The sequence below is a fragment of the Nomascus leucogenys genome, chromosome 3 (assembly GCF_006542625.1).
Source record: "Nomascus leucogenys isolate Asia chromosome 3, Asia_NLE_v1, whole genome shotgun sequence".
Taxonomy (NCBI): domain Eukaryota; kingdom Metazoa; phylum Chordata; class Mammalia; order Primates; family Hylobatidae; genus Nomascus; species Nomascus leucogenys.
Genome location: NC_044383.1, coordinates 92,069,170 through 92,141,258, shown reverse-complemented (window position 1 = coordinate 92,141,258; position 72,089 = coordinate 92,069,170). Strand labels below are relative to the sequence as shown.

Here is a 72,089-nt window from a genome sequence, read left to right as displayed (position 1 = left end):
GTAAACTATCGCAAGGACAAAAAACCAAACACCGCATGTTCTCACTCATAGGTGGGAATTGAACAATGAGAACTCATGGACACAGGAAGGGGAACATCACACTCCGGGGACTGTTGTGGGGTGGGGGGAGGGGGGAGGGACAGCATTAGGAGATACACCTAATGCTAAATGACGAGTTAATGGGTGCAGGAAATCAACATGGCACATGGATACATATGTAACAAACCTGCACATTGTGCACATGTACCCTAAAACCCTAAAGTATAATAAAAAAAAAAAAAAAAAAAAAAAAAAAAAAAAAAAAAAGATGGTCTGAATATAGGGTATTAAAGTTGGTGATTAAGTCACTAACGACCTCAAGAGAGTGTGGAAGAAATAAACCAGTTAACGATTGTCTTAGTTCATTTAGGCTACTGTAACAAAATACCTTAAACTGAGTATTTTATACCCAGTCTACAAATAACAAAAATTTATTTCTCACAATTCTGGAGATTGGGAAGTCCAAGATCAAGGTGCTGGCAGATTTGGTATCTGTTAAGAGCCCACTCTCTGGCTCACGGATGGCATATTCTCCCTGTGCCCTCACGTTGTGGAAGGTGCAAAGGGTATCTCTAGGGCCTCATTTCTAAGGGCACCAATCCCATTCATGAAGGCTCTACCTTCATGACTTAATCACTTCTTAAAGTCTCCACCTTCTAATACCATTACTTTGAGGGTTAAGATTTCAGCAAATGAATTTTGGAGGGATGTATACATTCAGACCATAGCAGCAATGAATTGAGGCCTGAATGAGGGTTGTAGAAATGTAATCAGTGAGTGTCAACTATATAAATTATTCTTTCAAGAAGTTTGTCAAGAAGGGAAGAAGGAAGTTGGAATGAATAAGGGGAAATTTAATTTTGCACAAGGCAGTGGTACAAACAGAGCAAAGAGATAAAGTTCAAGAAACCTAAACCATGTGATGAGGGGGAGGTTACCATTCTTCAAGGAAGTACCCTGAAGTAGGGTTACAGGGTACTAAGATAGCTGGAGAAAAACTGGCAAATGAGAACGCAGAAGGGTTTGGCTCAGCTTAGCTGAATAGGAAAGCATTTAGAATTGGGTTATTATACTCGACCACCAGCTTGCATTATGCAAAGGAAAAAAGATAATAAGGAATGGCTATACAGTTGACCCTTGAACAATACAGGGCTGAGAGGCATTGACTCCCATGCAGTTGAGAATCTGTATAGAACTTTTGACCGACTCCGCAAAAACTTAACTACTAATAGTTTACTGTTGATCGGAAGCCTTACTGATAACATGAACAGTTGATTCACACAATTTTGTTTGTTATATGTATTACATGTTGCATTCTTCCAATAAAATAAGCTAGAGAAAATAAAATGTTATTAAGAAACCATAAGGAAGAGAAAGTATATTTATTGTTCATTAAGTGGAAATGGATGGTTTTCATCCTCGTCGTCTTCATGTTGAGTAGCTGAGGAAGAGGAGGGGTTAGTCTTACTGTCTCAAGGATGGCAGAGGCGAAAGAGGTGGAGGAGGTGGAAGGGGATGCAAGAAAGGCAGGCACACTTGGTTTAACTTTTATTGAAAGAAATCTGTATAAGTGGACCCACACAGTTCAAATACCTTTGACCCCTTTATCTCCAAGGGTCAACTGTATTTAGGGAACCAAGAGATATTTTCATAGTATGTCTGATGATCAACATTATTTGTAAATGTGAATAACATTCCTTTGGACATGACCAATATTTATTGGGGCAAGGGGAAGGACCCTAAGTTCCATTTTCTAGGATGGTCACAGTTACCGTTCATGGTTTTAGAAACTGATTGTATTGCCTCTGTGACTTCATCTGCCGAATTTGACATTTCTAATCCTTTTAATGCATTCTAATTTGGAAACCACTATAGTTCTATAATAATGAAACTTCACTTCTTTGGGTTTCCTCTTCTTCTGTTTCTTCTGCCTTGAGGTATGGCGACCATAGCTACTTTAATACAAGGCAATGTTTATATTTTTTCTTCTATCCGAATATGCTGTTTAAAGATGCTCAACATTTTGTGAGCCTTTTTGGCCACACCAGCACTGACGCCTCTGAGAACAGCTGACAAGTCTTCTCGACCCCTCTCCCAGGTAGAGATCTATACATCAAGGCTGTCGCTGCAGTGATGAAGTGATTCTTAAATCAATTGATTTCAGATTCTTTCTTCACCCACTCATTTCCTGCCCTTTAAGACTTGTATTAACTTGGCTTGAACTGGGGCAAAGTTTGGTTTAATTTGCAGAGCTCACCAAATATGTGTTCAAAGTGCATTTAATAATATTTTTGGGAGAGAGGGGAAGTAAATTACACTCAAACTTCCTTTTGTGTTTTCTAGCCATGACCTTAGAAATCCTGGAGAAAACCATAACACTGAATATTATTTATTATTATATATTATTACATGTTATTATACGACAGTGATTATTTTATATGATGTGTCATGGTTAGTGAGACTTCCGCCCATAAAATTAGAAAATAGACTTGCAGGTTGGTAATTCTATCCTTAGGTTTGATATTCTTTTCATACCCTGGACTTAGTAAGTACTTTGAAAATTCAGAATCAGATTAGGAATTAGAAAAGTTAGAATCAGGTCAGGAATTAGAAAATTTGGAATCAGATTAGAAATTAGAAGAAAGTTTGTCAAACTTTTTCTTTTAACCTCCAACTATTGGAGCTGGACACAGAACTATGAAAAGAAAACCTTCACAGACAAAGATAGATGTAATAAAAAAATGTCTACCTTGCACATTACATATGCCAGGAATGGATTGTAGCACTGTGCCGCTGCTGCAGATGGTATTCTGTAGTTCCACCACAATAGTGATAGAAGGATTTTCCATTTATATTGCCACCCTGATGCCCCATGATCACAGCCCTGCTGACCTGGTGTGGTAGGGAAATCTGTTATGGATTGATACAATTGGGTTCTCTACATAGATAAGGCATGTGCCTACATAGATGAGGTGGTGCCAAGTGTTAGGGCACAGATGGTTGTGATTCCCTCTGGCTGTGCAATAGTTCCACTGGACAAAGGGAAACTGCCCAAGATGATGATGAGAGTGTAAGATACTGTGGTCCCGAGAGGTGGGGGAGAGGAGGTGAATTGTCTATAGAGGCTGCCTCAGCCCCCATGTGGCTCCAGGGCACTAGTGATGGAGGGCTGCTCAGAGAAGCACAGTGTTATCGTGGTGCACATCATCAGGGTCCCTTCAAGAAAATTCCCATATTCTAACTTGTTATAGGTTGAATTGGGTGTCTCCTTCCCCCTCCAAAATTTAAATGTTGAAGTCCTAACCCCCCAGTATCTCAGAATATGACTATATGTAGAGATGACATCTTTATAGAGATAATCAAGTTAAAATGAAATCATTAGGGTAGGCCCCAATCCAATATGACTGATGTCCTTACGAAAAGGAGAAATTGGGGCACTTCTTAGTGCCCAATCTGTAGAGGAAATATGATATGAAGACACTGAGAGAAGACAACCAAGGAGAATGGCCTGGAATAGATCCTTCCCTCACAGCTCTCAGAAGAAACTCATCCTGCCAGCACTTTAATTTCAAATTGCTAGCTTCCAGAAGTGTGAAACAATAAATTTTTGTTGCTAAACTCCTCAGTTTATGATACTTTGTTATGGCAGCTCTAGCAAACGAGTACATAGCATTCTCAATATTTCTGTTTCTTCAGCTACCCTCCATCAGCTCCCCTTTCCCAGGGTTGGCCACTACTCTACTTCCTTGTTCCATACCTTGTGGAAGACTTGTTCTTCTTCGAAAGGCTTCATCCCAGATTGTTCCTGTGCTACGATTCCATGCTGCTTCTGTATTTCCGCACTCAGAATCGAGGAAGTGAATTCCTCTTTCCTGGGCTTTCTGTGTTCATATCTCTTCTTGGAGCAGTGGATGTGGGCCACCCTCAGTGACAAAATGAGGGGACACAGGACAAAGGATATAAAAGAAAGTACCAGGATAAAGATATCCCTTAATTAATATTTCAATGACTTCATCATGTTGCCTACACCTAGATTTGGTTTATCAAGACAGTTGCCTGGAGCAGACCTCTGTGTTCTTTTTCCCCGTACATACCAGTGTTTCTACAACCTCAGAGAAGTAAATAGAACCCAGAATTAGAAGGACTGAAAGTTCAGCAATTGCCCAGGGTAGAAAGACTAGCTTTCAGTCTTTCTACCAGCTTTTCAGTACTAGCTTTTCCCAGGAGAAGCAGCGTCACCAGGGTATGACGGCACCACTGCCGCTGGAAAGGGAAGGGATCATCAGTCACTCACTTGACACTCACCGGTGGTTTCCAATGCACAGCCAAGGGATTTCAGGTTTGTGGATCTAGGAGCGAATGTTTACAAGATAAGGTAGGAAAGGCCAAGAGGAGCCCCTCTTACCCTTCTGGGAGAATGGGCACAAATGAAAACAGAATCAAGAGAGCCAGGAATTATGCTCAGTTGTAAAGCACTTAATTCAATGGCTCACAGTAAGTTCTTAATAAATGTCAGTTTTTATTATTATTAATGTCAGTTATTATTCCATTAACTCTGAGACGTACTTTTAATTTTTTTTCTGAAGCATTTTAAAGCAATACCAGATGACATGTCATTTCACCTGGAAATATTTCAGTTTGCATTTCTGTCTGTGTACGTGTGTGTGTGTGTGTGCATGTGCATGTGTGTGTTTAAACATAACCATTCATGAAGATTTTCTGATTGCTTTAATTTTCCATTTTTCTCAATCATAAAAGAAGTTCCACAGACATCCTTCACCATACCTACCCACATCTCCATCATGTGCATCATATGCTCGGCCTCCTGACTATTACTCTCATGAAATTTACTATGTTCCTTCTTGAATCTAATCTTCCCACTTTGCTCTAGCTCCCATTTCTTCTTACCCACCTAAGGGTATCACTCCAGAGACTCTCCTTTTTCTCTAACATCAGTCGGTATTTCCCTTCCACTGACTTATTTTATCAGTATGCATGCATGCTGTTCTTTCTTGAATTTTGAACTTTCTCTTGACCACACTTTTTTTTTTTTTATCAACTAGGTAGATAATTAGTCTATTATGCTGCTGATAAAGACATACCAAGACTGGGCAATTTACAAAATAAAAAGGTTTAGGCCAGGCGTGGTGGCTCATGCCTGTAATCTGAGCACTATGGGAGGCTGAGGCAGGTGGATTACCTGAGGTCAGGCATTCAGTTCGAGACCAGCCTGGCCAACATGGCAAAACCCCATCTCAACCAAAAATACAAAAAAATTAGCCAGGCATAGTAGTGCATGCCTGTAATTCCAGCTACTTGGGAGAATTGCTTTAACCCAGGAAGCAGAGGTTGCAGTGAGCAGAGATTGTGCCACTGCACTCCAGCCTGGGTGACAGAGTGAGACTCCATCTCAAAAAAAAAAGAAAGAGGTTTAATGGATTTACAGTTCCATGTGGCTGGGGAGGCCTCACAATCATGGCGGAAGGTGAAAGGCACATCTCACATGACAGAAAACAAGAGAAGAGAGCTTGTGCAGGGAAACTCTCCCTTATAGAACCATAAGATCTTGTGAGACTTATTCTCTATCACAAGAACAGCATGGGAAAGACCTGCCCCCGTGATTCAATTACCTCCCACTGGGTCCCTCCCGTAACACATGGGAATTCAAGATGAGATTTGGGTGGGGACACAGCCAAACATATCAGTAGGGCTCATTTTTATCCCTCCCTTTGCAACAAAACTCCTTGGAAGAATTGTAAGGTGCATGTTTTTGCCTCCCATTTTTAACAGCTTTGAAATCACAGTCCACATAAAATGAAGGCTTATAGTCACATGGGTATAGCAATGATTGGTGCAGGGCAGAGGAAACTTGTAGCTGATTTTTCTGCTGGCCTTGTCATGAGTTTTGCTGGCCTCAGCACACTCCAGTTGAACCATACTGGTTCAGAGAATAGGCTCTGAAGTCGGATGAACTCAACTACAAAATAGGGAAATAATACAATTATGTAAATAATACATTCGTTGTGAGAATTAAATCAGATAATACATGTTATGTGCTTTGCAAAGTGCCTGGTACATGGTGCCCAATAGAGAGCAGCTATCATCATCATCCTTATTGTCATAATCATCGTCATCATCATCCATCATAAATAATCTTATATGCACACATAAGTGCATGGACAATGACTAAGGATGGGCCACATCAGAATGAATATATAAAGGATTTTATTCACATTATATAAGGAGCAGTGCATCATTTTGTTCTTTGCCCCAGCCCTCTTTGGTGAAAATATCAGCCATTCAGTTGTGGTAATCACAGTGTTATCAACCTAGTAGAAACACCGTCACAGCACAATACTACAAAAGGCCAAGTTTGTTTTTTTTTTTAATGGACTTCAGCAATCTTTTGAAAATGAAAATGTAATTAGTGTGGCAAAACAATAGTTCACATCTTCTAATTACTGTTCTATTTTTTGGCAGAATGTTTTAATTATTGTTTTCTTTCCTTTGCTCTTCTGTTTCTATTGATTTGTTGCCAGTTTAATTGAGTCAGTAGGACCTCCCAGTTCTCCATAAGTTACCCTCAGGGGCTTCTGTCTGCTTCATTGTTTTAAAGTAAACCAGACCTCCAAATACCTACAAAACAAACTCAGAAGTTGAAGGGATATTTTTAAATGAGAAAAAACTAGAAGGAATAAAGAATAAGACATACAATTCAAGGTATAAAGGGAAGATTGGATAGAAAACCAGTTTCTAATTTTAGAGCTGAAGGAATAATTATTATTAATAAATATGCTACAGACTTACCTATTTAAAGTGCTAAAGCAGAGGAACAATAACGTAGAGTAATAGATTAAAAAAAAATTTTGTTTTTCTTCTCAAACAAAATTTTTTTCCAATTGTATGCGGAGACCTGTGTTTGAATAAGCACAGTATATGGAGAGATGATCACTACATGGGGTGTATGTGGTGTACATTAGCCACACCCACCCATCAATGAATTGGTGTTCTCCATTGAAATTGAAAAATTCCAATTGACTTTCGGGTCAAATGTAGTGGGAAGGATTTTAACATAGAAGTAAAAGATGGGCTGGGTGCGTTGGGAGTTAGAGGACCAGCCTGGCCAAGATGGCAAAACCCCATCTCTTCTAACAGTACAAAAATTTGCTGGGCATGGTGGCGCATGCCTGTAATCCCATCTACTCAGGAGGCTAAGGCAGGAGAATCGCTTGAACCTGGGAGGTGGAGGTTGCAGTGAGCCAAGATGGCACCACTGCACTCCAGCCTGGGCGACAAGAGCGAGACTCTGTCTCAAAAAAAAAAAAAAGATCAAGAAGACATTGATTAATGTTTTCTTTTATGATCAATTGGTCTAGAAAGCAAAGTGTTCAAAGAGTGAACAGCCTTTTCTACATGAACAACACCATAAATGACAATAGTATTGTGTCAAACAGATTTGGATTTGAGTGTTGGCTCTACTGCTATGTAGACCTTGAGCAAATTACTTGATCTTCTGAATTTTGGTTTTGCCATCTGAAAATGGGCGTAATGTTAGAACCTACCTTAGAAGGTTGGTATGAATAATTAAATGAGATAATGCATATAAAGCATACAAGAAGTATGCATTTATTACTATTATATATAATACATAATAAAGATATATTTTATTATTGTATTACTATTATTACATACTATTAAAATAGTATTATGAAGCCAAAATTCAATACAGAGCCTTTTAATGGGTGTATCAGTCTGTTCTCATGCTGCTGATAAAGACACACATGAGACTGAGTAAATTACAAAGAAAAATAAGTTAAATGGACTTATAGTTCCACGTGGGCTGGGGATACCTCACAATCATGGTGGAAGGTAAAAGGCACATTTTACATGACAACAGGCAAGAGAGATGAGCAGGGAAACTCCCATTTTTAAAGCCATCAGATCTCGTGAGACTCTTTTACTATCACGAGAGTAGTGCAGGAAAGACCCACCCCCATAATTTAATCACCTCTCACCGGGTTTCTCCCATGACACATGGGAATTGTGGGAGTTACAATTCAAGATGAGATTTGGGTGGGGACACAGCCAAACCATATCAATGGGCATACATAAAAACACCCCATCCCTCACCCCCAAAAGAAGCAAATACAGGTGTACAGAGTATTATGCAGGGATCTGGCTGGGAGCAGCAGCTGGGATCAGTGTCTCCTTGTTTGAGTATGTTCTCTTGTTCCATTCCATGAAATAAATGGCATCCTGGAGCCACTTCCACACCTAAGAGTTGGGTATGACCTTGGGGTAGGCCCAAGTGTCACACCAACAGTAGCTTGGTTGGTTTGGTTTTAGGAATTTATGTTGATAAGGTTGTTGAGGCAATGGTATACAGTACTTTTCAAATGCTTTCTACCATGACCAAATGGTAGAAATACATTTGACATGTCAGAAATACATTTCTTACATGACAATCATGACATCATGATTTCACACATATACACATACACACATACACATACACACACTGGAACAAAAGTTTTAAAAGATAATATTTACTCTTACGAGATACTCTCTGATATTTTCTCATCTCTTCTTTCCTGTTCTGTTTCATTTTTTAAACATGTATTTGGTTGCATCAAATTGATTTCACTTTCCTAAAGGGTCTCAACCTACAGTTTGAAAAAACATCCTGTAAATAACACTGGTTTTTACCTTTTTGCTTTCTTCATTTCTCAGCGTTTTTGTAATTTTATCTCCAAGAGAGGTAGGTGCTGTTACATAATAGGTCAATTTTACTGACAGCAATGAGTTTCTAAGCTGAGCAAGAATTTTGTTGTGTAGAGGTTTTTTAGGGGCATGTCAAGATACCACCTCAGAGGTATAGAATTGGAAAGCAGCGAGAGTTCTTTTAGGATCAAGCTGAGCAAGAATTTTGTTGTGTAGAGGTTTTTTAGGGGCATGTCAAGATACCACTTCAGAGGTACAGAATTCGAAAGCAGTGAGAGTTCTTTTAGGATCAAGGGTCAGGCCACAAAATCTTGCTGTTTCTTCAGAGGGTTTTGAAACACCTCAGACGCCTACTTGTACTTCCACTCCCTGGGCATCGTCATTGACATGAAACACCTTTAGATGACTGATCCGGGGCCCTTCATTTGCTCCTTCTGCCCCTTTGGTCTGGATAGCCTCTATGATTGCCCCTTGCAGTGCCCTATCAAGGTTACTTGATGATGAGGAGGAGGCGGAGAGGCTGGAATCTGCTCATTATCAGCAGCACCTCATGGACAGAAACATGCAAGGCAAGCAAGTCTGGATGTTCCAAAGCTAAGAGGTATAATACCAACAGGGCCAGTCGGGAAGCTGGCATCAAGGCATGCAACTTAGTGCACCTTACATGTGAAGATGTCCAGGACACAGGGAAACACCTGCCTTTTCTTACTAATCATCAATAGCAGAGAAAATTTTGTCATTATGCAATGTAACATCTTTGTACATATCTCTTCAGTTAGATCATAAGCCCTTGGAAGTAGGAATAATATGTTTAATTTTTTTTGTATTCCTCTGGAGTAGCATATACATTGTTCACACCCAACATGGATATGGATTGAATAAACAACATGCTGTGGTTGCATTTTCCAGATTTGCTATTTAATTTTAGTTTGTTCTCCAATATAAAATGCTACTTTCTTCCCCCTTGCTGTCTGGGTGATTAAACTAGATTTGAAAAGTTTTAGAGAGAAATGTAGAAAAGCTGACAGCTTGCAAATGTGCACAATTAGTTGGTTATCCATAGTGATGGGGATGTCTGAAGTCTTTCTGACGACGTGTATAGAATATATGAAACTTATAAGAATTCAAACAATTCAAAAACTTCTAAATATCTTGGCAATTTAATTTTCAAAATTACAGAAGTGATGAGAGGAACTTATGATGAGTTGGGAACATTTTTTGCCAGACTTTTCCCCCTCTTTTCTTAATGGTCCTGAAGTGAGTGCAATAGAAGAATGGACTAGGATGCAAGCGGCCAGTTGGGTTTTCCTTAATATTTTAATGGTTTTAGAAAGGGGTCAGTCTGCAAATGTAGTCTAGGGGGAAAGCAGACTTGCCCCTGAGCTGAAACTTATTTGGCAAGTTGCAATAAAGATCATGTTTTATAACAGAGTTAACATAAATACATGAGCCGCAGGGGCTTTCATGAAGAGGTGACTGCTGGAGTAGGTCTTCGTGTTTTATTTTCCTCATTTGGTTGAGCTCACTTAATCTCTAATCATTCTTAAATAAAAAAGAAGTGCTCCTTTCATTTAGTTTCCTCTGAACTGAAGAGAAAAACTGTGAAGCTTTGAAAAAGACCCCTAGTCTAGAGGCTTCATCAAAAGCAAAGCAAAAGCAGATGCCATGATTACAAGGTTTAGCTGTAATTTCATATAGACAACAGTAGCCATAACCACCCAACGACCTCATTAGTCATTTAGATACAGCATCCATGAGGAAAGGTAGATCAACTACAGCCTGCTGCAGGTGAATGACGGGATTTTATTTACAACACAAATAACTGTCAAGTGCCTTTGTGGTTTGAAGAGCGATTCAGAAGAACTTGGATGAAAAACAAAGTGGCCATTTGAATACTAGCCAGCCAGAAGCCTAAGTTCCTTGGGAACAGGGGCTTTCCAGGTGGTTGACTTTGGAATTTTAGGGGATATGTGAGAGCGTGTGTGTGTGTGTGTGTGTGTGTGTGTGTGTGTGTGTGAGATGTGTAGCTGACATGGGGTTCTGAGAACTCATTCATCTAGCCAACATAATGAGGAACTACGATGAGTATTATTATGTTGATTTCATTCATAAAGACATACAGAAGCCTAGGCCCTTACTGGGTTCTTAAGCTCCTTCAGTTTGGAGCACTCTTCTTCCCCAAGTCCTATGTCCTCTAGCTTCTTCCCTCCTTAACTATGCATGCCACCCCTAACTGCAATTCACTATTCATGGAAAACCCTCTGCCTACCCCTCCCCCTAAATTTGGCTGAATTCCTGCCATTCATTTCCTTTCCAGCACTTACCTCAACCAGAAATAAGTATCTGTGTAATTATTTGTTTAAAGTCTACCTTCCTTGTTGGGCAGAAAGCTCCATGCAGGCAAGGCCAGGTCTGTCCTACTCACTGTGTCCTAGGGATCTAAACAGTGTCAACCAGAGGGCAATATTAAGACATTTAGAGGCCCTGCCACCCTCCAGATTGGGTAAGTAATGCTAAAACGGAATACATGCACGTGAGAATTAAAAGAACTACTTTTGGATTTAAAGATTTTCTGACTATAAAATCCTAGACACCCAGCTGTTGCTCTACTGGAGGTCAAAACAAGAGCTAGTCTGCCTATCAAGTAATCTAGCACAGACTTGTCACTTGATAATTTGTCCAAATTCATATAAGTAGCCAGTGGGACAGCTGAAATTCCAACTCAGGGCTGATTGATTTCCAAGTCTTCCATCTTCCATCTGACCAGGCAGGAGGAGCGGGAAAGGGAAGGAAAGCGAAAGGAGAAGAGAGGGAGACAAGATATGGTTTCTGCCTTTCTGGGACTGGTTTGTGTGTCTAATGTTGTAAATGTATACCACAGTGTTTGGCTTCTTTGCAATCATTCTTTTATTTACTCCTTCATATATTTGATATTTTTTGTCTACTATGTAATAGGCGTTGGGGATACAAAGGTGAATAAACTCTGGCCCATGTCTTTGAACACCTGGGTTCTGTGGAAATGCCATGGAAGACCCCAGACACATGGTGATATCACATGGCCACTGATGTGAGAGAAGTAAGAACAAAGCCCTGAAAGAATCTACTTCTAATAGTCTGGATCTCCACTAGAAATAATCATTATTTTAGAACAATTAAGATTCTCTTTAGAAAACAAAAATAACTTGTAACATTATTGAGACATCCCTTGATACAAACCCAAACCGAGACATATGTTCATAGGGCAGGTGCACACATAGCATGTCTACATTGAGATTCTTGTATTAGGAATGAACAGTCATTATGAAATCTCTGTCCTTTAGCACCAAGAGAAGCATTTACACAGATTCTACAAAAAGATAAAGGTTTTTCTCTATTTTCTTACCCAACGTTACATTCACTTGTGAAAAATTTTGCCACTGCTTTGATTTAAAACATAATGATGTACACAAAAATACATTTTTTCCTGTCTCTCACTTGCCAAGGAATGATTGATAACAAATTCCCTGATCTACTCTCCGAATTCTCTATTGCAATTCTCAGCTCAGTAATGGTACTTCTATGCTTCCAGTTGTGTGGGGATCCTTAACTCCTCTTTTTCTCAAGCTTCCTTTTCCCATATGACAGGAAATCCGTTTCATTAAGTGAAAAGCATATCCGGCATCTGATCATCTCTCACTGCCTTGGTGGATGCCGCCATCATCCCTTGCTTTGGGTGTAGTAGGAAACTTCTAATTGATCTGCCTCCCTCTCCCCCTGCCCCACTCATTCCACTCAGTGTATTCTCCTTTCAAAACTCTTCAGTGACTTCTCATGTCATTCAGAGTAAAAGACATGGGATCTATAACGGCCTATAAAGCACTGCAAGGTCAGTCGAGTCAGTGACCTCTCTGATCTCAGCTCTAACTCCCCAACCACCTTTACTCCACTCTGGCCACACCTTGACTTCCTTTTGTTTCTTTACCCTACTAGGTGAGCTCCTACCTCCAGCTAAACCAGCAGTTTCTCAGCTGTGATTTACTTTTCTTCCAGGAAATTTTGACAATGTCTGGAGACATTTTTGGGTACCACAGCTAGGGTGGGTGGGATGTGCTGCTGGCATCTACTGGATAGAGGCCAGGGATGCTGCTCAACATCCTATAATGCCCTGGACAGTCCCCACTGCAAAGAATCATCTGGCCCATAATGTCATTAGTACTGCTGTCGAGAAACCCTGGATTATCCATATGCCTGACTCTCCCACCTCCTTCAGATCTTCAAAGCTCACCTTTTCAGTGAGGCTTTTCCTGATCATCCTATTTAAATGTACTTCCAACACTCAACCTCCTGACCTCCCTTATCCTGCCCTATTTTTTCCTTTAGTCATAACACTTATCGCCCTGTAACATATTATATGATTTACTTATATGTTTATTGTTTATTTTCTGCTGCGAGCAGGTGTGTTTGTCTGCTTTGTTTACTATAGCCCAGCAGAATGCCTGGCAATAGTAGGCCTTCAGTACATTTTGTGGCGTGAGTGAATGTAATGCTCCTATGTGAAAGACTTGTAGTGGGGCTTTTGTAAGGTATACATTTTTCCACCCTCACCTGCAACTCGATATCCTTCTAGGGATTCATTAAAAGGAAATAATCATCTTATCAAACCATCAGTTTGCACCACCTATTGAGAAGTAGTTTGAAGGTCTGGGCTTGGGGGTGGGCAAATTTTTCTTCTGTATTTTTTGACCTGATCCTGAAGCACTATCAACAAACTTCTGAAATAAATAAAATAATATCACCAAGAAGCTCTGTGTTATTTTTCTCTAGGTATAAATAAAAAATATTATGCATTCAGGTAGTTTCCTTTTTTTGTGATTGGTGTGACTGTCAGGAAACATTTAATAATTTTATAATTTGTCACCTTTCTTGGATTAAATGATGTTCAAAAATGGCCAATATGGAATATTTATTAATTTTAAACTATAAAATGAAGAGAAAGATCCTTTATCTCACCCATGCTCTTTTTAAAGTATTAATACATATTGTGGTATTTTGTCCTCCTCAGTTTGAAATGTCTCCAGGGATAATAAATTGAATTTTGAAAGCTGTGATGCTCAGTAGGTCTTTTTCATTATTTACAGGTTAGTTTTCCTAATTTTCACTCCACAGTGTGTTTGCTTTTATCGGAAGATGATTTTTACTAAATGGATACCAGTTGAATGTAATTTTTGACACTTACATGGGGGCTCTCTAGGCTGCCCTTTTTGTAAGAGCAAAATTTCTCTAACGGGGGAAAAAGAAGTAATTTGAAAATGTTCGAAAGATAGTGCTTACTCTCACAATTTTGCAAGTATTTGCCTTCAGATCTCATCATTCCCCTGTCCCCCAACCTGTTTTCATTCACACTTAACTTGCTCATTACACAAGGAGACTGGAAGTCCAGTTCAAGGAAACCGCACATTCTCAAGCAAATTACAGGTTTTAAGATGACAGAAATTTGTTGTCTGAGCACACACTCTGGTTCCTTTCTTTTCTTCCAAACATGTAACATTGACCTGCTGTGTCGTTGTTTAAAGGGTGTTTTTTCTGTATGTGTCTCTCTTAAACCTAATGAAACAAAAATATGGGAATCATTGTTTTATTTGTTTTGATGGCACAGTAAGGTTGGTTGCGACACAAGGGAGGGAAACTGGGAAGCGGCTTTTTACTTTTAAGCACAGCTTTAAAAATAAATCTTCAGACAAATGCTCTGGAGACATCTCAACAAATGCCTTGTGATCTTCAGCTGAACTGTCGAGTTATTTTTTCCCTCCTCCCCCCTTTTGAAACATCAGTAGCTTTTCTGCTTTTCTGTAAAACAAACAGCCAATTTTGGGGGGAATCAGTAATTACAGATGATTTTCATTATGATTTCTCTTTTCTGTGTTAAACAAAAAAACAGACACCAAGGCAAAACCTCTTCTTACTTTCATGAGATTTGAATGTGTCTAAATGAATTATTAATAACTCCATAGGGCCCCTCAATAGTTCCAGAAGATGAGTGTGGACAATTTTACTCTTAAACTTTTGCCTCCATTTCTTGATTTTTACCCTCATTCATTTACAAAATGGCTTTCCTTGACTAAGATTGGTAAGAAAACAGGTGCTTTTAAATACTGAAATGATTAAAAATTTATGTTATAGCAAAATCATAGGTCTGGAAAGAAGTCCCACACTTCCTAAGGCTGACTTCCTTTGCAGAATAAAAATGACTAGAGTGTTATACCGAGTGTGAAGAAGTGGATTATTTGCATGTATATACATTATAATGACTTGTATCTATAACTTCCTTGATCTGATGTTAACCAGTATTTTGTGAGGTTGCCTCTGGGAGCACAAACTATGCATTTGGTACAGGGATTGACATATTTGTACATCTTTTATATACTAGAGTGACATGCACATATTATTAATATATTTATGACTCAGTGCCCCATACATGGCAATTAGAATGGTTCTTGAGAGTTCTGCATGTTTCATTTTTCTGAAATAAACTAGAAATTGTATCATGAAAATTATCATTGAACAACAGCAGAAAGACACAAAACATATCAAATCATCTTCCTAAGACTTTAGCATACCCATATAAACTATAAGTCAGAGAATAGCACACAGTGGGAATTGTGTAATTAAGAGTAGGCATTAGGCTAAGGTACTGGGAAGAAAGGTTTTGTGAAGCCCAAGAAGACAAGAATCAAGTGAAAGGTACTCAGCTTTTTGTCATAGCCAGTGGCCTTAAGGAAAAAAACATGACTAGACGTATTTCCCCAAATGGTACACTATCTTGGTGATTCAGAAAGGGGAAGTACAAGTTTTTTAAATGGATTATGCTCAGGAACAAAAATCAGGTCTCTTTTTCTGTTCTTATAGTGACATGTGCCAGAAAATAAGAGTTGATTCCCAGTCTGATCTGTCTGCAGATGCATGGTTTTTTTCTTCAACCAGCTGTAGCTAATTGCATGAGGGCCGCCTCTTGTGCTGAACATGAAAAGGAAACCTGTAATTTATTGCAACAGACCGTACCATTTCTGCTGTACAACTGTCTTTTCTGTCATGTCAATGAGTGGATTTCTTATGGTACATTGGCAGCTCAAAGACTGGAAAACAGCATTAGCTGGAGACAGAGAGAGAGAGAGAGAAAAAAAAAGAGTTTCAGAATCTCTTCATGTACTTTACACAGAGCTCAATTAAAGAATAAACTGGAAACAGAATTTCCCTTTGCCATCTGTCAGGGGCATTTTTTTTTCTATTGTTTATATGTCGTTCTTTGATTCAACTATACTGACTTACTAAGATACAAGCACATGTTACATGTGACATTCAGTATAAGATTAGTTTCTGTTCAGCAATCATCTTTGCATGCCCAAAGAAGTGGCTGAAGGAGATCCCCCACTCAAAGTAGAGCTGGGACCACTCTATCCTCTGCACCCCATCCTCCCCATGAGCCTTTCGTGATCTTGAGCATCTCAAGAGTTCATCTAACCATAAAATAGGCATGAAATAACTCAGTCTGAATTTTGTGCACTGGATCTGCCTATTGAGGTGTTTACTAGAAATTTAGTTCCTAATGAACTGGTCTCCTCCCTGCCTTAAGGCCCACTTGTAAATTCTTGTCAATGTGATGCCCTTCTTTTGTTGAGTGGAAATCCAAATTAAAAGCCATTCTGTTTTGCAGCAATGGAAAGAAATAAGTTGAGAAAGTTCCATGTATGTTTTCCAGTTGACTCATGGCCCCCATCAATAGTTCTTTTGTGTGAGGGTGGTAAGTTTTCCCTGGATGCTCTGACAAGCTTGAAGAAGGGAGCCCCGGGACACTAATTCCCAGACAGTGGGATGGAAACTCCACGAGGGTCTCCAAACTGGGCCTTTCTAATTAGGCCAAGTGCATGTAGTACCTGAAGCCACACATGCTGATTGACTTTTTATCCCCACATTTGTGCCCACGCACCAAACCCAAACTACCCCACCTAATTAAGCATATGGTTCCTAACGAAGGCCACCCATTTGCCTATGACTGTCTAATCTGGCGCTGGGGATGCTCCCTGAGGTCATTTCCAATCTATCACTTCTTCCCAGTGCAATTTGAATCAATTAGAAATACCCCAGTTTTGCTTGTATAACTTCAAGAAGCAGATCTTGACTACATTTTTTTGTTCCTATACATTATTGAACAATGATATCACCAAGAAAATCAGTAAATGATGTCCATCTAAGTAATGAAAAATAACTGAACAAAACATTAAAGTATGTTACAGGGGAAAATGCCAATTGAAACATACATATGTATATGAACCAAATATATGTTTGTATGTGTGTCTGTGTGTACACACATACACACATATATTTCAGGAGTCAGTGATGTCTAATCAGACGAATATTTGCTAACTGGAAAAATATGGTAGGGTCATGTACATTCCAATTCACATGATTTTTTATCCTTTGTGGAACTAAGGAGTAAAGAAGGGACTTTTCAAAAATCTCAAAAAGTGAATAGTGACCAATTTTCCAACCACAACCCTCACAAATAAACTTCTGTTTTTGATGACTTATACTACTTTTCTGTAGGGAAGTAGTTTCCCTCCCCTGACCCCTCCCCACACACATGGCATATTGCCCTTAAACCAGGAAAAAAAGGATCCATAATGCAAAATTACACAACTATCTCTGCCTCTGAAAATATGTATGAATATAGAAAGTCTAGAATTGTTATACTTTTGCTAAATTATATTCAAACTATTTTGGCAAGAAACTCAATGTTTTCACATTAGAAAAGTTAAAATATAGACAAAATACACGATATCACACCACTATTAAAATTTACCCTATATGTAGTCTTGGAATAAATCAGACATACATAGGTCCCCTAAGAGCTTTAATTCCCAGAAAAGATACATTTTTACTGTTTCTCATATAAAAACATGTAAAATAGTCATTTAATTTTTATAAACCTTTGGAAAATTAACATGTGCTTTACTTTCAAATTCATTCTGTGAAAGGCTTTTCAAGGATTGCATTTAACTTAAGCCTTCAAAAGATTATATTTTATTAAATTGTGTTTAACTCAAGAACGTATTTAATTTTTTGAGGTTACAAATAGAATTTGTTAGTTTTCAGGGTTTGTGGTAATATTCTACATTATTGTTTTTGTTGGTACTGGGGTTCTTGGAATGATTGTTAGTCCAGGACTAAATATGCTTCTTCTTAGGTAGATTAACCCATCAATATCTATTTATCCTCAAGGCTGAAATAAGAAGTTATTCCTTGACATTAAGAAATTTCAGTTTTATATGGAAGCCAACACTAATCACTCAAAATACCAGAGAGCATAGTGAAGTGCTATGCTGTGAGGTCCAAGATTTAGGTGTTGTGCGTCACCAACAGAACGGGGCTGGCTAATGGGGGCTGTTGTAATTAAAGAAAGATTCATGGAAGAAATGAATGTGATTCCTCATGATTGACTGGAGTATTAGAGTGCCTATAGATACCTGGAGGTCCAGGAGACCTTCGGGTCATGTTGGTTTTTCTAAGGCAATGATTTATACATATCCCAACAACTGGTGCCTTGCGAAAACTTGTGAAAGGATTGATAGCTCTATATATTAGGTTGGTGCAAAAGTAATTGCGGTTTTTGCCATTGAAAGTAATGGCAAAGAGAGAAAAGAGAAGTAGAAGAAAGAAAGAGATATTTGTTGAGTGCTTCTATGCCAGACACCGGCCTGGGGAGCTTTGCTTATATGTATTACATTCAGTATTCACAGTGACCCAGTAAGATAGTTTATTATCCACATTCTACAGATGAAGATGCCCAGGCTCAGGGGGATCAATTACCTTGCTCATGGTCACATGGCTATTCACCATTGGAGCCAAGATTTGAACTAATTAAGTCTCATTCCCAATTCCACTCTTTCCTCTATAGTGTATTATTTTTAGCAAGGTCTTTTTTGAAAAATTCCATCCTTTAAAGTACAGAAGAATTGTTAAATATATAGCTGTATATAATTTATATATAAATTATAGCTTGGTCCAACTTTATGAATAAATTAATTCATAAAATCCTTAGACCAAAATTCATCTTTAGAGTCTGTTTTGATTTTGGTTTCTAAAAATGTGATATCTTTTCTATTTAAAAAAACTATCCAATTTGCACTAAGGAAGAGATAAGGAGAGTATATTTATGAAAAGAAGCTATTTAATAATAGAAACATGGAGGGAGATCATTCTGCAGAGAGAGGTGACTCAGCATCTAGGCTCAGAGTAGCCACTACATATCTGAGTGACCCAAGAGATGAACCCTAACTGGGTCTCAGTCTTGTTATCCATTTTAGTTCTAACCATCTCTCCTCACTCCTTTTCTCTATTCATATTGCTTATGGAAGAGAAGTCTTTAGAGAGACTCATTGTGCATAAATGTCTATGAGGAACTATTATAGAATAGGAATAAATTAGTTAGCATGATGTTGACTTTGACCAAAACTGTGATTCTAATAAGCTTTATTTCAATTATAGATTTTGGGTTGAATTGTAACGTCAACCCACTGAGTTTTTCTGACTTCTAGTTTATGTGACAGAATTAAATAGTCCCTGAACTTTCTTTTGACCTAGGGCAGGAAGAATACCTCAAAAGTGCCATAGTAGCTTCAGGTGATGATGGTACACAGCTGTACTAGGGCATCATATTGATGCCATATGAATCTGGAAACCAGTCAGCCAGTGGTCCTATGGGGCTGACATCTGAAGGCAAGGAGTTCTATTCTGTGTGGCAATACAACATCAGGCAGATTTATAGCTTGAGTTGAATATATTAGGCTAGGTGAAGTACAAGCATTCAAACTTCCCCCTGAATTATTTATTTTGGTATAGTTTTGGGGTAGGGTTCAGGCACAGCATACACATTTTCAGCTGGACCTTCATACCTTGTACCTGCAAGTGAATCAATGTGGACAGATAAGAATCAGCAGCCACTGATGGCCACAGGTGGTAAAATGTACCATGAAGTTGGTACTCACAGGCACCAATGAACCCTGCCCACATCAAAGTAATGAGGGCACTTTGGTTTCATAGCCCTTTTCATTGTCCTTTTATGTTACTGTGACAGAGGTTTCTGTGGTTAAAATGAGATGGTGTATCTGCTACTCACCCGTTCAGGATAAGCTGCCCAGAAGTTTAAAGAACTATGTAGAGCATTAGAGTACCAGTGATCTGCTTCTGTTGTTCAATGGTACACACCAGTAACTTTCACCAATGCACTGTGTCAAAACTTTTCAAAGCAAACAAAGATTTTAGGTTCGAGACAATTCACAGTCATCTTTCAGTCGTGTTTTTCTTTCCTCAAATGTAACCACTGTGTCTCTCTCTGTTTCTTCCCTCCCACACCCTTTGCAATGCCATGTTGTCCTTTGTGCTGCTGTGATGTACACCTGTGGCATGTTGGCAGTGTGTTTTCATATGGTGCAGGAAACTCCCAGATTCCCAGCTGGCCCTTCCTTGCAATTTAATCCCCTTTATGGAAGATGTTGTTCTTGCCAGAGTTAAAACAAACATAGAGCAGAAGAATATAAGGCACTGAGTCAGAGTAAATGAATGAACCAGTCACTGATCCAGCCTCTATTTTAGTCACACACACACATACACATATGTATTAGTCTGTTCTCATGCTGCTATGAAGAAATACTCTAGACTGGGTAGTTTATAAAGAAAAGAGATTTAACTGACTCACAGTTCCTCATGGCTGGGGAGGCCTCAGGAAACTTACAATCATGGTGGAAAGTACCTCTTCACAGGGTAACAGGAGAGAGGATGAGTGCCGAGCAAAGGGGGAAAAGCCCCTTATAAAACCATCAGATCTTGTGAGAACTCATTCACTATCATGAGAACAGCATGGAGGTAACTACCCCCATGATTCAATTACCTCCTACTGGGTCCCTCCCATTACATGTGGGGATTATGGGAACTACAATTCAAGATGAGATTTGGGTAGAGACATAGCCAAACCATATCATTCCACCCCTGGCTCATCCCAAATGTCATGTCCTCACATTTCAAAACACAATCATGCCTTTCCAACAATCACCCAAAGTCTTATCTCATTCCAACATTCACCCAAAAGTCCAAATCCAAAGTCTCATCTGAGCAAGGCAAGTCCCTTCTTCCTATGAGCCTGCAAAATCAAAAGCAAGTTAGTTAATTATTTTGGGGATACAGGCATTGGGTAAATACACCCATTCCAAATGGAAGAAATTGGCTAAAACAACGGGGCTATAGGCCCTATGCAAGTCTGAAATTCAATGATGTTCTTTGACTCCATGTCTCACATCCAGGTCACACTGATGCAAGAGATGGGTTCCTATGGCCTTGGACAACTCTGCCCCTGTGGCTTTGCAGGGTACAGCTCCCCTCCTGACTGCTTTCACAGGCTGACATTGAGTGTCTGCAGCTTTTCCAGGCACATGGTGCAAGCTGTTGGTGGATCTCCCATTCTAGGGTCTGGAGGATGGTGGCACTCTTCTCACAGCTCCACTAGGCAGTACTCCGGTGGGGACTCAGTGTGGGGACTCTACCCCCACATTTCCTTTCCTCACTATCCTAGCTGAGGTTCTCCATGAGAGCTCCACCCCTGAAGCAAACTTCTACCTGGATATCCAGGCATTTCCATACATCCTCTGAAATGTAGGTGGAGGTTCCCAAACCTCAGTTCTTGGCTTCGGTGCACCCACAGGCTCAACACCACATGGAAGCTGCCAAGACTTGGGGCTTGCACTCTCTGAAGCCACGGCCTCAGCTGTACCTTTGTCCCCTTTTAGCCATGGCTGTAGCAGCTGGGACTTGGGGCACCGTGACCCTACACTGCACAAAGCATCCAGGCCCTGGGCCAGGCTCATGAAACCATTTTTTCCTCCTAGGCCTCTGGGCCTGTGATGGGAGGGGCTGCTATGAAGACATCTGACATGCCCTGGAGACATTTTCCCCATTGTCTTGGCAATTATCATTTGACTCCTCATTACTTATGCAAATTTCTGCAGCCAGCTTGAATTTCTCCTCAGAAAATGGGTTTTTCTTTTCTATCACATTGTCAGGCTGCAAATATTCTGAATGTTTATGCTCTGCTTCCTTTTAAACATATGTTTCCATTTCAAACCATCTCTTTGTGAATTCATAAAACTGAATGCTTTTAAGAGTACTCGAGTTACTTCTTGAATGCTTTGCTGCTTAGAAATTTCTTCTGCCAGATATCCAAAATCATTTCTCTCAAGTTCAAAGTTCCACAGATCTCAAGGGCAGGGGTAAAATGCTGCCAGTCTCTTTGCTAACACATAGCAAGAGTCATTTTTATTCTAGTTCCTAATAAGTTTCTCATCTCCACCTGAGACCACCTCAGTCTGGACTTCATTGTCCATATCACTATCAGCATTTTTGTCAAAGCCATTCAACAAGTGTCTAGGAAGTTCCAAACTTTCCCATATCTTCCTGTCTCTGAGGCCTCCAAACTGTTTCAACCTCTGCCTGTTACCCAGTTCCAAAGTTGCTTCCACACTTTTGAGTATCTTTATAGCAATGCCCCACTACGAGTACCAATTTACTGTATTAGTCTGTTCTCATTGCTGCTATGAAGAAATACTTGGCACTGGGTAATTTATAAAGAAAAGAGATTTAGCCTGGGCGTTGTGGCTCATCCCTGTAATCCCAGCACTTTGGGAGGCCAAGGCAGGCGAATCATGAGGTCAGGAGTTCAAGACCAGCCTGGTCAACATGGTGAACCTGTCTCTACTAAAAATACAAAAAATTAGCTGGGTGTGGTGGTGTACACCTATAATCCCAGTTACTTGGGAGGCTGAGGCAGGAGAATCACTTGAAGCTGGGAGGCAGAGGTTGCAGTGAGCCGAGATCATGCCACCACACTCCAGCCTGGGAGACAGCATGAGACTCTGTCTCCAAAAAAAAAAGAAGAGAGGTTTAATAGACTCACAGTTCTGCATGGCTGGGGACGCCTCAGGAAGCTTACAATCATGGCAGAAGGCACCCCTTCACAAGGGGTGAGAGAATGAGTGCTGAGCAAAGGGGCAAAGCCCCTTATGAAACCACCAGATCTTGTGAGAACTCACTCACTATCATGAGAACAGCATGGGGTAACTGCCACCATGATTCACTTACCTCTCAAGAGGTCCCTTCTACAACACATGGGGATTATGGGAACTACAATTCAAGATGGGATTTGGGTGGGGACACAGCCAAACAATATTAACATACATTCTCCTGGCCATCCCTGACTGTGTCTTTTGGCACTGGACTTTTGCAAAATAGGGCATATAGTATCCTGGACTGATCAAGGTACAAGGCAAGATTGTAATTTTTCAAAAGGTTTGACAGAAACAAAGGAAAAAGTATACCATATCAAGTAACAAAACAATTACAGATAATCATGATTTTGGATTATAAATAATTTTTTTCCAAGTAATTATAAAAGTCAAACTCCCATACTATTTGTTACCTTTTTATCAAGTCTTACCTCAAGTTACTTCTCCTCCCAAATAATGGCTCTATTAGCTGGTGCATACAGCATAATCCCAGTCTTCTTGCAATGAATCAAGCCTCATGCTACTGTAAGATACAAGGTAAACAGTTATCAAATTTATAGTACTTTGCTGAGCTGGTGAATTAAGATTGCCTGGAGAGATTTTCTACAATAGAGATGTTTAGATCCCTCTTTATCTGATGAAAGACTTGTACTGATTGTGTTTAATAAGGTACAGTGCTGTACCCTACTGTGCAAAGTTCTCATCTTTATATGTACTGCCTTATTTTTACCATTACCAATCAAAAGAAAGAAACTTATTTGGATAACCAATTTAGAGGGGCTTCTTTGAGGAGACTTTCAAGGAATGTTAGCAATATTTAACACGTTTCTGAGAAGTGGGCATGTTTTATTTTATTTTTGTTATATGCTTCCTCATAACAACAATAGGCCTCAGAGACTAAGCTGTTGGACATTTGCTGACTTTGAAACTGACTCTTGGCTTCCTCTGTTTTTTTATGCTGCTGTGGATCTAGAAACTCCTCTTTGGCAACTGCCATTAAAAATGCTTGAATTTTTGCTTTTTAAGGGCTGTTACTCTTTTGTGCTTCCACATGAAAAAGTCTAGAAAGTTTGGTTAAATGGTGACTTCATCCAAAGACAACTAAAATTAACTCTAAATTTTAAAGATTCCAACAAACTCATATTTCCTTGTGTTGGGAAATATTCTTCCTTCATTTGCTCCTCCCCATCAATGTTTCTAACTACCTGGCCTGTGTTATTTTGTCATATGTCATTTCTCACCTGACATATTAGATTTTTGTTTTGTTTATCCCTCCCACTCACCCCACTAGAATGTAACCTCCATGAGAGCAAGGACTGTGTTTTCTTTTGTGCTCTATTGCTCTATATGGTGCCTGGTAAATATTGAGTGCTTGATTAGTACTTGTTGAAAATTTGAGCAATTCAACAAAAGCAACAACAAATGTAACAATTTATTTGCCTTCCCTGAGAGAAAGGTAAAGAATATCAGCTCTGGTGGCAAGTCTGTTGCTAGAGTATTAATTTTGTTTTTTCAATAATTTTTGTGGGTTTTTGTATAGGTAGCGTGTGACCTATATAGGACTTAGTCTGATTTTCTAGCAAACTAACCAAATTTATACACCCAAAAGACTATTCTCCTTCAAGGTGGTACTCTTGAGAGAACACATATCTATTCAAATAAAGCTTAGAATATTTTGAGGAATGTCTCTTTGAAATCACCTTAACACCTGTCAGCTGTGTAAAGCAATTGACCTCATTTCTTTAAAAAAACCCTCTTATATTAATTTTTGAATAGGCAATATGCTTGCATAAATGTATATTTAGACTCCAAATATTTGAGAATATTTCAGATGTCTTTCTTTTATTGATTTCTAATTCAACCCCATAGTAGTCAGAAAACATTATTTGTATGACTGATTGGAATCCTCTTAAATTTAGTAAAACTTGCCTTATTCCCCAAAATATGATCTATCTTAATAAATATTCTACACTTAAGGAAATAAATATGTATCTGCTGTTGTTAGGTGTAGCATTGTATAAATGTCAGATCATTTTGTTGATGGCGTTGTTCAAATCTTCTATATTCTTACTGATTTTTTGCCACTTTGTTCTACTAGTTATTGAGAGAAGGTCAGGAGAAATCTATGACTATCACTGTGGATTTGTTATCTCTTTTGGAAGTCCTATCAGTTTTTGCTTCATGTATTTTATTTTATTTTTAATTTTTATTTTTATTATTATACTTTAGGTTTTAGGGTACATGTGCAAAATGTGCAGGTTTGTTACATATGTATCCATGTGCCATGTTGATTTCCTGCACCCATTAACTCGTCATTTAGCATTAGGTATATCTCCTAATGCTGTCCCTCCCCCCTCCCCCAACCCCACAACAGTCCCCGGAGTGTGATGTTCCCCTTCCTGTGTCCATCAGTTCTCATTGTTCAATTCCCACCTATGAGTGAGAACATGCGGTGCTTGGTTTTTTGTCCTTGCAATAGTTTACTGAGAATGATGTTTTCCAGTTTCATCCATGTCCCTACAAAGGACATGAACTCATCATTTTTTATGGCTGCATAGTATTCCATGGTGTATATGTGCCACATTTTCTTAATCCAGTCTATCGTTGTTGGACATTTGGGTTGGTTCCAACTCTTTGCTATTGTGAATAGTGCCGCAATAAACATATGTGTGCATGTGTCTTTATAGCAGCATGATTTATAGTCCTTTGGGTATATACCCAGTAATGGGATGGCTGGGTCAAATGGTATTTCTAGTTCGAGATCCCTGAGGAATCGCCACACTGACTTCCACAATGGTTGAACTAGTTTACAGTCCCACCAACAGTGTAAAAGTGTTCCTATTTCTCCACATCCTCTCCTGCACCTGTTGTTTCCTGATTTTTTAATGATGGCCATTCTAACTGGTGTGAGATGGTATCTCACTGTGGTTTTGATTTGCATTTCTCTGAAGGCCAGTGATGATGAGCATTTCTTCATGTGTTTTTTGGCTGCATGCTTCATATATTTTAAATCTCTGTTTTTAGGTGCAGAAACATTTAGAATATGTTATCTTTTAAACCCTTTAATATATTGTTATTATTTTGCTTTAAACAATTATCTTTCAAAGAGATTTAAGCAATGAACAAGTCTTTTATATTTAGCCACATGGATACCATTTCCAATACTCATCATTCTTTTTGGTAGAACCAGATTTCCATCTTTTATCCTTTTTCGTTCTGCCTAAATGACTTTCTTTTAATATTTTGTGTAGTACATGTCTGCTGGTGATTAACTCTTTTTGCTTTGCAGATGTGAAAAAGTGGGGTTTATTTCCCACATTATTTTTGAAAAATTTTCACTGGGTTCAGAATTCTAGGTTGATTGTCTTTTCTTTCAATACTTTAAAGATGTTTCTCTACTATCTTCTGGCTTGCCTTTTTTTTTTTTTTTTTAACAAGAAGACTACTTGCATTTTTTTCTCTGAGTACATTTAAGATTTACTTTTTGTCACTGGTTTTAAGTAATTTGATTATGATGTCCTTTATAACTTTACTCATGTTTCCTGTGTGTGGGGATTCTTGGATCTGTGAGTTTGAAAATTTCATCAAAGTTTGAACATTTCAACCATTTCTCAAAATTCTTTTCCTACCTTCCTCTTCATCTCCTTCTGGGACTCCAATCGTATATATATTTGGCTGCTGCCTTTTTTTCCCCCAGAGTTTTGCTCCTTGTGTTTCATTTTGGATAACTTCTATTGTCAAGTCCACCAATCTTTTCTTTCTACAGTGTCTAATCTTATGTTAATCCCATCTAACATGTTTTTCATCTTAGAAATATATTTTCATTTCTATAATTTTGATTTAGGCTCTTCCATATTTCTACTTAACATTCTCATTCTTTTCTCTATCTTCTTTGACAAAAAAAGTTTGTAATTAACTGTTTCAATGTTCTTGTTTATTAATTTTATTACCTGTATAATTTCTGGGTCAGTTTCAATTGATTTATTTTTCTCCTCATTATGAATAATATTTTCCTGCTTTATATGCTTGACAATTATTGATCACATGTTAGACATTGTGAATTTTACTTTTCTATGTGCTGGATATCTTTGTATTTCTGTAAATATCCTTGAACTTTCTTCTGGGACACAATTAAGTTACCTGGAACAGTTTGAATATTTTAGGATCTTGCATTTAAGCTTTGTTACATGGGATCATGGCAGCATTTATTTTAGGGCTCTTATCCAATACTTCCGAGTATTCTAGCTGATGCTTGTAGAATTATGAGGTTTTTCAGTCTGAATAATGAGAACAGAAACTATTCCTGGTCTTGTATAATCCTCAATGAATGTTCTCTCCAGTCATTTTGGGTGGTTCTTTCTTTAGCCTTGAATAGTTTCCTCACGAGCATGTGCTAATCATTACCCAGGTGAAGATTTAAGAGGATGACTCTGCAGATTTCCATAATATTCTGTCTATGTATAACACAGCAACACCTATAAACAAGACTGACTGATTAGACTGTGACTACTTCTCTCTGTGCTCCTGTCTTGGTTTCCCAGAAATATTGACCTTAACTTTCAACTCCACAAGTCAACGTTTCCTGTTCTTGCTTTCAATTTGATGTCACTGGATTCTTTCAAATCAGTAACGTCTCCTGTTTGTTTGTTTGAGACAGCATCTCACTCTGTCACTCAGGCTTGAGGGCAGTGGCATCATCTCGGCCCACTGAAGCCTCAACTTCTGGGGCTCAAGTGATCCTCCTCTGCCTCCTGAGTATCTGGGACTACAGATGTGTGCCAGCATGCCTGGCTAATTTTTGAATTTTTTATAGAGACAGGATTTCACCATGTTGCCCTGGCTGGTCTCAAACTCCTGAGCTCAAATAGTCTGCCTACCTCAGCCTCCCAATGTGCTGAGATTACAGGCATGAGCCACTGTGCCCAGGCAACATCTTCATTTTGATTGAAAAATTTTTCTTCCTGCAAGGAAATTAGACATTTATCTTATTTTCTCTGATTTCTTGACAATTTTTCTTTGGATTTTGGACTTAGAAAAATATATAGATTTTCTAAGAAATGCCAAAATGGAATTCCCACACAATTTCACAGGCTCCCTTGCAGTTAACCTTGGCCACATGAGTAAGTAAATGAATAGAAAGAAATCGTCCAACTTTATTTTTAAAATAAAGCCACTTTCTCTGGCTTTCCTTTATGTTCCCCTTATTGCAAGTATGGGGCTCCTGAGTCATTGTAGATAATGCTGGTGAGAACAACACATTACAAATATCCAAGCCACAAGGTAGACAGAACTGAAGTCCCTGAATATTGCTTACTTTCTTTGCTTTATGTATGTACCTGCAGTTTTTTAGGAAGGCTTATATTTTTGTGTTTACTGATTACGTTTATAATGATCCCCCCTATTTTTTAATCTTACAATAGTTTTTGCAGTTGTATCATTCCTATTTTATCAAATCATTCACATTCTATTTTGTCCCTGTCAAATATATTAAGTGTTTGTTTCCTGTCCAACCACCATAGTTTTCCCTGTTATCCTTTTGTTGGCTGTAGTTTATTATCTAATAGTCTCCTCAAAAAAGGCTCATGGGGAAAATATTCTTTCAGTTCTAGAAAGCTGTTTGCATCCTTTATTCTTGCTGACTGTGAAGTCTCTTAGGACTACATTTTCTTTCTTTGAATATTGGCAAGAGTTATTAATCTGTTATCTTTTGCATAGAATATTGAACTCAGCCTGTTTTTGCTCCCTTATAAGTGAGTTCTTTCTGCCTGGCTGTGCAAAGAATTCTTTCTTTATTTGAAGGCCAATAAGTGTATCATGATATGTTATAGTGTCATTACTCTGGATCTGTTATTCCTGATACATGTTTTAATTGCAGGAAAAGTTTCTTCAGTTAAATCTGTAGATTTTTGTTACGTCCCATTATTTTGTTTTTCTTCTTTTGGAATGATAATTTTGAGTATGTTTGATATCCTTCTATATCTATGATTTTTCTATTGTTCTTTAAAAATTTATTTTATTTTATGTTTCTGATTTTTTTAGTGTCTATGCTCTATGTACCTTACTGTGCTTTCCAGAAGGTTGATTCTTCTATGTCTTGATTGGAATAAAAGGAAGTTATGTGCATTATTAGAAGCAATATACAAAGAGAGAGCAAAGAAAAGTAGCTCAGATCCAAGAAAGATAAAATTAAGGTAAGGATGACGGAGTGTGGGAATGCAGCAGGAATCATGAGAATCCTAATTCTTAATGTTAATCTCTTCCTACCTTTTTATCATAACCTTTGGAATAACTCTACCAACCTTCCCAGGGACCCACAAACAATACTGAAATCTCAGGAGTGTCTTTCTTTAAAGAGAATATGCCCAAGGAAAGGAACAATATTAGCTGACATGTTAGCCCAAAATTACCATTATAATTTAGACTCACTTTCTTAGAGGTTGTAATAGAACATGATAATTTTCAAAGTGAAAATGAAAAGGAATAGGAAATCATATTTTGGTTTTGGATATACCTACCATTCTTTTTATTTTTAGGAATTATATAAGGATAGAACATTCCTTCAGAGAGAATGAGAAAGACAATAATAAGAATGGGGTCTATACATGTAATTCGTGTATACATATCTTTAGAGATGAAAGAAGAAAATATTTATAGCATCATTAAGCTAAACCAAGGATATTATTTAAAACCCTCACACACTTATTGCTCAAGTGAGTCTATTTATTGTTAGAGTGATGACCCAGGAGGCGGGGCCATGTGGACAGAAATTAAACCATGCACCACATGTCTTTATATAGCAGGGAACTAGTAGAACTCATATATCACTTCAAGTTATCTGAAAGTCATTTGACGTAAACCAATAAAAATGGTTTTACATTTGAAATAGTCAACATTGACATACTTATAATTGCCCATGATTCAGGGTATTTATAAATAATGGTTCTTATTATGCAATATGATTGAGATGGCCAAAAGCAAAGACATTTCATCATAAGTGACATAAATTTCAACTAGTCTTTGCAAAAAAATCTTATATTTTTTAACAGGGCTTTCAAAGTTCATCATTCCCAATCTAAATATTTTCTGTTCTCTGAGTGCATTTCCATATACAGTCCTTTATTGCTCCTTTGCTTCTTCATTTGTTCAACAAATATTCATTGAGGGCCTACTGTATGTAATGTTGTGGGGCTAAATTAGATAAAGCCCTTGTTCACATGAAGTTTATATTCCATTGTGAGAGGTAGAACAAGGAGCCAGCCAGCCAACCATCTGATGTCAGCTTTGTACTAAGAATAACAAGCCTGGATAGAAACAGAGCTATGGGAGAGGGGGTATTGTCTCAGATAATGTGGTCAGAGAAGATTTCTCTGAAGGAATGAGCAACATCTTAAATGAGAATAACTGGGAAAGTGTGTTCCTGGCAGAGGGAACCCTAAGTCCAAATCTCTACGTGTGGGAACATACTAGATACTCTGGGTATAGCCAGGAGGCTGCACAGGCTAAGAAAGCAAGTGCCATCAGAGAGTTGAAGAGGTTGGAGAAGGTCATATAAAAAGGTCATGGGTCATATAAGATCTTGCAGGCCATGACAAGTGCTGTGAATTTTATTCTATGGAGATAACGGATTTATATCTATAAAAGACACTGAGAGGTTCTGAGCAGAAGAGTTCTATGACATAATTCGCATTCCAAGGATGGTAGAGATAAGAGGTGGTGAGCGTTTTTCACATACAGGTCGTGTTTTGAAGATTATAGCCAATAGGTCATGTTTTGAAGATTACAGCCAATAGGATATGCTGTTAGATTAAATGTCATTGTATGACAGAAAGAATAGTCTAGGACAATCCCAGTTTTCAGCCTAAGTGCATGGTTGAATTTGGGAACCATTCACTGAGAAGCAGAAGATGGAAGAAAGGGTTGGATGACAGGGCTTGAACGAGTTCAGTTATGACATGTTAAAGTGAGATACCTATTAGATACTGAGCAGGAGAGGTTGAGTAGACAGTTTGATGTCAAGGAATTCAGTGGAGGGTTCAAGGCTGGAGATAATAATCTGGGAATTTCTTCATATACAGGCTATCTAAAGCCATGGGATTAGACAAGGTCATGTGAGATGTGAGCTTAGATAAAAGAAGATAATGTACAAGGATTGAATCCTGAGATATGATAGCACTTCGAGTTAGGGAGAAGAGGTGAGTCCCACATCAAAGACAGGAGAGGAAGAAAACCAGGAGGATGGCACCAGAGAAACTAAAGGAGAAAAATGTTTTAAGAAGATCAGAGCAGCTTTTAAAAGTGAAAAGTTGAAAAGTGCGTAATTGCGCTATGGTTATAAAAGTTGGTATTATTAGACGAAGCTATGTGAAAGTACTTAGGAGCCCTCTGAACTATTTTTGCAACTTCTGTGAGTCTAAAAGTATTTCAAAGCAGACATTTAAAAAAATAGTTAAAAGCAGTTTTAAGAAAAGGAGCAAACAAATGCTGCTGAGAAGTCAGTGAAGAACAGGACTTGGAGTTCAGTGTTTAATTTGGCAACATGGAGCTCATTCATTAATGACCTTGCTAAGAGCAATTTCATGGAGTAGTGAGAACAAAAGTTTGATGTGAGTGTTTTCGAGAGAATGGGAAATGAGTATGTCAAGATAGTGAGTACAGACCATTTTTTGGAGGATTTTTACTGTAAGAGAGAACAAGGAAATATGCAGTATGTGGAGGTGCAAATGGGGCCAGGGAGCATTTTAAAACATAGTTAAAAGTTGAAATTCCAGTTGCTTAAGTCTGTGTATTTCACTAACCACTTTTTTTTATTGTAATCTATTAAATCATTTAATTCTATATTAGTTGATAATGGAATTTTCTTTTGCCATTCATGAGTTTTCTTCTATTCCCTCTAAATTATAATTTAGTTTCTATAAACTTAATTCCTCGGGCTTTATCCTGTTATCTATCACTTTTGAGGTAGTTTGCATCATTCAAAGTACTTGTCTGGTGCTGTCTTCCATGAGCTATTTTCTGTCCAGGGAAATATACAACTAACTCTTCTCAACAATTTTAGAATTCCATGAACATTGTCACCTTTCATAGACATGAGGTTCAGATTTGTGTGCTTGTGTATGTGCTCAGCAGTCAATCAACAAAGTTCATTTAGAAGCCATCGTGGAAGGAATATGCTCTGGGTGTCGTGAGGATACAAAGGGATGGAGCATTTGAAGGGCCATGTGCATTTCATGACTAAAGAAGCCTGAGCACTCTGGCTAGCTGTGGTTATGGCTCAGCTTAATGGGCTGACTCATTTCTGTGGCTGCTTTATAATTTTGTATCTCAAAGGGCCACCGTTCCTAAATACCTCCTGTCTCCTTCAGCGTCTCCTGCCGACACTTGTAACTAAAATCAAATAGTCACGGCAAAGCCATGCTTTTTAAGTGGCAATGCACACACCAATTACCTAAGTGTAGAGCAGGAAGATACAGAGACTGCCCCCCGCCCCACCCCCCACCCCAATTGCTGGTCAGAAAGATCCAGCAACAACAAAAGACAAAGCATCCTGTTTCACAAAGCACATTAAACAGAGCAAACAGGCTTCTAACCCAATGGTTTAATTACAGTATAGGGCATTGTGGCAAACCATGCTTAGCCTTTCAAACCACTCGTGTGTTTCTCAATAAAAAGGAAAGCTCACCCAAAACCCTCACAAAGCTTCTCACACCCTGAGAAACCAATGGTGTCAGAGAACACTGTTCTGTTGGTTTTCTTCTTCAGTTCCCAAACTATCTCAACTTAGGAGAGTTAACTCAAACATGAGGAATTCATGTATGGTTTTTTTCCTTTGTCTTCTAGCCAGTCTGACTGTCTGTCCTAACTTCATGCATCCCACTCGCTCCACTTTATTTAGAGTTTTTTGTGCAGGGAGCTTTAGGTAGAAGTTTTTGAACTAATCATCTCATCAGTTCAAGCCTCATTAACATCATCAGTCCAATCAAGGCCTCTATAAGTCATGATTTATTTTTCTTTTTCCCCCTCCGCAAGCAGTCACTCTAGAGTACTTAATATGTCTTCTAATATGTATACAGATTTTAAGAATATTTTGTGTATGTATGTGTTTTTAAACAATTATTTCAATAGCTTTTGGAGAACAGATGGTGTTTGTTTAACATGGATAAGTTCTTTAGTGGTGATTTGTGAGATTTTGGTTTACCCATCACCCAAGCAGTGTATACTATACCCAATTTGTAGTCTTTTATCCCTCAACCCCCTCCTACGCTTCCCCACTGAGTCTCCAGAGTCCATTATATCATATGTATGTCTTTGCATCATCATAGCTTAGCTCCCATTTATGAGTGAGAACATATGATGTTTGGTTTTCTATTCCTGAGTTACTGCACTTAGAATAATGGTCTCCAACTCCATCCAGGTTGCTGTAAATGCCATTATTTCATTCTTTCTTATGGCTGTGTAATATTCCATGGTGTGTGTGTGTGTGTGTGTGTGTGTGTGTATAACATTTTCTTTATCAACTTGTTGATTGTTGGGCATTTAGGCTGATTTCATATTTTTGCAATTGCAAATCATGCTGTTATAAACATACATGTGCAAGTGTCTTTTTCATATAATGACTTCTTTTCCTCTGGGTAGACACACAGTAGTGAGATTGCTGGATCAAATAGTAATTCTAGGTTTAGTTCTTTAAGGAATTTCCATACTGTTTTCCATAGCAGTTGTACTAGTTTACATTTCCACCAGCAGTGTAAAAGTGTACCCTTTGCACCACATCCACTCCAACATGTATTTTTTTTTATTTTTTAATTATGGCCATTCTTGCAGGATTAGGTGGTATTGCGTTGTGGTTTTGATTTGCATTTCCCTGATCATTAGTGATGTTGACCATTTTTTCATACGTTTGTTGGCCACTTGTGTATCTGCTTTGGGAATTTTCTATTCGTATCCTTAGCCCACTTTTTGACAGGATTATTTGTTTTTTCTTCCTGATTTGTTTGAGTTCCTTGTAGATTCTGGAAATTAGTCCTTTGTCAGATGCATAGTTTGTGAATATTTTCTCCCACTCTGTGAGTTGTCTTTTTACTCTGCTGATTATTTCTTTTGCTGTGCAGAGGCTTTTTAATTTAATTAAATCCCATCTATTTATCTTTGTTTTTGTTAAATTTGCTTTTGGGTTCTTGGTCATAAACTCTTTGCCCAAGCCAATGTCTACAAGAGTTTTTCCAATGTTATCTTCTAGAATTTTTAGGATTTCAGGTCTTAGATTTAAGTCTTTGATCCATCTTGGGTTGATTTTTGTATAAAGTGAGGACCAGATCCAATTTCATTCTCCTACATGTGGTTTGCCAGTTACCCCAGCACCATTTGTTGAATAGGGTATCCTTTCCCCACTTTATGTTTTTGTTTGCTTTGTTGAAGATCAGTTGGCTATAAGTATTTGGCTTTATTTCTGGGTTCTCTATTCTGTTCCATTGCTCTACATGCCTGTTTTTATACCACTACCATGCTGTTTTTTTAACCATAGACTTGTAGTATAGTTTGAAGTCAGGTAATGTGATGCCTCCAGATTTGTTCTTTATGCTTTGTCTTGCTTTGGCTATGTGGGCTCTTTTTTGGTTCCATATAAATTTTAGGATTGTTTTTCTAGTTCTCTGAAGAATGATAATGGCATTTTGATGGGAATTGCATTGAATGTATAGATTGGTTTTGGGAGTATGGTCATTTTCACAATATTGATTCTACCCATCCATGAGCATGGGATGTGTTTCCATTTGTGTTGCCTGTGATTTCTTTCAGCAGTGTTTTGTAGTTTTCCTTGCAGAGATTTTTCACTCCTTGGTTAGATATATTCCTAAGTATTTTATTTTATTTTATTTTATTGCAGCTGTTGTAAAAGGGGTTGAGTTCTTGACTTGATTCTCAGCTTGGTCACTGTTGGTATATAGCAGTGCTACTGGTTTGTGTACGTTGATTTTGTATCCTGAAACTTTACTGAATTCATTTATCAGATCTAGGAGCCTTTTGGATGAGTCTTTAGGGTTTTTTAGATATAAATTAAATCTTTAGTGAACAGTGACAATTTGACTTCTTCTTTTTGTATTAGGGTAGTACTGGCTTCCTAGAATGATTTGGGGGGGGATTCCCTTTTGCTCTATCTTCTAGAATAGTTTCAGTAGAATTGGTACCAATTCTTCTTTGAGTGTCTGATAGAATTCAGCTGTGAATTCGTCTGGTTCTAGACCTTTTTTTGGCTGGCAATTTTTTCATTACTGTTTCAGTCTCTTATTATTGGTCTGTTCAGAATTTCTGTCTCTTCCTGGTTTAATCTAGGAAGGTTGTATATTTCCAGGAATTTATCCATTTCCTCTAGGTTTTCTAGTTTGTGTGCATGAAGATATTCATAGTAGCCTTGAATGATGTTTTATATTTCAGTGGTATCAGTTGTAATATCTCCCATTTCATTTCTTATTGAGCTTATTTGGATCTTCTCTCTTCTTTTCTTGGTTAATCTTGCTAATGATCTATCAATTTTGTTTATCTTTTCAAACAACCAGCTTTTTGCTTCATTTATCTTTTGTATTTTTTTGTTTCAATTTCATTTAGTTTTGCTCTGATCTTTGTTTCTTCTTTTCTTCTTCTGTGTTTGGGTTTGGTTTGTCCTTGTTTCTCTAGTTCCTTGTGAGCTTAGATTGTCTATTTGTGCTCTTTGAGACTCTTTGATGTAGGCATTTAATGCTATGAACTTTCCTCTTAGCGGCACTTTTGCTGTATCTCAGAGATTTCACTACTATCATTCAGTTCCAAGAATTTTTTGATTTCCATCTTGATTTCATTGTTGAATCAAAGATCATTCAGGAGCAGATTATTTAATTTCCATGTATTTCTATAGTTTTGAGGGTTCCTTTTGGAGTTAATTTCCAATTTTATTCCCCTGTAGTCTAAGAGAGTTGACTCTTTTTGTGATGAATTTCCCAGGTGTTCTTTAAGCTTCTTATGTTTGGATGTCTGGATCTATAGCAAGACCAGGGAAGTTTTCCTTGATTATTGCCACAAATAAGTTTTCTGAACTTTTAAATCTCTCTTCTTCCTCAGGAACACCAATCATTCTTAGGTTTGGTTGTGTAACATAATCCCAAATTTCTTGGAGGCTTTTTTTTTTTTATTTTTATTCTTTACTCTATCTTTGTCAGATTGGGTTAATTTGAAAGCCTTGTCTTTGAGCTCTGAAGTTCTTTCTTTCACTTGTGCGATTCTATTATTGAAACTTTCCAGCATATTTTGCGTTTCTGTAAGTGTATCTTTTATTTCCAGAAGGTGTGATTGTCTTTTCTTTATGATACCTATTTCTCACGATATGGATTCACCATATCCTGTAACATTTTCTAAATTTCTTTAAGTTGGTTTCTACCTTTCTCCGGCACCTCCTTGAGTAGCTTAATAATCAACCTTCTGAATTCTTTGTCTGGCAATTCAGAGATTTCTTCTTGGTTTATATCCATTGCCAGGGAGCTACTATGATCTTTTGGGGATATTATAAAACCTCGTTTTGTCATATTACTATAAATACTTTTCTGGTTCCTTCTCATTTGGGTAGACTGTTTTAGTAGAAATATCTGGAACTCAAGGGCTGCTGTTCAGATTTTTTCATCCCACGAGGTGATCCCTTTTGTGGTACTCTCCCACTTGCCCTAGGGATGGGGCTTCCTGAGAGCCAGACTGCAGTGATTACTCTTTCCCTTCTGGGTCTAGCCACCCAGCGGGGCTACCAGGTCCTGGGCTGGTGCAGGGGAATATCTGCAAAGAGTCCAGTGATGTGATCTGTCTTCAGATCTCCCAGCCATGGATACCAGCACCTGCTCCAGTGGAGGTGGCAAGGAAGTGAAGTAGACTCTGTAGGAGTCCTTGATTGTAGTTTGGTTTATTACACTGGTTTTCTTGAATGCTGGTTTTGCTAGCAATGAAGTTGTCATGTGGACAGACTCAAGAGCTCTGGTTAGCCAGGGTGTTGTGGGCAGTGGAATTAGCTGTTGTTTTCTCCTTCTTTGGAGCAGGGTTGTTCTGTTATGAGTTGCCGTAACGGCTTGAGTTGGTTGGCCCCCAACCAGGAGATGGCACTTTAAGAGCGCACTAGCTGGAGTAGTTGAAGGCTGATATAAGCTTGCCCTACCTTGGCCAGGAGAAGCACTCGGGTTTTGCCAGCAATGGGCAGGGCCATAGAGCTCCCAAGACTTTATGTTTTTTGTCTTCAGCTACCAGGGTGGGTAGAGAAAAACCATCAGGCTGGGGCAGGGTTAGGTGGATCTGAACTCAGAATCTCCTTGGGCAGGGCTTGCCTCGGTCACTGTTCGTGGCCAAGGATGGGAGGTGTTTCTCCAGCCAATAGAGTTATGTTCCCAGTGGGATTGTGGTTGCCTCTGCTGCATCTTACAGGTCACCAGGGAAGTGGGGGGAAACCAGCAGTGACAGGCTTCACCTAGCTCCCACACAGCCAGCAAGGCCAGTCTCACTCCCGCCATACCCCACCAACATCCTAAAGTTTATATCCAGGCAGTTGGTCACCAGGGCTGAAATCTTGCCCCAGGCTACAAGCCTCCCCGCTGAGAAAGTAAACAGTCTCAGGCCTTGCCCCTCCCTGCATGCCTGCCTGCACCATGTGCTGTGGCTTCTGCACTTGTATCTACACTTCCCATTTGCAGTACCCCTGCCCCTGATCTGCTTAGGAAAATTCATGCTCAGTCAAAATTATTACAAAGTTCAGCTAGAAGCTTCCTTCACCCTGTGGCCCCTCCCCAGTTCCACTGGCTTCTGTTGCTGTCCCCGAGGACTGCTGTAAGATGAAGCCAGGGATGGTTTCCCTGGGCTCTAGCTGGGGACCAGGAGTACCTACAGGGCTTTTCCTGCTGCTGCTTCTACTTTTATATTTTGCTCAACTCGAAATCCATTTCCATTATAGGTAAGGTTAAATCCTCCTGTGATCTGGATTTTCAGGTTCCCCAATGGGGATGTGTGTTCAGAGGCAGACTTTTCCCTTCTCACACTTGGGGAACTCACAATTTTTTGGCTGTCTCACGGAGTTTATAGCAGCAAACTGCTTCTTTCTCTATATGTATGTGATAGTTAATACTAAGTGTCAACTTGATTGGATTGAAGGATCCAAAGTATTGATCCTGGGTGTGTCTGTGAGGGTGTTGCCAAAGGAGATTAACATTTGAGTCAGTGGGCTGGGAAAGGCAGACACACCCTTACTCTGGGTGAGCACCATCTAATCAGCTGCCAGCATGGCTAGAATATAAAGCAGGCAGAAAAATGTGAAAAGACTAGACTGGCCTAGGCTCCCAATGTACACCTTTCTCCCATATTGGATGCTTCCTGCTCTCGAACTTCGGACTCCATGTTGTTCAGTTTTGGGACTCAGACTGGCTTCCTTGCCCCTCAGCTTGCAGACAGCCTATTGTGAGACCTTCTGATCATGTGAGTTAATACTTAATAAGCTCCCTTTGATATCTATCTATCCTATTAGTTCTGTCCCTCTAGTGAACCCTACAATGTGTGTGTTTTTATTTATTTTATTTTTTTAACCTTCCAAAGTTTAATCAATCAACTCCTTAGAAGCAAAATCTAACCATTACTTCAAATATTCTAAAATTCAACAGAGTAAAATCTCAAATTACTTTCTCATCTTCCTAATTCTAACTTTAAAAGGAGTCCCTCCATGAAGTGTCTGCATTTCCATGAGGATGCCAGGGAGGACTCATTGATTTTCACACTGGATAATGTTGAACTGCTCCAGTTTCAGAGACTCATGAAAAAGAGGATTCAGTATGTTAAAACGTTCACATCCCCAAGTTAAAAATGGAGACTGAATAAAACAGCATCCATATTTCTGGAGAAAAATCAGTACACATGTCACTTCTGTTACAGAAATCCATTTACAGCATCTGTCCTGCTCCATGGAAGCGACTGGTCTCAGGCATCTCCAGCTTCACCACCTCATTGCACACATGGGAGGCCTGGAAGGCTTTGAGCAGAAGCCAAGGTCCCATCAAGGTTCCAGACTTTCAGTGCCCCCTTTGTTTTCATTGAGTCTGGGCTGTTTTAGCTCTGCAGGACTGCCCTGAGTGTTTCCAGGCATCTCCTACTAAATTCTTCTGCAGAAGGGGTGGAAATTACATTGATTGGTACAGACTTTGGTGGAGTGTCTGTCTTTAAGGGTATTAAGTTTATTCTCCGGGGTGTTGTCTTGCTCCAGGATTGCAATGTGTTCAGAGTGACCCTCCGGGATGGATGGGCTTTTGTGTTTTAACTACTGGGTGGCAGGGTCTTCTTCTCTGAAGGCCTCGGCAAGGAGCTTTTGATGGCAGAATGATAGAGGGAGGGTCCCTGATGGCTGTTGGGGCTGGGGCCTGTCTGGCCTGAGTGGGAGTCAAGCAGGGGTTGCTGGGGTCTTGGGTTCTGCCGGGAGTTGTCCCCTCTACTGGTCCGGGTCCTGGCAAAGACCCTCAGTGTGTCTGACTCTTGGTTTTCTTTGCTGTATCAGGAGTTGTCGTGCTCAAAACTGACTTCTGTTTTAAAAGTATTCCAAGTTCACCTTTCTCAAATGTCACAAACGAGCAGTAACTGTCTGTGGAAGAAATGGCCATGAAGGCGCCATCGCTAGACCATGAAATGTCACTGAGGGTGTGGTAATGTGTATTAGACACATAACCGAAAGGGAAGGATTCCTGGGTGTCCAGAAGCACAGAGTCCACAGCAAATACCAGGCGGTAGGGCAGACTCATTACCTCCATACCTGTTTCCACCACCGGCCTCAGTTCAAAGTAGACTGGACAGCTGCCAACAGCAAGAGTGGCTTTTCCAGGACATGAAAGATGAGCGATGGGCCTTTTAAGATTCTTCCTGGAGAAAACGTAAGTGGTGTTCATTACATTTTCACTGGATTCCACACATCCAGCTGGTGTGAGGAGCAAAGATCCATCAGGAGTGAAACTCAGTCTACTGAAGAACAACTTCATGCTATCATCGTGAAACATCCAGTAGCTTCTCACCTCTCCTTCAGCCCCTATTCCAGATAGCATCTTCGAAACATTAAAAACCACACGCTTCTTCTGTATACTGTATATCTGCAGCACCCTGTCACAGCTCAGAGTAGCAACATATTGACCTAAAGGGTCCCAGTTTACTCCTTGGACATAACTTTTATATTACGTTAATTGATATTTTTTGTCCTTTATTGACATCCCATATGATGGCTGTGTTATCCACACGGGCAGATGCCATTAAATTCCCATCAGTTGCCCAGCAAATATCATACACATCTTCTAAGTGGCCCCGCAGAGTCTTCACAACCATCCAGTTCTCCTTGTTCAGCTGGGCCTCGTCCTCATCCTGAAAAGCAATCTGCTCCAGCTCCTTGTTATCATTCACCTTCTACAACAGGATGACAGCATCATCTCCTCCCGATGCTAAAATCTCCCCAGTTGGAGAAAAACACAGGACATTGACGGCTTTGGTATGATGAGCAAGATTGGACAAAAATTCCATGATGGCATTTCCATCTCGTCCCTTTTCTACCTTCCAGATCCTGACAGCGGAGTCCATGCCTGCAGACACCAGTCTGTGCGTCCTCCCGGCCATCCCATGCTGGAAGTCCAGGCTGTAAACAGGGTCTTTGTCATGCCAGGCTATTTCACAAGTGATAACTTTCATCCTCCTGAGTCTTGACGGGGCAAAACGTTTTTCCGGCACCGTTCTTCAGGGACCCGGATGGTCAGCGTTGCCATCACCTCCTGTGCAGGGCTGTGCTGCTTCCCGCGCACCACAGGCCCCAACCCTACGTGGGCAGGACCCGAGTTTTTATTTTTATTTCTGTTTTTTGAGACAGAGTGCTCTGTCCCCCGGGTTGGAGTGCAGTGGCACAATCTCAGCTCACTGCAACCTCCAGCTACCGGGTTCAAGCAATCCTCCCACCACAGCCTCCAGAGTAGCTGGGACTACAGGGAGGTACCACAATGCCCGGCTAATTTTTGTAGAGGCAAGGCCTTGCTATGTTGCCCAGGCTGTTCTTGGACTCCTGAACTCAAGCAATCCTCCAACCTAAGTCTCCCAAAGTGCTGGGATTACAGGTGTGAGCCATCGTACCCAGCCATGTATGTGTTTTTAATTGTCAATAAATGAGGTGCTATCAATTTCATTCCGTAACTTTATTTTTAAAAATCATCATTTGATTTTTAAGATCTTCCCTCATATGCATGTTCATCCAATAATTCATTGCTTCTAACTGCTTCATGGTACTCCACAATGTGTAGCCATCATATTTGATTTCTCTATTCCTTTAGTAGTGAGTACTCAGGTTGCCTCCAACTATTGCTACAGTGACATATTCTCACATATGTCTCTTTACAGCATATGGTATGTCTCATTTTATTGAATGTCACCATTGTACTTTGCAGATATTGTGTTTTTCTCAAATTGAATGTTTGTGGCAACCCTGTGTCAAGTAAGTCTATCAGTACCATTTTTTCAACAGCATGTGCTCACTTTGCATCTCTGTGTCACAGTTTCATAATTCTTGCAATATTTCAGATGTTTTCATTATTATTATACCTGTTATAGTGATCTGTGATCAGTAATCTTTGATGTTGCCATTGTAATTGTTTTGGTGCCATGAACCATGCGCATAGAAGACAGTAAACTTAATCTATAAATATGGGTGTTCTTACTACTTCACCAAATGGATGTCCCCTCAACTCTCTCCCTCTCCTCAGGGGTCACTATTACCTGAGACACAATAATATTGAAATTAAGTCAATTTATAACCCTACAATGGTATCTCACTGTTCAAGTGAAAGGAAGAGTCACACACCTCTCACTTTAAATCAAAAGCTAGAAATAATAAGCTTAATGAGGAAGGCATGTTGAAAGCTGAAATAAGCCAAAACTAAGCCTCTTGCACCAAAGAGATAGCTCAGCAGTTAGCCAAACAGTTAGTTGTGAATGCAAAGGAAAAACATTCTTGAAGGAAATGAAAAGTGCTACTTCAGTGAACACATGAAGAATAAGAAAGGGAAACAGTCTTATTGCTGATACAGGGAAAGTTTGAGTGGTCTGCATAGAAAATCAAACCAGCCACAACACTCTCCTAGATTGGAGAAGTTAATGTCTGTCTTCAAATATTCAAACAACACGCTGACTCTCTTTTTAGGGGCTAATGAATCTAGTGACTTTAAGTTGAACCCAATGCCCATGTACCATTCAAAAAATCCTAGGGCTCTTAAGCATTATGCTAAATCTACTCTGCTTCTTTTCCATAAATGGAAAAACAAAGCCTGGCTGACAGCACATCTATTAGCACCATGGTTTACTGAATATTTTAAGCCCACTGTTAAGGCCTACTGCTCAGAAAAAAAGATTACTTTCCATAGATTACTACTCACTGACAGTGTACCTGGTCATCTGAGAGCTCTGATGGAGATGTACAAGGAGATTAATGTGTTTTTCATCACAGCACTCATTCTCCAGTCCATGAATCCAGGAGTAATTTCGACTTCCAAGTCTTATTCTTTAAGGAATACATTTCCTAGGGCTATAGCTGCCATAGATAGTGATTCCTCTGATGCATCTGGGGAAAGTAAATTGAAACCATTCTGGAAGGAATTCACCATTCTAGATGTCATTAAGAACATTCATGATTCATGAGAGAAGGTCAAAATATCAACATTAGCAAGAATTTGGAAGAAGTTGATTCCAACTGTCATGGATAACTTTGAGGAATTCAATATTTCAGTGGAGGAAGTAACTGCAAATGTGGAAACAGCAAGAGAACTCAAATTAGAAGTAGAAGTCAGGTGCGGTGGCTCATGCCTGTAATCCCAGGACTTTGGGAGGCCGAGGCAGATGGATCACCTGAGGTCAGGAGTTCGAGACCAGCCTGACCAACATAGTGACACCCCATCTCTACTAAAAATACAAAAATTGGCTGGATGTGATGGTGGACACCTGTAATCCCAGCTACTCAGGAGGCTGAGGCAGGAGAATCGCTTGAACCTGGGAGGCGGAGGTTTGCAGTGAGCTGAGATCACGCCATTGCACTCCAGCTTGGGTGACAAGAGTGAATCTTCATCTCAAAAAAAAAAAATTAGAAGTGGAGCTGGAAAATTTAACTGAATTGCTGCAATCTCATGATAAAACTTTAATGAACAAAGAGTAGTTTCTTGAGTTTCTTGAGGTGGAATCTATTCCTGATGAAGATGCTATGAACATTGTTGAAATGACAACAAAAGATTTAGAATATTTCATAAACTTAGTTGATAAAGCAGTGGCAAGATTTGAGAAGACTGACTTCAATTTTAAAAGTATTGTAGGTAATATGCTATCAAACAGCATTTCAAGTTACAGAAAAATCATTCAGGAAATTGAGGGTAAATCCATGCAACAAACTTCATTGTCTTATTTTAAGGAATGGCTACAGCCACCCTACACTTCTGCAGTCACCACCCTGAACAGTCTGTAGCCATCAACATCGAGGCAAGATCTACCATGAAAAAGATTATAACTTGCTAAAGTTGAGATTATTATCAGCATTTTTAGCAATAAAATATTTTTGCAGAAAGTCTGTACCTTGTTTTCTAGACATAATGACATTACACACTTCATAGACTTCAGTAGAGTATAAACAAAACTTTTATATGCACTGGGAAATAAAAAAAGTTGAGTGACTTGTTTTATTTCAGTATTCCCTTTATTGTGGGAGTCTGGAAGCGAACCCACGATATCTCCAAAGTATGCGTGTAAATCCAGAAATGAAATGATTGGGTCATGTGGTAAATGCACACTTTTTTCATATTAATGTTTTTATTGAAGCATAACATAACAAATACAAAAGAGTGTATATAGAGCAAGTATACAACAGCATAGAGTGTGATGAGTTTTCACAAAGTGAACACACTTAGGTGACAACTACCCAGGGTGATGAGCCCCCATTCACACCCCATGCAGTTTTAGCCACCTCTTCTCCCCAGAAACCTCTACCCCACTCCTAATACATAGGTTTAATTTCTCTTGAAAGCTGAAATGTTTTTAAAGCAAAATAGAGTATTATATTTTTTAAACTTGGAGGAAAAAAAGAAATTTTACACCAAGACCGTGAAGATTTTTTTTCCTGTTTTCTTTTAGAAGTTTTATTGTTTGACCTTTTGCATTTTTGTCATGATCCATCTCAATTCAATTTTCAATATGATAATGAGGTCAGGTCACCATCTATCCTTGGCCTGACTGTTAGCCTAGTGTATTCACCTGGACCCCTTCTTCGGCAGGTCTTGAATTCCTATTTTCATCTTCTAAAACTGCTGAAAACTCTGGTGATTCTCAGAGGCTTTCTACTTCTGTTTTTTTAGCCTCATACACTCCCAATTCAGCAAATGTCCTGAAGGGAATTCCAGCTGTGTGTTTGAGGCTCTTCATGTCTCTTTTGGAAATTCTCTGGTTTCGCCATCTCCAGATTCTCAGCTTCTCCCATGACCCAAAATAGGTGAATGCCCTTCAGGTAGAGGCTGCTAGCTGCAGCTCACCTCTCTCCAATTTTACACTCTCCAGTCTCAGCCCCTACAGTTCTCTTTGCCTCAACAGCAATGTCACTACCTTCAAACAGGCTATTTCTGCCTTGAACTTGGCCTTTCTTCTTTTGCTGGACAAGAGTGCCATTTGGCACAGTTACTCCATATGGCCTTACACAATGCACTTTTCATGGTTTCTGATTTAACCCCCAAATGACTGGGAGAGGTGGGTGCAGTGTTCTTCTCTTTACAGAAGAAGGTTTTGAACCCAGGCTTATTTACATCCAAATCATACACTATTTTCACAAGACTCTTTAGCATTGCTGTCAGGATGGCTCAGCCAGAACCTGGCCTCTCCCTAAGTCATCAACTCCTCTTATGAGCTATAGCTTCACAATGTTGCTTGGTTATAGCATCCCGTCTCATGACCCTCAGTCACAAGGAAAGCCATTGCAGGTGACACCTCTCTTCTGCTGGGCCTGCCTCTGAGAGCAACTTCTAATTTTCCACTTTTTTTCTTTCTTCATCTTGCTTCACTGAAGACAATTTGTTCACAGTTTTCTTAACATATTGGTATTACTTTTCTCACTTTATACTGACTTTGCGTGCAACTGCCCCCAGGATATAGGTTAAGAGATGCATAGGGTGAGGATAGTCTCTCTATCCTAATGGCCACTTAATGTTATCTGACCTTTTGATTTTTGCAAATCTGATGGGTGCAAAGTATTTCCTATTTTGCATTTTTATAACTGCTATTTCTGTTGAACAGCTCATCACATAATAACTAGTCACTCAGTTTTCCTCTCCATTCTTTCCTATTGGGTGTCCTGTATTTTCTTTTTAAATTTTTATTCAGAAAAATTTTTTTCGAGACAGAGTCTTGCTTTCTTGCCCAAGCTGGGATATGGTGATACAAACATGGCTCACTACAGCCTCGACCTCCTAGGCTTAAGCAATCCTCCCACCTCAGCCTCCTGAGTAGCTGGAACCACAAGTGTGTGTACACCACTACATACAGCTAATTTTTTATTTTTTAATGGACTGGTTCTTGCCCTGTCACCTAGGCTGGTCTCAAGCAATCCTCCTGCCTTGGCCTCCCAAAGTGCTAGGATTACAAGCATGAGCCGCCATGCCCAGCCTTCTTATTGATTTGTAGGGTTATATGGATATTCTAGTCATTAATACCTTATTGTGTTTAGATAAGGAGACTACATGCCAGATTTATGCCTATCGTCCTAGCCTGAGTATTAAAAGGACCCTCTTTTACTCTCAAGCATGTTTTTAGGTTTAGATGTTATAAATATCTTTTCCCGGTCTTTGATTCTTCTCTTAATGTTTTCATTGGTGTTTTAATGCTGTCAAATCCACTAAGTTTTTGCCTTGTGGTTTGTGCTTAAGAAGTCTGCTTTCAATTCAGACTTGTGCTATTAGACATTTAGGTTTTTCTGGCCATTTGCATTTTCAGACAATGCTGTATTGAATATCCTTTTTTATCTCTTTGTTCATATGTGTGAGATTTTTTCTAAGTTGTATATCTGTGTGGCTGAGACTGCTATGTACCAAATAGTTCCCATCTCCTTTTCCTCTGTCCACACAATGGCTGGAATACATTCCACAGCCTCTCTTACAATTGTTAACTGGGTGCCATGTGACTGGCTTCTGGTCAATAGAATGTGGGCAGTAGTGATATAGGATGTGTCCAGTCCTGGCTCATGAAAACTTCCCATAGGGATCCCCCAGTGTTCTTTCTCCTGCCTTCTGGGCAGATACAGAGGATACAATGGAGGACTCAGAAACCCAAAAAGATGGTGGTGCCACCAGATGAAAACACCTTGAGATCTGGGATTACTAGATGGATCCTAGAATACTAAATTTGGATTTATGTAAGCACAGAAAAAAATTATGTTAAGCTATTAATATTTTGATGTTGTTACAATAATATATTAATTGATGATATGTTTTGGCTCTGTGTCCCCACCCAAATCTCATCTCAAATTGTAATCCTCAGGCGTTGAGGGGGGGACCTGGTGGGAGGTCACTGGATCATGGAGGCAGTTCCCCCATGCTGTTGTCATGATAGTGATTGAGTTCTCATGAGATCTAATAGTTTGAAAATGTGGCACTTCCTCCATAGCTCTCTCTCTCCCTCTCTCCTGCTGCCATGTAAGATGTGCCTTGCTTTCCCTTCACCTGCTGCCATAATTGTAAGTTTCCTGAAGCCTCCCCAGCCATGCAGAACTGTGGGTCAATTAAACATTTTTTAAATAAATTACCCAGTCTCAGGTCATTCTTTACAGCCGTGCAAAAATGGACTAATACAGTTGAAAAAAGCATGCAGAACTTGAAAACTATAAAATATTGTTGAGGAAAAACTAAATACAAGAGAGAAACATTGTGTTTCTGAAGTGGAAAATGATTTTAAGATTTCATTTTTTCTCAGATTCATCTATACCTTCAATGCAATCTTAGTCAAAATCCCATCAAACTTCGTTCTAAAAATTGACAAGTGGATTCTAAAATTTATATAGAAATATAAAGTGCTTAGAATTGCAAAAACAACTTTGAAAAAGGAGAACAATGTTGGAAGACTTATACTAGATGATTTTAAGGCTTATTATGAAGATATAATAGTCAAGATACTATGATATTTGTATAAAAGAGACATATTTATCAATGGGACACAATAGAGACTCTAGACATAAATCCACACATATATAATCAATTAATTTTTAACAAAGATAGAAAGGCAATTCAGTGTTAAAGAAAAATCTTTTCAACAAATTATGCTGAAACAATTAGTCAAATGAAAAAAACTATCATTAACTCACACTATATACACAAATGAACTCAAAATGAATTATAATTGTAAAACAAAATTAAAAACTTCTGTAAGACAACATAGGAGAAAATATAGTGCACCTTTGGATTGGCAAAGATTTCTTAAATTCTATAGCAAAAGCAAGAACTAAAAAAACTTAATATATAAATGGAATTTAATGCACCATTTTTTAAAAGTTTGCCCTTCAATCAATATTCTTACAAAAATAAAAAGGCAAGACACAGATTGAGTGAAAATATTGGCAATATCCAACAAAGAGCCTATATCTAGAATATGTAATAAATTCTTCCGATTTAGTGACAACCTAAGTTTTAAAACAGGCAAAAGATTTGAATGAATAGCTCATCAAAGAAGATATATAGACAAGAATAAGCACATAAAAAGATGTTCAACTTGATTAATCACTAGGGGAAATGCCAAGTAAAACCACAATAATATTACTGTGGACATTCATTAGAGTGAATAAAATTCAAGACTTCATATCAAAATTTTGGTGAGGATACAGAGCAACTGGAACTCTCACATACTGCTGGTGGAAATGTAAAATGGTATTTAAAAAAGCAGTTTCACAATTTCTTTAAAATTTAAAGATGTGTATACACCACAGCCCTATGTCCTAGTCCATTTTCCACTGCTATAATAGAATACCATAGACTGGGTAATTTACGAAGGAGAAAAAGTTTATTTGGCTCATGGTTCTGGTGGTTGCGAAGTCCAAGAATATGGTGTCAGCATGTGCCAAGGGACTTTGCACTACATCATAACGGGGGAAGTAATTTCATGATGACAGAGGGTGAGAGTGTATGAGACACAGAGAGAAACCCACTCAGGAACCCACTCCTGAGATAATGGCATTAACCCATTCATGAAGGCAAAGCCTCATAACCTAACTACCTGTTAAAGGCCCTACTTCCCAATATTCTTTGATAGGCAATTAAATTTTAACATGAGTTTTGGAGGGTACATTAAAACCATAGCATTCTGTCCCTGGCCTTTTCACATGCAAAATACATTCATTCTATCCTAATAGCCCCAAAAGTTTTAACTTGTTCCAGCATTAACTCAGAAGTCCAAAGTCCAGAGTCTCATCTAAATTGGATGTAAGACTCAAGGAACCATTTATCCAGAGGCAAATTCCCTTCAGCTGTGAGCATTGAAATTAAAAGAAATTATCTCCTTCCAAAATACAATGGTGGGACAGGCATAGCATAGATATTCCCATTACAAAGTGAAAAAATAGGCGGAAAAAAAAAAAAAAGAGAGAGAAAAGAGTAACTGGTTTTAGGTAAGTCCAAAACCCAACAGAGAAAACAGCATTAAATCTTAAGCTAGAAAATAATCTTTTTTCACTCCATGTCCTGCAACCTGGGTACACTGGGGTGGGTGTTGAGCCCCCAAGACCTCAGGCACCCTTATCCCTAAGGCTTTGCAGGGCTCAACCCATGTGTCAGCTCTCTCAGGTTGGAAGTTCATGTCTGCAGCTCTCCTGGGCTGATGTTGCACACTGGTAGCTCTAAAATTCTAGGGTCTTGGTGGTGGTCCCACTGCCATAGCTCCACTAGGCATTGCCCTAGTGAGGACTGTCCATGGAAGCTCCAACACCACATTTCCACTCGGCATTGTCCTAGTAGGAGCTCTCTGTGGTGGCTCCACATCTGTGGCAAGTTTCTGCCTGGGCTCCCAGGTTATCCACAATATCCTTTAAAAATCTAAGTGAAGAAAGCTATGCCTCTATACCTCTTGCATTCTGCATGCCTACAGACTTAACACCACTTTCACCTTCTGGAGTGGTGGGTTAAGCTGCACCTAGGCCTGCTTGAGCCACAGCAGGAGCAGCAGAGGGGCGGGAACACTGTTCTGGAATGCAGGGAGCAGAGACACAAGGCAGCTCTGGGTTGCAAGTCTACAAAAGTCTGTAGAGGCTACCCCAGGCCCAACCCCGGAAACTATTCTGACCTCCTTGAGCTCTGGGCCTGTGATGGGAGAGATAGCCTCAGAGATCCCTGAAATGCATTTGGAGTCTATCTCCCATTGTCTTGATGAATAGCACCTGGCTCCCTTCCAGCTATATTAATCTTTTCAGCAAATAGTCACTTGGCCACACCCTTAGTATTTTTCTCCCAAACATGCTTTTTTACTCTTTACATGGCCAGAATGTAAATTTTTCAAGACTTTTCGTTCTGCTTCTCTTTTAATTTTAAATTCTGTCTTTAAATTTTCCCTATCTTCTCACATCTCGCTGTATGCATTAAAAGTAGCCACTCAGCAGCTTGAATGCTTTGCTGCTTAGATATTTCTTCTTCCAGATATCCTAATTCATCGCTCTTAAGTCCTGCATTCCATAATGCCCTAGGGCAGCAGTCCATTGTAAGACAAAGAGTCACACTAAGGGATGTCCTATATTACAGACATACTCCTCTTTACCTCCATTGTGGAGTAGAAGTCAAATTTGCCCTTGGTAGTCAGAATCAATTACCCCAGCCAGCAAGTAACTCCCTTCTATAACTATGGATTCAGAGGCATGAAGAACCCAAAGTGGCCAGATTTCCAGTTCAATGATATCATTGTTGTGTCTCCTCTTTGCTCCCTTTGAAAGTATGATATCTAGGCCAGCAAGTCATAAGATCATGGGAACAAGAAGCAAAAATTTTACTAGTGGGTCACGAGGGGTAATAGTGAACTAGGGGTAATAGTGAGTGGTGCCACTCCCATGTCTGTCTCTTGATTCCTAAAACAATGAGCCCTGGCTATGGGGGAAACAGCACCACATATTTAATGCCAATTCAAAGCATATAGAGTCTTCTATAGAACATTGCCCCAGCTCTTTAAGGTATTGCCACCTAGCTGGTATTATATCTGAATATTATATATTCCAAAGGCCATCCCACTATTTTATCAACCTACTAGCTGCTTCCAGATGGTAAGGAACATGGTAAGACCAGTGAGTTCCATGAGCATGAACCCATTGCTGCACTTCTTTTGCCATGAAATGAGTTCCTTGATCCAAAGCAATGTGTGTGGAATACTATGCTAATGAATAAGGCATTCTGTAAGTCCATGTATGGTAGTTTTGACAGAAGCCTGTGTACAAGGAAGGCAAATCCATATTCAGGGTAAGTGTTTATTCCAGTAAAGAAAAAATGCTGCCCTTTCCATGACGGATGTAGTCCAGTGTAATCAATCTGCCTCTAGGTAGTTGGCTGATCACCCCAGGAAATAGTGCCACATTCGGAAAACAATGTTGGTCTCTGCTGTCGGCACATTGTGCAGTCATCAGTGGCCATAACCAGGTTAGCCTTTGTAAGTGAAGTCCATGTTGCTGAGCCCAGGCATAACCTCCATTCCTGTGACCATGGCTGCTTTGATCATGAGCTCCCTGGGCAATGAAAGGGCAGCTGGGGAAAGAAGCTGACTGGTACCCACAGGACACATCATTCTGTCCAATTGATTATTAAAATCCTCCTCTGCTGAAGCCACCCTTTGGTGAACATCCACATGGGACACAAATATCTCCACATCTTTTTGCCCATTTGAAGAGGTCTATCTGCATATGTCTTACCCAAATTTCCTTGTCACCAATTTTCTAATCATGTTCCTTCCAAGGCCCTGAACATCCAGCTAAACCATTGGCCACAGTCCATGAAATGGAATATAATCACATGACTGGCCATTTCTCTCTTCAAAGAAAGTGAACAATCAGACGCACTTCCAGGATGAATTCTCTTCACCACTGCCTTTTAGTGTCTGTAGTGCTGCAGCTGTCCACTTTCAGGTGGTGGTGCCTGCATACAATGCAAAACCATCAGTAAACCAGGCCTGAGTCTTTTCTTCCTCTCTCAGCTGATTGTGGGAAACTTCCTATGAGGCCATAGTTACAGGCTGGGAGAATGAAGGCAATGTAGCAGGCATAAAAACCATAGACCTTTTGGTCATTTTTTCATGTAACTTACTTGTGCCTTTAGGTCCTTCTCAGGACTGATCTCACATATAGCACTTGAGGTGGTGAGGACGTGAGGATGGAGTGCTGCTGTGTATGTTCAACTTTATGGCATTGTAGGTCAGATAATACCCAGTTCACAATGGGCAGTTCAGGTTGCATGGTAACTTGATGGCCCATGGTTAAGCCTTCAGTCTCTACTAAGGCCCAGTACCAGGACAAGAGCTGATTCTCAAAGGAGAATTAGTTATCCACTGAAGATGGCAGGACTTTGCTCCAAAATCCTAATGGTCTGCACCATGAGTTAACTACAGGGGCCTGCCAGCTCCTCCAAAACATATCCCTACTGCTGCTTCAAGCACCATGGACATGCTGGATCATGTGGCCCAAGTGTCAGAGTATATGCAGCTTGGATTTATTGCAGAGACTTCTCTTGTTCTGGGTCCCATTTGAAACTAGTCCTGAACTCAGACTTCCTACATCTAGAACTGTCAAAAAATTAATTTCTGTTGTTAAAGCCACCAGTCTGTGGTATTTTGTTACAACAGTCTGAGCCAACTAAGATGATAACCAATTGAAATTTATCCTAGCAATGCAACATTAGTTTAACATCAAAAAATTAATTAATGTATTAAACTACATCAAGAGATTAAAGAACAAAAACCACACAGTTATCACAATAGATGAGGAAAAAAGCACTTGACAAAATTGAACATACATTTGTAATAAAAACATTCAACAACTAGGAATAGAAGAGAACATCCTCAACCTGGTAAATCTGTGAAATACCCACAGCCAACTTTACATTTAATGGTGAAAGACAGTATGTTTTCCCTCTAATGTCAGGAACAAAATAAAAATTTTCACTCTGTCACTTGTATTCAACATTGTACTGAAGGTTCTAGCCAGGGCAATTAAGCAAGAAAATAAAATTAAAAGCATACAAGTTGGAAAGTAGTAAAACTATTTTTATTTGTAGATGATATGTTCATGTGTATAGGAGCATGTTTATAGGAAGTCTTATAAATACACTAAAGAACTGTTAGAACAAATAAATGAGTTTAGCAAAGTTACAGGATACAAGATTAATATACAAAAATCTACTATATTTGTATACAGTAGCAATGAGTAAACTAAAAATGTAATTAAGGAAACAATTCTATTTACAATAATCAAAAAAGATGAAATACTTAGTAAATTTAACAAGGAAATGCAAAACTTATACTCTGAAAACTATAAAATCTCATTGAAGAAAGTTTTAAAATTTCTAAATAAATGGAAAGACATCCCATGTTCATGGATTTGAAGAATTAATATTGTTAAGATTCAATGCTCCCCCAAATCTATAGATTTAATGCAGTCCTTATCAAAATTCCAGCTGCTTTTCTGACACAGTTGACAAACTGACCCCAAAGTTCATATGAAAATGTAGGAACCAAGAATAACCAAAACAATCTTACAAAGAAAAAGTTGAAGGACTTCTTCATTTTAAACTTATCTCAAGACAGTATGCTTCTGGCTTAAGGATAGGTATATAGATAAATGGAATAGAGTCAAGGGTCTAAAAATACATTGGCCTTCAGCACGCTGCCAAGACAATTCAAAAGGGAAAAATATTCTTTTCTACAAATGATGCTGAAGAGAATGGATATTCATACGTAAAAGAATGAAATTAGATACCTATTTCATACCATACACAGTAATTAACTAAAAATCAATCAAAGACCTAAATGTAAGTGCTAGAACTGTAAAACCCTTAAAGAAAACATAGGTGTAAATCTTTGTGACCTTAGACTGACAATGGCTTCTTAGCTATAACATGAAAGGCACAAGCAACCAAAAGACGTGTATAGATAAATTGGACTTCAAAACTAAAGTTTTGCGTTTCAAGGGACACTGCCAAGAAAATTAAAAAAAAAAAAAAACAGCCCACAGAGATGGAGAAAATATTTGTAAATCATGTATCTTATAAGTATTTCTTACCCAGAAAGAACTAAATTAAAAAGCCATAAATTCATCAATAAAAAGGCAACCCAATTTTAAAATAAGCAAAGTATTTGAACAGATATTTTCTTCAAAGAATATATACAAATGCCCAATAAGTACATGAAAAGATATTCAGCATCATTAGTCATTAGGAAAATGCAAATCAAAACCACAATGAGACACCAATTCACACCTGTGAAAATAGCTATAATCAAAAAAATGGAAAATAAGTGTTGAGGAGGTTGTGGAGATATTGGAACCCCTCATACATTGCTGACAGAAATCTAAAATGGTGCAGCCATTTTGAAAAAGAGCTTGGCATTTCTTTAAAAAGTTGAACATAGAGTTACCGTATGACCCACTTCTAGGTATATATTCGAGAACTGAAGACTTATGTTCACACAAAAACTTGTGCACCAATATTCATAGCAGCACTATTCATAATGGCCAAAAAGTGGGAACATCCTAAATCAACTCAATGTCTAAAAACTGATGAATGTGTAAACAAAATTTGATAATTTCATACAATGGGATATTATTTAGCCATTAAAATGAATTATTGATACTTACCACAATGTGGATGAACCTTGAAAAAATTACACTAAGTAAAAGAAGCCAGACACATAAGGCCACATATTGTATGATTCTATTTATTTGAAATGTCCATAACAGGCATATCCATAGTGACAGAAAGATAGTGGTTTTCAGGGGCTTAGGGGTGGGGGAAATCAGGAGTGACTGCTATTGGACATGAGATTTCTGTGAGGTGCTAAAAATGTTATGAAATTAGATAATGATGATGATTTCATAACCTTGAAAATATACTAAGAAACAGTCCCCATTCAATCAGACACTTTTAAAGAGTGAATTTTATGGTATGTGAATTATATCTCAATTTTTTTTTTTTTTTGAGATAGATTTTCACTGTGTTGCCTAGGCTGGAGTGCAGTGGCACGATCTCGGCTCACTGCAACCTTTGCCTCCCAGGTTCACGCGATTCTCCTGCCTCAGCCTCCTGAATAGCTTAGATTACAGGAGCAAGCCACCATGCCTAGCTAATTTTTGTATTTTTAGTAGAGATGGGGTTTCACCATGTTGGTCAGGCTGGTCTCAAACTCCTGACCTCGTGATCTGCCCACCTCGGCCTCTCAAAGTGTTGGGATTATAGGCGTGAGCCACCACACCTGGCCTCAATTTTTAAAATCCAGAACTCTCTGTACTGGTATAACTACATAGTAAGACTTAATAGGCTCATCCTGGAAAATGTGGGCAGAAGCTTGCTTTTTGACACTTTCTTGGTGCTTCTGTTATTCATTGGTTGGGTTTAGCTGCTCCTAGCATGTTCAAAGCCTCTATTCCACCCAAGTCGTTATTATCTCCTCCTTTCCCCTGTCTCTGAGAGGGGTTGTAAGACTCACAGCTGTGCCCCTGTGGCTTGGTGTGTGGTCAGCCACTTCTATGTCAACTCTCTTGCTTTCTGGTGCCAGTGTCTTATGAGTGTGCCCACAGTGGTGACCAAAAGAAGAGAGAATATTCTTGATGTGATGAGCTGATTTCCTCTTTTTTGAGGAGCAGGATGGGACCCCTTCTGAGCCTGGTCAGTTGGCTATCCTAGAGGGAATTGAGTGAGTGCTACCTTTTTCTCATTTTTACCTGCACAGATACCATTTGGCCAAAGTGCTGCCACTCATCTCAGCTCTGGGTCCTCTGTGAATCTGGTCCACAGGAAACCTCTTGTACTGATGGGAATGTTCACACCCTCAGGTGTCGGTATATGGAGAAGGATAGGGATCACTACAGGTCCCAGCCCACTGTGCAGATGCTTATCTTACATTTTGGCTTCTAGAAAAAGCAAAGGAATCTCTGAAATGAATAATTCTGTACTCTCAGGTATTTTAAGCCTCTAAGAGAAGAGAAAATCTCTTTATGCTTGGAAAATCAGAATTGGAGTAATATCCCGAATTCTTCTAAAAGTTTTCCCTTCAAAAACTACCCCCAAATGCAAATGAGAACAAACATTCAGGATGCCATCAGAGCTTATAGATTTTATTTCCCACTGAAATTGATGTATTTATGAATTATCGTTCTTCTTGTTTTCTTGTCCTGTCTTTTTCTTAACTAGACCTTCATCTTTTCTGTATTCTTTCTACTCAAATTTGTTTCTTTCTTTCTATCTCTAAACAAAGAAGAACTACATAATTTTAATTACCTTGACACTGTTGTTGGCCTCTGGTCTCTTCAATTATTCAGCATTTTATTTTTGAAAGATGAATCAATGAAGTGAACTGAAGTCTCAGCGACTAATAATGCTTATCTTCCTCTCAAAGATGATGTGAGAATCTACACCTAAATGAATAATGTTCACAGAAAGGCAAGTTACTTAGATGTTAAATGATCATTTAGGGAATATATGGTTACTTAAAACGCCCTCAGATGTATTGAAATATTTATCTAGGTGTTATCATGCCATTTCAGAAACCTTTATCATGAGGTTCCACAAACATTTATAAGGCAAAGGTTTTTCAGAATATCTACCTTGGCTGTACCAACAGACCAAAGGTCACTTTCTTAGTAAACAATAAACATTTTATTAAATATTTGTGAAAGAAAATTAGGATAAGTTTGAGATGGTGACATGCTATTCTTGCTGATTCAAGGATCGCTATTCTACTAAACTGGTATAACAGTCGAGGTGAGAAAAATGGACTGTAAAAGTTATGTTTTTCAGATGTCATCAAATGAGAGTAATGAGTTCAGTCACAGTGTCCTGCCTCCTCCAATTTTGCTTCTTCAAGCTAAAGGCCCTGTCTCTTTTTTTAGCCAAAGCATTGTCATTTATCCATTTATTTTGCACATTTAAACAGAAGAGTGGAATTTCATGTTTGGCTTTTACAAACTCCCTAAATCATTTTTTTCAGCTTTAAAAATGAGTATATTAATACTGATGCAAAGGTTGAGGCCACAGTGTTTATAATGTTTCTTGAGATCTGCAGATGAAAGGTAGACGTTGATGTTATAATACTGTAATCTGGATTGTTATTGAAAGCTTCTGTGTTCTCAGAGTCAGGTTTAAAGAGATCTCAATCTCTTTCTTGTGGGCTTAGAATGCTTTTAAAAATTGTCAAAAGAAAACCATTTCCTTTACTATTCAAAAAAATTGAAAGAGAACTTCTGAATATTTATTCAGAAGTGGTTCAAAAAAGAGCTGGTTTTATTTTATTTTGCAGAGGATTAGAAATGTAGTTTAAACTACAAAAAAGGAATTTTTCAATATTTCAGAAAGAATCATTGGTATATTGAAAGAGAAGATTTGAGGCCGGGTGCAATGGCTCACACCTGTAATCCCAGCACTTTGAGAGGCCAAGGCGGGTGGATCACCTGAGGTCAGGCATTTGAGACCAGCCTAGTCAACATGGTGAAACTCTGCCTCTACTAAAAATACAAAAAATTAGCCGAGTGTAGTGGCACACACCTGTAGTCCCCGCTACTTGGGAGGCTGAGGCACGAGAATCACTTCAACCCAGAGAAGGAGGTTGCAGTGAACTGAGATCGCACCACTGCACTCCAGCCTGGGCAACAGAGTGAGACTCTGTCTCAAAAAAAAAAAAAAAAAAAAAAAAAGATGGATTTGAGAAATGACAGCAAACCCAGAATTATTAATGGGAAAATAAAAATAGAAATGTAATATGATGTTGAGTTTATATTTATGTAGAGCTTTAAAGTTTACAAAGTGTTTTTATCTTAACTCAGTCTATCCTCACAACATCTCTCTTGGAGCAAAACCTGTGTTTTATGTCTGAGGAAACTGATATTTGGGGAGGCTAAATCACTTGCCCCAGGTTGTATGGCTGGTATCTTGTTGATGTGGAACTTGAACCTGCATCTTCTGATTCTTGGGCAATGATTGTTCTGTCCTTTAGAAAGGGAGATAGAACTTCTGCTTTACCACTGGCTGATTTCAGGGAAATCAGAAGCTAAGAACGAAAGACAATATTTCTAGCAGTTTGCTTTAAAGTGGTTGATGAAAATACATTGGTCCACACTACTCCAGTCACCTGCTTCTTTTGCATGAATTTTGGCCAGGTGAAGACTTAGCCTGAGAGGGAAGAAGGACCTGCTTTTAGACCTTCATCAGATGTCTTAAGTCACTTATAGGGAGTCATTCTGTTATTGCTTACCTCATGCTTTCTCTTTCTGTGGACGTAAGTTTGTAGTGATATCTCATTCACAGAACATGGTAGTATACAGGAACAGAAAAGAAAGGAGGGATGGGCAGTGGATGGTAAGTGTGAGCAGGTGTCGGAGAGATGCTAAGCTCAGGCCACAGTTCAACTTCACAGGAAGTTGAAGAGCTACTTAGCCTTTCCTAAAACTCAATCTTTCTAAAACATTGACAATAAGGACAAGTAATTGGTGAGTTGAAAATGGAGAAATGGTCATGGGAGGGAAGAGATGAAATAGGTTTGAACATTTACTTATTTCTTTACTTGTCTCCAAAATTAACACTTCCACAAGCTTGATGAATGGGGACCTTGTGCATGGTTACGTTTACCATCTTACAGTTTTCCTCTCACTTAGTGAATTTAACAATATGAATGAAAATAGATGACACAATTTTGAAGTTGATAAAGGTTTTTTTTTTTTACTTAAGTCACTAAAGGATGGGTAGGCTGTAAATAGGAAATGGAAGAGGTAAAGAAACAGGTCATATTGAAAACAAAAAATAATTAAAAATTTCCCCAGAGGAAATACCCCTTTCTAGAACATACTGAACTCTTAGTTGCCATATGTTGCTTGAAAAAAAAGTTATATACCAAATTTTTTCATAATACAAACTATAGAAAATGAGGTTATAGGAAATCTTTTTAGCTGAAGGAGATCTTCAGAAAAGTGAGAAATCATCTGGGTGGAGGGGCTTTAGTTAGACAAGCCTGAGAAACCCCAAATAAAAGGAATCCGCAGTTCCTAGAAGGAAACAGTTTGGTAGGAAGAAGGGATTATCCCAACTAAATGGCTAATGAAAACTGATAGCTCGAGTGAGTGACTTCTGCTTGACAAGGAGATTGTCACTGTTGACAGGGTTGACTGGCAGGGTGGAAAAATGAGGGGGATAAAGCTTCACAGAAAGACTTCAGAGGAAACTTGACACCTTCAAAACCACAGGTGTGAGGGCAAGTGAAACCCTCAAGTAAAAGTTGGTGTTGTTTTTCAGGATCTGACGTTCTACATACTTTAGGTTCAAAATTTAGGAGTTTAAGTGGACCACTAAGATAAGTTGGGACATGGGAGGTTAGGAATCGAGGAGTCAGAGGACTCTTTTGTGTCCTTGAAGAGACTCCATAAATGTATTCCACATTACTCTCTAGAGCTCTAAGAAGACAGGCTAGCTTTTTTCTCTACCAGCCCAGCCTGTTTCAAATCACAGGCTTCAATAGGCTTTCTAACCTAGCTCTCAAAGGTGATTTATTGAGTGTCTGTTATGTCCAAGATGCTGAGTGTGGTGTGTGTGAACATATAAACATGTTTGAACACTTGTTCCTTGCCTTCAAGGGTTTCATCTCAATCAAAAAATGGGATAGAATGAATTCTGCCTCAGGATGAATTATTCTCAAATAGAACTAACAGTAAAAAGTAAAACACAAAAAACACAAATGCCAACTAAATAGTATTAACATTAAATGCTATAAAAATTCAGAGGTGGAGGTGACAGGAGTTGAAGAAGCCCTTTTTGGGAGAGGTGGAAGTTGAGTTACATCTTTAAGGCTGAATAGAATTCAGACAGCCTGGGTGAGGGTGGGGGGAGGAGGGAAGGTGAAGAAATGGGGAAGAATGGGAGGACACTCCCGAAGGGGTAAAGAAACTACTGGACTAAGGGGAACAGAGGATCACATTTAATAACTCTAATATGCACCCCCTGGGAAAACAAACAGTGGAATTTGTAACAGTTATTTTTGTTTGGCTCTTGAAGCTGAGCATTTGGGTCTGATGAGGATATATAAAGTTCAGTGTTTTAAATGGGAAGAGAATGACCTGAAGTGAATAGCAGAATGGGCTCTGGGGACACTGGACCTAGGGCTGCACCCTGGCTCTGCCATTTGTGAGTGGTGTGATCTCCAATGAGTTCACGTTTTCATGCCTCAGGCTCCTAATTTTTAATTTGGGATAATATTAGTATCATAATAGTATCTAATTCATAGGGAGCTGTGAGGATTAAGAGATAAAGTATTTATTATGCTTATAGTGTTGGGCACATAGAAGGAGCTCAATACATCTTTATTATTTTTATATTAATATAAATAACATTAATAACAATAATAATGGTAATAAAATCTCAAAGCCAAGTAAGCATCATGAAATTTTTCACGTGCCCATGAGCACAGAGGAGATCTTCAGAACCTACTATTTTCTGATCTCCAAGAAAGATGGAGAAAAGAAAATTATAGCATTTTTCTTTCATTTTTTCTTCCTTCCTCTTTTTTTTTTTTTCTAGAATAAAGAGATGAGGAAAATGCAAGACAGTCCATGTCACTCTTGGCTGTTCTCTGCTACTCTCCCCACATCCAGGGGTCTGTGAGTGGTCGTGAGGACCCCACCCCCAGGCTTCCGTTTGGGTCCTTATCATCATGGCCTCTCCTGCATTCACTGTTCTGACAAGGGATATGACTCCCGACTCAAGCAGAAAGGGAGCGTGATGCTTTCCTTCTCCATTATTCTATGGGCAGGTTTAATATCCAGTGCCTCCTATTTATAACTAACATGAAGCTGTTTATTTCTTTCTTCTCATTTTAGCAGGGTAAGCATGTCGAGGCAGGCCACTTTCTAGTAGATTGTGAGAAGATAGAACTCAGCATGCGCCTGACTGTGGGTCTGATGTGGAGAGAAGAGAGTCAAAAGGAAATATTCTGTGGCTTTCTATATGACTGAAATGCAGCAAGGCTGTTGTTTGCTGTAGCAGCTGATTGAGAAAGAGTGACATTCTGTCCACTGAACGTTAATAGGCTCAAGTGGAAGTGTGGTGATCAAAGCTGAGTCATAACTTGAGAGGAAACCAGTCTTACCCATGTTTTTTGTTCTTTAGTGGAGACCCTTAGTAAGCTCTTCGAAGACAGTGGCTTTCTACAAAAGGAGAGCTATAGTAACCGTTGGCCGCAGCAAGAGGCTCTTCTCACTCTTGTGTTGGAACAAGAACCAATTATGAGAAGCCTGGGTTTGACTTGCTTTTGGTGTGGTTAATGCTGGTGGGAAGGTTACTTATAGGTCTTTTTATTTATTAATACATTTGGTCATAGATGGGCCTTCAGGGTTTTCAATTGCTGTGACTCTGTTGGTCTGGCTAGCTTTTTCCAGGCTAACAATGCAAACACCCCCAGCACCCCTGAGGGATAGTTTCACAAAGCCCCTCTCTGTCTGGCCTGTGGCTATATAAGCAATCTCTTGACAGTTCTTGGAATGTGAGACTTGGTGATGTTACCTAAGACTTCAATGTTTTTGTGATTTATCCGGGATACTTGACTAGGCAACAGGAATGCAGATGATCTCTGTCTCAGTGCTAGAACCTGCAGCTTTAGCTCAGGTTTATTCTTTGGGGTATGACTGGTAATCTGAAAATTTGGGGGAGAGTCCAGTGTCTGTGCAAGAGCAAATCTTCAATTTGGACTGATTCCACTACGAAGGAAATTGAGTTTTTATGAGAGCTAAAAATAAACAATCCTTAACACCCCCTCCATCCTAAAATACGTTAAATAGCCCTTATATTTTCATGTTAGAACAAATCTGGCCTCATTGTTTCTGTCACTCTAACACTTGTTGATGTTATTTATCTAATTTTCAGATATTCTTAGATCAAAATTTTCCATGCCCAGTTAGTTATCTTTCTCATGCAAAGAAATTGTGATCCATGTTCAGTTTAAATTAGTTTACTGAAGGAAGGGTCATTTACAACACCTGTAGCCACTTTTCTCTTAGGGACTTAGTTAAAAAATCAGATACAGGGTGTGAAATGAGACCTAAGTAATTCTTTCCAAGTTCCTTTGAGGAGCTCCCTGCTAGTACTCTCTCAGCCTAGAAGTCGACACCTGCCTTTCACAAAGGAGCCTCCATCCAGTGTGGAATTCCAGCAAGTACACAGGTAGTCATTTCTAGGAATATTGCCCCTGCACATCTCTCCTCTTGCCAGGCACCAGACTAATTTCTCAAAGAGAAACACTGGGAAACAATATGTTCTCTGCTGCCTTCACATACTACCATAAGAGGCAGTTAGTTACATAAGCCGGCTTCCAGAGATTTGCCAAGTGCTCTTTTTAAACAAAGTGGCTACTGATGGATCATTCTTTACATAAAACAGATACTTGTTTCAGCAACTAAAGTCCATGTCCACAGCAAAATCCAACTAGTGTTCTACTCTTCTATTTGTCTACAGAGTATAGATCTCTATACACTTCAGGAGAAAAACCTGTGTCAATAATGGATTGGGTTCCACAGTTTAAAAGAAAAAAACAAATGGACATTTTTCATTACCTCAATTTCTCATTATCTACATCAACTCAGAACTGGCAAGAAGGCCCATAGTGAAGCCTAAAGGTTTTGAAAGGGGCTACTATGAGCATTATGGATTCTGTCCCATACTCAGGAAGTACCCCCCAACCAGGAATTTCTCAAGACCAAGGCGTGATGAGTGCAGTTTTACTACTGCCTCTGCCCATGAATAAGACCTCTGTGGTAAATCATTTCCCAGGTAGAATTTGCTCTTCCTCCTTAAGTAAAAGTAGTCTTTAAAAAAAAAATCCTTTCTCAGAGTAGTAAACAACTCTCTGAAGTAAGCATCATCTAGATAACCTTTACAAAAGACATTCTCTGCTTGATTCCATATTGGTTCTGACACAAAAGTGCATCAAAGTTAGAAAAATCTTGCTCAAGTTTTACCAGCAAATATTCTTAGCCAGAGGAGCTGACGTGGGGGTGAATGGAAAGGAAGTAGAAAGTCAAGTGAAAGATCAGTTACAAGAATACCACTTAGAATTTTTGGTTTTCTCTCATGCTTGGTCAATGTATTTTTTAAGTGTCAGTGGGTTAGGCCCATCATTAAGCTATTGTCTCGCAGCATCAAGCCTATCGTCCTACACTCCGCTCTGTGATGCTGGACCTCTGCAAAACACATTTATTTCTGTGTTGCTAATAATTCCCTGTTAGGCTCTGCCAACACGGGATGCTAGAGAAAGACTGCAAGTCTGGGAAAGGAGAAAGTTTATTTTCCTCTCTGCTACCTCTGACTCCAGTTTTGCTGCCTGTTTCTTTCAGTATCACCCAGCAACACTTCTTCACCCAAGCAGTGGCATTTTGCTTCAGTAACAGCTGTTTATACTAGTTTGCATTTTTTTTTTCTTAACACAGGATCTCATTCTGTCACCCAGGCTAGAGTGCAGTGGTGTGATCACAGCTTACTGCAGCCTTGACCTCCTGGGCTTAGGTGATCCTCCCACGTCAGCCTCCCAAGTAGCTAGGACCACAGGTGTGCACCACCATACCCAGCTAAGTTTTGTATTTTTTGTAGAGATGGGTTTTCACTGTGTTGCCCAGGCTGGTGTCGAACTCCTGGGCTCAGGTGATCCACTCTCCTTAGTGTCCCAAAGTGCTGGGATTATATGCATGAGCCATCATGCCCAGCCCAGTTTACAATTTTTCCAATACTTGCAGAACCAGTCTCCTGGTACACCCCTCAGATGCACTGTCTTAGCTGGCAGTATCCCCTTTTTGGAACTTTGGGTCAACCCCATGGCCCCACACTGGCATTAGGTACATCAGCACAGGCCACCAGCTGCCACTTCCCCTGGGGGATCTGAGTCTACCCCCTACTTAGGTACACCAGCACCAGCCAGCTGCCACCTCCCTGGGGGATCTGAGGCTACCCCCCTACCCAAAGTCTGAAGCACCAGCAACTTCAGAGCAGTGCCCTTTTCTCAGACATCTGAGTGTAGCATTCATTGGGATCTATTTTGATGGTTCCCATCTCATCCCTTTGTTCCCCAGCCCTGCAAGTGGTAAATGTGTCCTATTTCCATGATAACTTATTGTTCTCTTTTTGCATGTTCAGTCATTCAGTACCTAGTAAGTACTTCTTTATATTCTTTATATTAAATTATCTCCATTGGTGTAATTTGTCTCTTGTCTGGACCTGGATTGATAAAATAGGGGTCCTTTCCTTGATCTCACAGCTTTCAGTTGGACATTGGCTAGATCTTACAAGGTATAGCTGAAGTCAACATGGTGTTCTATGGATGGGAATTTCTTGTTCCTATTTATTCCCTGGGCCTAAAAGACCAGGGTCAATTATGAATTCTTACTCTGGGTTCTAGAAAGATATTGGCAGCTTAATACCTGAGTTAGCTGTTGCATAAGATGGAACAGGAAAAGGTGTTTCCTTTTTAATTGATAAGAAAGACTTAATGAGGCGCCATTTTCTCATTCTAAGTCTCCATGGAAAACATTTTAAAATGTCAGGGGGCACTTGTCACTCCAGGCATCAGATGTTATGAAAATAATAGATCTGAAATATTTGTAGCATGAGGCAAGGGAAAAAAATTGATGGGTTTAAGTGACATAATTGAAGTTCTCAACATTAGAAACCCCTTTTGTAAGCTGGGTCACCTTAAGGCTTGGCAAATATGCATGCCTGTTAGCCATCTGCATCACTACTGACTGTGTATCTATATTGAAGCATTGAATGAATCATAGACATATGATTGCTGCAAGGAAAAAAATGTGTTGTGCCCAGCACTCTTTTCCATAAAGAAAGCATCACTGGGAAATGCGAACATGTGGAAACAGGCCACAAAAATGCAGCAAATTAGTCCTTATTATCCACTCATCCACGCAGGAAAGTTTTAAAAGGTAATAAAGTCTTAGGTTCTTAAAATTGGCACTTTAGCCTTACTGTTTTTAGAGTAAAATATATGGTGCTGGAAAACCACTGTGCATCTGAGCATTTCGTTTAGCTTTTAACTACCTTTCAATTCAATAGGCATTTCAAGTCATGCTGTCACCTGTTCCCAAGCTTTCCGCTGCAGGTTACCATCCCAAACTACCTCATTAAAATAAATGAAAACAAATAGGATTATCCAAGTGAAATGTCACTAATGCTATTATGAAGTAAGAATGTTTTGGCGCCATTCAATAAAGCTGCAACTCTAAGCTGTAAATGTAACACATGGAAATTCAGATGACATCTCGACTCATTAGATCTTCTGTTCCATATTTGTGCTTGTGCTTGGAATAGATGATAATGTAATTCTGTACAGTCACAGTATCATAAGGGTACTTGTTTTTTCTAGTGAACAATGATGCAATTCTATGATTCCACTGTCCTTGTTTGTCAGGTATCCTGTTTATTGTAATTTCTGAGCACAACGGATAACCCTGTAATTCAAATATGGGTATGCCCACACTGAAAAGTCAAACCTACATACCTTTCAAAACAATTTTTCTCAAATTGCTTTCTAATTTTTCAGTGTTTGTTGGAGGAGGAGTTGTGCTGAAAATCTGGATGAACCATGTGTATCCTTTTCTAGAATTTTTTTTTTAACCATAAGCATGTCGGAAGTTTATGATTTTTTATGAGATCAAGCCTGAGAAAGAGACAGAAGGAGAGAGAGAAAAGGTATGGGCTGAAAGGCGAGATGATGTACTGCCAGGAAAAAAAAGGACAGGAACTTATTTGCCTGACTCAGGGATACCCAAATAAACTGTAATCTAAAAGCTCAGTATATAACCCAGAATGCTACTGTGTGCTGTGACATGATGCACAGCTGTACGCCTACAACTCCCCAGCTGGCCATTCTTCATCCAGATGTACAGGAAACTGAGAATCAAAGAGACCAATGTGGTCACATGTACACAGCACATCTGATGCTGGGGAAGCATCAGCTTTTTAAGCACAGGACTCACCCCCAAGAGTGACAGAGACCCTAAGGAGTGAAAGAAAAATGATGGTTTCTGAGAACTCAGAACATATGCTATAGCCATGGTACGGAAAAGTATATTGTCAGTGTAGAAAACGCCCATTTAGGTCCAATTGACATCTGGGAAATAAAGCTAAATTTTATGAATCTTTCTTTAAGTCATTTGTTTCTTTTACATGACCATATGATGGTGTTTCTGCCTCCCCAGTGCTGAGAGAGTGCACCTTCCTCTCCATTGGATCTGTCTCCATTGGCTGTATCTTAAAGTTTTCATTGCTATCACTAAGAGGCTCAGATGGAAATAGAAAAGCATAGGGTAACAAGCATTCCTTTAACTAGCTCTTACTAGCTGTGTGACATTAGGTAAATTATCTTTGAGGCTTAATTTTTCCATCTTAAAAATGTGTATATAATACCGATCTTATAGAGTTACTGGGATGATGCTAAAATGAAATTATATTTATGATACATGAGGCCTAGTGCTTGATACATTCCTAGGTGCTCAGAAAACGTTAATTTCCCACCCACTCCCTTCACTTTTTCATTATACTTCCAGGTGTCTTACCAGCTTTGAAATGTCTTGACTTCAAAATGATAGAACCAAGTAACATACATAGGAAATGTACTTTATAGCTATCTTGTCACGAGTTTAGCTCAAGTCATGGTAGAATGGGTTGTTCTGGAAAGTGTTGGCGTTGCAAAGGCTACAAGGAGATCAAGAACACATCTTTCTACCTGAGAAATGCACTCCAGTTCCTTTCCATAGGGCAGAACCCCAAACTGAAAGAACTTAAAGATGTTGGAGCATGGTGGGAAGGAAAAGAATGATGTGATTCTGGAACAAATACATCTATACTCTCTGGGCCAAGACAGAATGTACCAATTCACGCTAAGCCAGGTCTGGATCTCTGAGGGCAACTTTGAAAATTACAGTGCTCCTGAGGTCTTTAGAATTAATATGAAGTCTCTGGTATTATACGTCTGTGGGTAGAGTGATTATATATCCTGATTTTCCCAGTATGGTGCCAATTTATGTGTGTTATTTGAGCACAATTATTAATGATGCCTCTTTTGTTCTCCAAAGTATCACAGTTTGAGTGACACATTATATGGTTTTCAATGCCACTGGGTAGTAGTTGGAAGCTCTAAGCCTCCAAGCGAAAGTCACTAATCAAAAGAATCTACATTAGCTCCAGTCAGTAACTCTGCTACTATTATTAGTGCTCCTAGTATCATTTTTAATAAACACACATTTTCAACAAGCTCATCCCCATCCTTGAATGAAACCTGAATTGTGAAGTAAAGAATGAATGGGGTCAGCTAAATCAATGAATGATTTTAGATTTTTGATAATCTACTTCTTTGGGGGTCATATTTTACATATCTAACTCATTCATTTTCTCACTTTCTCTCAAACTTTGCATTTTCTGCATATACTTCTGAACTCTCCATTCAATTGATTTATCTTTTTGTCCTTAAACACTTATGTGTATTTAATTACTATGGCCTTACAATGTCATGCTATCTGATAGGATGTGTTTTCACCTCACTGATAAGATGTGTTTTTTCCTTGCCCAGTGTTATTCTGACTTTTTAAAAATTGCTTAACTATACTTGCAAATTTATATATAATTTTTTCTTTACTGGAATATTGAGGAAATAGGCCCTTACTTAAACTTTGCAAAATAGGAATATCAAAGCCCTACAAAATTTCCTTCTACCAGTTTAACCTGTTCCATCTTAGGATCTCAGGTTTAACTGCACACCTGTCTTTGATTTTTCATATGTTTATACATGTTATGGATGGGCTATGAGATGTGCTTGTCTTTGGTGACAAGTGTTATGAAATAAAATTTCCTCCTAATTCAGAGCAGACTATTAACATGAAAGTACAATCAAGACATTCATGGAAACTTAATGACAAAAACATTCCAAGAACTGCAGAGGAGCACTCCTCTCATCTTTTCATTCTACACCCATTAAAACAAAATCTCCTTTGGCACACGCTAGGGAGAATCAAGGTAGAATGATTAGTTTGAATGTACCAGGCTATAAAGGATTTCCCCCCCTTTAAGTTAGTACAAACTGAGCTACTAAATACGTATGAAAATTAATGGTGTTTATAGCCATTGTTATGACCATGGTGTTTGTACAAAAGCTTTCTCATTAGTGGAGAAGGGAGTTTTTATGTTTAACAAGTCCATGCTAGTTGTTTTCCAACATCTTTGAAATCCTTCATAAATTGCTAAACTAAAGTATCAGTGATAAGCTGACAATGGGACTGCTGGGGTGCTGAGTCATGGCCAGAGTCAGAATATCTCCTAAGTCCCTAGGAGTTTTCGTGCTAAGCTTCCCAAGTTGAATTGATTGGGTAGGATGGTACTCTTTAAGAAGAGATCTACCTAGTTGTGGATTTCCCTGTGAAATATGCTAATCTCAATATAAATAAATGGGCTTGGATGGAATACACATGTGATCTAAGGGTCTGCAGATGCAGGTTGAATGTACATATGATGGTAATCAAAACATGTATGTAAATATGCCTTTCCTTTATCACCATGGGTACAATACTGGCTAGGACATGGACAGATTTTGGGATAGAGAGAAGTATTCCTACTGGGGCTATTGGCACAAAATAAAAAATACTCATTAAACACCTTGGGCTGCTCTGAATCCCTGTATTTCCATCAAAACAGGAATCTTACCACTGCAGTTACTGACCATGAACCTCAACCTCCTAAAATCAATCAATCATCAATCAATCAATCCATAAAATGGAGTAAGTTGAGGACCTTTTCCTGTAATCCTTGACCTCATCTCCAGAAGGAAGAGTAAGAATCTGTTATAGTGGCCTAAAGTCTCTACCCAGCAAGTCAACTAATACCCAAAGCCCTCATCTTTACATTACTTCCCTCCAACTTATTCCCATGTATATCCAGAGCAGACCTGCCTGCCTTAGTGTGGAGCCCTCAGTGATTCTTCCTCCAGTCTCCTTTTTGCTAAGTGAGGTCTGGAAGGCGCAGGATGACTTTCATGGTCTCTCTTTTCTGTGTCCCATTTATAGTGCACATTTTAAACACTGACCAAAATATATTGAGCACCTACTGTATGCCAGGCTCTGCTCTGGATACTTAGGGCACATCATCAAACAACACAAAATTCCTTACCATTCTGGGGCTAACCTTCTAGCTGCTTCTCAGTAGTCTCTGCCCCTCCATAGGGAACAGGTTGAGGAATTCTAAGCTTCAAATTAGTGTTCTTCTAACAAATGCAGGTTTTATCTCTCAGTCGAAAATCATAATTGAGAAATAGTTGGAATTCAGGCATATTGATATATTAACTAAATTAAATTCTCTTCCACCTTAAAGAAACTGTGTTCACAATAACAGGAGGTGGTTTTCAGTTTTATCATTTTATTATAGTATTTATCTGTGCTATTTCCCATGGTTGTTTTGGACATTAGCCATCATTGTGGGAACCATGTCTTTTCTACTTTATTGATTATTGGTGATAGCTGCTATGAAACTTGGATTTTAATCCCTCTGCAAGAATTACAGCAAAACAGAAGTTGCGAGATTATATGACAGACTCATTACATATAAAAAAAACTAAATTTAATCTTCTCATACTCTTAATTTTCACCCTAATGCCATGCATTTGGGAAGAGGGAAAGTTATTTGACTAAAAATATCTTTATTTTATCTTTCCTCTCAAAGGACAGTTTAATTAGGTTGATATTTATTTTCCTTGGCACTTTACTTTCTCAGTCAACATTTCATATTAATTTCTTAATATAGACATTTCTTCGTATTAATTTCTTAATATAGAAATGTCATAATAAAGACATTTCTCAAAAATGTCTTTATAGTTGCTTTACCTGCAAAGTAGCAATTAGATATTGAGGCTTGAGGGTTTCTTTTAGGCAGGAAGAGAGCAGGAACACTTTATGGCTAGATGCTGTGTGTGTTCTTCTGCCTTGTATCAAGAAACATGTACTGTCTGGTTGGCATACTTTTAAAGATACTAATACTGGCCAGGCCAATGGGTTTAGGTAACTATCAGCCCAACTCCTCTTTTGTAAAATCCTGGAAGATTAGAGGGGAATATTTTTTAAAGTATTTTTTTCTGAATATGTCAGTAATGTGTGTTTATTTCAATAATAAAAATATGTACTATGAAAAAACTGAAAATTATCCACACTCCCACCCTCCAAATTTTTACACACAATGTGCAGTTTCATAGTCAACTTTTTTCAGTTAGCTTGAACTAATGACCTGTTTAGATGCACTTGCGCTATGCAACAAACAGGAAACAAATAACCTCCTTGGCAATGGTTTTATGATCATGAGGTAGCAGTGGCCCAAAGAAGCTAAGCAATATGGATATCAACTATGGAACCAAAAAAGTGTAGCTCAATATTATGCTGAAACCAAAGTCAGTGGCGCTGACAGATAATCTGTATATTTAAATTGCAGGAAACCAAATAACCCCATACCGCAAGCCAGTATGTTCAGATACCCAGAGGGTCATTGTTTGGCCATGGAATTGAGAATCCATAGACATACTGCAGAAGGTTTCTGTGGATAAAGCCAATGTCCTAGTAACATCTGTTTTGAAATTATTCCAGGCCTGAATCAGCTGTGTCCTGCTGTGGTTATAGAACTGTAGGCTTCTTGCGCCCATGAGCAGAAGTCTCTCCAGAGCCTCTAGAGTATTTTTCTTAACTCATGTTAATTCATCTTGGAAATTAATAATTCCATAGACCAATTAAGAAGATAGATTTAGACCGGGCGTGGTGGCTCACATCTGTAATCCCAGCACTTTGGGAGGCCGAAGCGGGCAGATCACGTAGTCAGGAGATTGAGACCATCCTGGCTAACATGGTGAAAACTTGTCTCTACTAAAAATACAAAAAATTAGTTGGGCATGGTGGCACGTGCCTATAGTCACAGCTACTTGGGAGGCTGAGGCAGGAGAATCACTTGAACTGGGAGATGGAGGCTGCAGTGAGCCAAGATCGTGCCACTGCTTTCCAGCCTGGGTGACAGAGCAAGATTCCATCTCAAAAAAAAAAAAAAAGATAGATTTAAATTCATTTTATGTTGTTTTACTATAAAATGTAAAGTGATTTCCCATGACAATGACAGACGTTATTGGCTTTTGCAGGTGTATTTGGAAGCCACATGCCAAGCACCAGTGCTGCAAAAATGAACTGTTCTGTTTTCTGTGTGTTTGCCCTGGCCACTGAGATTTATTTTGAGAAGATGGAAAAAGCACGGGGCCCACTTTTTGTGGTGCTTGTGGTCCCGTAGTGTGGTGTGATGCCTCTTCATGGTTACAAGTCTCCAGTGAAGTTTGGTACTTGTGTGCTTGAGCTCATTGTAAGGAAATCCCTGACTAATGGTTCAGGGGAAGCTTTTTGGTCCCCTTCAAGTGAGGAAGGGTTGGATTCAATGCACGAAAGAACATTGATCATGCTTCTCTGGCTTTCTGATAGAACGTCAACCACTCCACCCACTCTGCAGATCTCCAAAGTGACATTCAATGCACACCCTCTCGGCCCTCCTTGCCATTGCTGGAGTTAACTGGAGAGATTTTAGATTGCTTAGAGTGAGAAACACTCTGTGTATTCTGCTACTCCGTAGGTCTTAAGATCTATCCTTGAATCAAGTTTTGGTTTTCCCCTGGAAGACTCTGTCTGAAGTACTCCAGTAGTCGGGAGGCCCGTAAAGGGCTGCTCACTGCTGCTTTGCAAAGTTGTGCCTTCGATTTTAACACTCGAAGAAGGGAAAAGTAGAGGATAGCAAACTGCTGTGGATTTGTTGTAATGTTGTCAAGGATATTGTCTACAGGACACAGAGTATAAGGTTCTACTTGAACATCTTCATTTTGGGTTGAGAGTCAGGATAAATAAAAAGGCTTTTCATAAGAAAGTGGCAGACTTTTTCCTTTCTAATAAGTAGACTGTGTTAGTAATATAAGCTGCTATGATGAAGGTATTCCACAATTCAGTGGCTTAAACACAATGGAAGTGTACTTTTATTTTGTGTAATACTGCACGAATAGGTGTTCCAGAGCTGGCGGGAGCTCTGTCATTCTCAATATTCAGCTTCTGTGCATTCAAAGTGTTGGTCCAAAGCAAGGATCAAAGGAAACTGGAAGGCACTTGTTTCCATTTACTTCCCACTAGCCAGATGTTAGCCTGATGGCCATCCTGTCTACACAGGAGGATGAGAAATGCTTGATTTAAAGGAGGAAAGGAGAATAGATATTGGAGGACAGCTAGAGTCTCTGCTGGAATCTTCCCTTCTGGCCATGTAAGTGTCCATGTGCGCCCTTCTTCCCACATGTAGGACATTCTCCATCAGGCTTAAAGTCCAAAATCCACATAATGTACGATCCTCTTCATTAAGTCTACATCTAACTCCTATGATCTGGTGACCTAGAAAATAAGAGACAAGTTATCTTCAACCCCACTTTCCACCCAAAATACCACAATAAACAAAGCTTTATGATCATTTTATCGTGGATAACCACAATAAAAACTATTCAAAAAAGTGAAAAATGATGAACAGACAGCAGCCACTGGTGCAGAGAAGTTGTCAAACTCCATCGGGCAGGAATTGCAGACCCTATGCTCTGGCAGTGCAGGCTCCTTGGTTAGATCCTGACTCTGGGAACAACTCCCTTGGGCATCTATTGTTCTCCCTGGCCCTTCAGAAGGATTTTCCTTGTCTTTTATTCTTCATGGCCACACATGAAGTGGGCATAACCTATTGCCTGCTGGTGAAGGTTTAGAAGGCTGTGGATTAGTTTAGGGTTCAGATAGCCACAAAGTTTTGCAGGCCAGGCTTATGGTTTCTTTGGCAATACAATTCCCTTAAAACCTAATAGACTTAAAATCCAGTTGCTTTCCGTCAGTTCCAGATGCCAGTAACCACTGCTGAAGTTCTCATCTATCAATAAATCATCAGCCAC

General features: G+C 39.1%; 1 pseudogene; it reads right to left on the bottom strand.

The window, feature by feature from the left end:
- Positions 1-38,886: 38,886 nt before the first annotated feature.
- Positions 38,887-40,550, bottom strand: LOC100584119 (annotated as a pseudogene).
- Positions 40,551-72,089: the final 31,539 nt, after the last annotated feature.